The 57,645-nt window shown below is 44.1% G+C and overlaps 1 protein-coding gene across 5 annotated transcripts; it reads left to right on the top strand.

Annotated features, from left to right (window-relative positions):
• Positions 1–26,204: 26,204 nt before the first annotated feature.
• Positions 26,205–50,555, top strand: PSEN2 (presenilin 2). 5 transcript variants are annotated; one of them, XM_010577744.1, is made up of 12 exons: positions 26,205–26,263; positions 26,843–27,124; positions 31,700–31,896; positions 32,627–32,856; positions 33,856–33,997; positions 34,912–34,979; positions 35,793–36,013; positions 36,868–36,966; positions 38,754–38,831; positions 40,497–40,616; positions 41,144–41,262; positions 50,190–50,555. In XM_010577744.1, the coding sequence occupies exons 3-12, from the start codon at positions 31,753–31,755 to the stop codon at positions 50,214–50,216; spliced, it is 1,248 nt and encodes a 415-aa protein (XP_010576046.1). In that variant the 5' UTR covers positions 26,205–26,263; positions 26,843–27,124; positions 31,700–31,752; the 3' UTR covers positions 50,217–50,555. The 5 variants fall into 5 exon arrangements, with proteins under 5 accessions (XP_010576046.1, XP_010576042.1, XP_010576045.1 ...); XM_010577740.1 differs by lacking the exon at positions 50,190–50,555 and adding an exon at positions 43,153–44,662; XM_010577743.1 differs by lacking the exon at positions 50,190–50,555 and adding an exon at positions 42,707–42,898.
• The last annotated feature ends 7,090 nt before the right edge of the window (positions 50,556–57,645 follow it).

Genomic DNA, 57,645 nt, shown 5'->3' on the forward strand with positions numbered 1-57,645 from the left:
AGAGGAGGAGGAGGAGGAGAGGGAGAGGAGCGGCGAGGAGGAGGAGGAGGAGGAGGAGGAGGAGAGCGGAGGGAGGGGGTAGGAGAGCAGGAAGGAAGTTGTGAGCCTGTCTGGGGTTGAACTCAGCGGAACAAGTTTCTTTTTTTTTTTTTGCTCACTCGGCGCTGCTCGGCTGGAGGGAAATACTGAAAAAAAAAAAGTTTCCATTGTTAACTAAGAAAAAAAAAAAAAAACCACCACCGCCGCGTTTTGGCCGCTGTGGGTTAAAGATACACGAGCCATTTTCCACCCCCGGCCGGCCGGAGCGAGCGGTGCAGGTCCCGCAGCCGGGGCGGGGGGGACACACACGTCCTCCCGCCTTTCCTCCGCATGCCAGCCTCCCTACGCTTGCTGGCCTTCGTATTCCTCCCCTGGGCACAGCGGTCAAGGCAAAGGGTGCTGCCTGCAGCCCTAGGAACGCGGAGCTAAAGGCCACCCGTGTCCCCCAGCGCCCAGCTCGAAGGCACGGCTAGCCCGGCCATTTCACGCCGCATCCCCTTTCCCCCAGGCACAAAGGCTCAGTCCTGCTGCTTTTCGGCCTGTTGGTCGCTCACACCAGACCAAAGTTGGTGCAAAGCCCTCCCTGCCGGGTTGCGTGGCTTTGGGTGAGCACGTCCCGTGGAGGGGAGATGACCCCCACATCCCCAGACACCAAACACGAGGGTTTTAAGCACATCCACTTGCTGTAGCACAGCCCCAGGTTTAGGCAGAGCTGTACCTAACATGTCCAGGACACCATCCGTCCTTTTTGGTTCAGGGTAGGCCACAGATAGCACTTTCTCAGCTCCTGCGGCCCCCAGGCACAGGTCCTGCTTGGCAGAGGGAGCAGGCTCTTGGCTGTGATACAGCATGATTTCTGTATCAAGATAACTCATTGGAAATAGTTGTCTGTATGTCAGCATTTCAGGAGAGCAGGCTCTGCGATTTGCTCTCAAAGTAGTAGTCAAGGTCAAACCCAGATGGCAGTTTTGGGGTTGGTCTGGACTGGCCAAGGGAAAAAAAAAAAAACCCAAAACCAACAGCAATTTGTCTCTCTGCTAGGATTTCACAGCCAGGAATTTCCCCTAGAGAGGGAAACTGATGTCACAGCAGATCAGCTTTTTGTAATTAAGACATAACCTCTAGAGCATAAACAGGGGCAGAGAGGTCTCTGAATCTGCAGAAGGTGTGGGTTGCCAATCCCGCAGGCAGACAGACAGAGACACCCAAAATGAGCTTATGTTTGTTTTTCCAGTAAGAGAAATGCTATTTTGAATTCAGTGCAGGAAAAGAGATTTTTAGACTCTTTCCACTCCAATCCGTTTCCTCAGTGCCTGTGCTCAGTCAGGAGCTGGTCTTTCATGAAATAAAGTATGTGATCAATCTTTCTTAGAAAAGTCATCCCACTGAGTATAATGGCACTATTCATGGGCATAAGCTTCCCCCTATCTGCAAATATCTGCAGATTCTGGTTCTCTGTTGCTCTCATTCCCTCGTGTCTGCATACACATATCAAAAAGTAGGAACATTTGAATGAAATAATAAATCCAGGAATACATGCAGATAAGCAAGGATCTTCTTTTTTTAAAAGAGCTGCACTATGCTATGCTAATAGCATCTGCATGTACTTGCAAGCACTACTGCACATCTGTGCGTGGATGTTTTGACCATTCTTTGGGGTTAAGAGTATTTACACCAGCATAACCACAATGGGTGCTTAAAGCACCTTCTTAAAGTCCCACAAATTCAAGCTCTCATCCTATCAGAAGAGGACAAAGGAGTGGTGAATTCACTGCAGCAAGTTTACTGATACAAAACTCCCTATGGGAGACCTGGCCTTAAAACATGGCAGTATTTTTGTCACATAACAGAAATATGTGACATCCAGAGCTAGAGCTAGAGCTGTTCTGTGGGCATTATATACAATTACAAGCTTTTCTTTATGAAGGAAGCGGCTAATAAAGTGGGAAGACGAAAAAAGTCTAGGGATAAGTCTTTGACTTTTCAGAATGGGTAGGTACAGTAGGGAAATAATTGCTTCCAGATTGGAGCCAGGCAGCAGTCCACATTGTATAGTGAAGAAAGAGCAGACAGCTTTCAGCACACTTGTTTCCAATCAAGTGGAAACCAAGTGTCTGAGGTTAGCCTAAATGGAAAGCATGAACTGAAACAGGTTGCTAGTCCAATCCAGGGACAAGGATGAAGGCAAGAAAGGAGACAAGTTTCTTTCATAGACACAGACGGATGTCTCCGGGCACCAGCACTGCTATAGTTGCTTGATGCTGCTGAGGAACCTTCTCTGTGGCTTTGGCACTGTTGCGTTAGGTGCTGTACAAAGAGAACAAAAAGATGGTCCCACTCTGACTTGCTTGCAACCTCAGCATACATTCTTCAAGTAAAAGTCCAATGTTGGGTCTTAAAAGATCTTGCGTCTAAGTCATGTTCTTCATTTCAATTTATACTTCCTGTTTCCAAAGAAAATCCTTGCAGTGCTTGAGGATACGGAAGCAGGCTGGGTTAGGACAAAGAGCTGACCCAGCCAACTTTTGTGTGGGCAACTTGTCCTTATTCAAGACAGTGGGGCCATTAAAATGAACAGGATCTTCCACTTAGGAAGGGCATATATTCACTGCAGAACGTATTTAGTCCTGAAACAAAGTAAGGACAGACACAGAAGGGCATGGAGCTGTCCTAACTGTGTAACATCTCCCACTGACACACTGGCTATAAGCGTTTGGGGAAAGAAGTATCACAGCTGTCAAAATTAATGGTCTCCCAGCACCTCTGTGTACTTGAAGGGAGGCACATAAATTATCATGCCTTATTTAAAAATAGTTGTTCTAAATGTGCTCGCTGTGCCCAGTGAGCAGTGTGCGTGGCTCAGCTGGGCGACAGCTGCTTCGCCCCTGGGTCTGGGGCTGCCGAGAGCAGTGGGGTGGTGGCTGTTTGAAGGACCAGCAGGACAGGCCTTGCCTGTGTGAATGCATGGGGGAAGAGGAGGTTTGGCTGCCAGTGGGAGCGGTGGATCTTGCAGCAGGAGCACCTGCACCCCACTGGAGCTGGATGAGAGGGCTGTTCGGGCAGGAGGGGAGATCAGCTGCGCAGGAAGCAAATGTTGGATAGGAAAAGCGGACAGTACAGCCAGAGTAAAACAGAGTTTTACTCCTTTCAGCCTCTGCCATGACCCTAGCTAAAGTTTTTGACTGTTGCTAAAGCCTGCTCCCGGGCACAGCCCTCCAGTGCTAGGGGAGCCCTGGCAGACCAGAATGGTGCTGGTAACCGTCACAAGCACAGGCAGAACTGTCCTTTGTTACTTACATCCTCTTCCTCTGGAGCCAAGGTCCTGGTTCACATCTCAAGGCTTGCCATGCTGAGCCTGGGATAGTATCTAAAAGGTTGCCAGAGCATGAAGATGAAGACAGTGTCGCTGGCCTCTGGCACAATGATGCTTACATCATTGTGAGGGCCCGAGGCTTGGCAACAGACTCCCCAAGACTGAGATGTTTTGCAAGCCTCAGCACTTTCCACTCTAAGTGCATGGTATATTACTTCCCCTGACCCGCTTTCCTTAGGGAAAACCCAGAGAGACATGTACTGATTTCAAGAACCCCTTCCCCACTCGAAACCACAGTAACAAGCAAAAAACAAAACAAAACCCCAAAACTCTACTGAAACAAGGTCCTGTTCTGCAGAAATACCTCCTTCCATGGAGAGGGGAGAACAGCTGCATGACAGATATTGGTCATCCTATTCATGTAAATCCTTGGAGGCACTCAATTAATATGCCATGGGCTGCATTATAAAACTAGAACAAGACAGAATGGACCACAATCTTCTTAGGATCAATCCAGTTGTAAAAACAAAACAGAAAAAATCTTAACAATTTAATCATAAAACAACTACAATCCTAAAGTACCCTCCTCCTTCCATTCTTCCTTTATTATAAGATTCATTTTTAAAATTATTACTCTCAGTCATGTTTTGGACTGGTTGGACAAGACAGCCTTCACTGTGTTTCAAAGATGAGTTGTCCAAACTGTCACTGTTCATCCAGTTCAGCATCAGAAGGACTGTCAGCACCCTTGCAGTGGAAGTCAGTATTTTACAGCATTTCCTCACCAGTGAGTTGAGCCTTACAATCATGTAAAATACAGAAATGAATGGATAAACACAAAGTAATTCTATAGTCAGCAGACTGACTTTATGCCAGTGTGACAGAGAACAAATCTGGTGAACATTCTACAAGAAAAAGAACCACAGAAGACTCAAGAGGAATACAACACTGAATTATGTGCCGAGAATTGTCTACATTCAGGCAGGTGACTGTCACAGGCATGGCACACTTCTGGTCTGGCTGGGCTGGCAGGGGAAGCGGAGGCCTGAGAAAAGGGCTCCGGATCTTGCACTAGCCCTTTCACATTGCTTCAGTGGCAAAACAAGTCAGAAAGCCACTGTTTTTCCCACTTCTCAGTGACCTCCGAGCTGGGTTGTCTGGTCATTTGCTCCCCTCCCATTATGCTACAGGAACACATATGATGGCAGAACTAAGCAGTGACTGGTTAATATTTTTTGCGCCAACTCCTGTTCAGGGAGCAAGAACACAGGACTCTGCAGAGACACCTGCAGCAAGTCAATGTAATTTAGGGCAGCCTGTGTATTGCACCCATGTCTGCCTGAGCTCGTACGTCCACCTAGAGCACAAAGGCACCAGTTTTGTTCTCTGGGAGACTCCTCCACACGTTCCTGCCCGCACCTTGCCCCAAGTCAGATGGCTTGGCACAGCCAAGAAAGCCAGCCAAAGATCTCGGCGGTCTGTTCCTGGCTCTGCTCCTGCTGCACTGTGGAGTGTTAGCAAAGTAGCTTATTGCCTCTCCGCTTTGGTTCACCTGCCTGTGAAACAGGCAGTCCATACTAAGACGTCCTGTGTCTCCCAGGGTATTTATGGCTGTGACTTCCCTGAAGTTTCATATACACTTGGGGTCCTTGGAGGAAGGGATGCATACATTCTATATATCCATGCACGGCACACATATGCAGAGCATTAGTGCTGGGCTAAGAACACGAGCTTGGCTCACAGGCTCAAGGTTTTGCAGCAGGACTTTGGAGAACTGTTACAGAGCTCAGGAGATTAAAATGTATGCATGGAAAATATTATGCATAGCAAAGTACTCTAACAAGGAATTATATAAACACGACAGACAAGAAAGTTTAGGAGCTCCAGAACAAGCACAAGATGTTACATTTCCTCTTGATGCAATGCATATATGTCAGTGGTACCTTTATTTTTCCCTAAGCTAGTAAACTCCCCAGGATGAAGATGTGAAGGTCTGATGTGAATGCCTACTGGTTTTATGTCTGGATATGCCCAGCAGTTTCAGTGCCACCATTCCTGTTTTTTCCTGGTGCCAGAGAAAAGCCCAGGTCTGCAGTCACTATGTGCCACAGCTGTGGTCCTCTGCACTGCAGCAGGGCTTTATGTTGGCAAGTTGGCCCATGGTTGCTATTTGCTGATAATAAGAATACAAACACATGCACGTTTGGGGTGTAACCCATGATTCAGCATTAATGTTTCCTTTTTTTGCACGGAGAGAACTAGAGGCACTAGGAGCACATGAAATATGTATTCTTGAGTTTTACTAAGGTTCAGTAAAAATAAAATTATAAAAGGAAATCCTTCCCCATTGGGCCCAGAAGCTACTAAAAGTTGTACCTGAGTCTGTGGTTGAGGGGATAAAACAATTAGAATTCAAATACTGCTTCATTGTCTGAAGAGGTTTTTCCTATTTATGGGTCACAGTTATTCCACTAGACTGTGACCACATAACCATAATTGGGCAGCTTTGCATTTGTTTCAGATAGCTACGATAATGGCAGGAAAAAGACAGGCTATTTTTCAAGTGTGCAGTGTGTCACATAGACTGGTTTGGGTTTGGTAGTATACGACGAGGATATTCAGCCTCCAGGGCTGTGAGATTCCACTGCACCTTTTAGGGATGAGATGAACATGGAATCACAAGAAATGCTGTCCAAGTTTCCACTCTGTAGTGAGTGATCTCTGTGTTTTGAAAAATGGAAGAGAGAGGGCACTGAAGAAGACATGATTAATAATTTTAAAGCCCATACAGGGCTGTGGGCATTTAATTTAAAAGAAAGCATTTTGCCTCTCTCCAATAATCTATTTTTGCCTGTGGTATAATAATACATTTTAAGCATTTACCATAATATTTCTGTGATGGACAGATGTTTACCTTTGTCTGTTCCTATTGTCTGTGAAAGGAAAAAAGCTGAGCTTTGAGTGAGTGCAGCACAGTTTAATAAACTGGCAGATCTAGGTTAATTCTTCATAATTTTGAATAGCTAAAGCAACAGAGCTATGAAAATATTCCTAAATGATGTTGCCAGACAACAGTGTATTGTCTGTGCTGTTTTCTGTACCTAGCACTGTTCATTGCCACGCAACAAATTGCAAAGGTCAGCAGACCCTGACCCTGAAAAGCAGCTGTATTATAGCAGTCACTGGAAAACACCAGTCCTTGCACATAAAATTGTTTCAAGCAAGAACATCTTTCCCAGACAGATTGAGATCCACACACTGGATCATGCTTTTCCTCTGAACAACTACAGGCGAGTAAAGCCCTTATGGAAAGAACAGCATACATGTCCACCTCGGAAAATTTTCAGCCCTATCACAAGTTTCTATACATACATACATACCCAGGCATAATAAGGGTGCATTTTAATAGTCCCAAGAGCAGCTTCTCCATGCCCAACTAGTAAGAGAGCTTTGTCTCCCTGCTGCCCCCTGCCCCTGCTCTGGAGACAGCCGCTCCTGGAGCTGTGAACTGCTCTCTGAGCTGCTCCCCAGTTTGGGATTTGAGCAGCAAATTCAGCAATGCAGCATAATTTTCCTTGCTGTGCTCCCACCTCCTCTGGCTGGTATGCCCAGGACAAGGCTCCCTCTTGTGCTGCCCTTCCTCCTCCCCCAAGTGTTTCCATGTTGCTCCTGGATCGGCAGAGTTATTTATCTCTGAGACGGCACATTTCTAAGATTTTTAAGCCACCACTGCAGACTACAGTTTCAGATCATTGTCATTTCCCACTCTACTATCATGTGCTCTCTAAACCTGGGCAAGCTCCTACAGCTGGAGTTTTTACCTCCGGGTAACTAAATTGAAGCATTTAAACCCACATTTGGGTGCCTGAGTAAGAAGACATTTCAAGAGCTGGGATGGTCCCTCACCTTGCCAGGAAGGTTGCCACTCTTTCACAACTCTCTGTGCTCCAAGGAAGGGGATCCCCATTCTTCTTTTCCTGTGGAAAAAGTGAAAGATATTTCATAGTCTGGCAGGTACTAACAGCTGCTTGAAATTAGGTATCTAAAAAGCCATTATAGCTGGAGAAAGTGAAGATCTGGCCCAGAGAGGAGACAATAACCATCCATTTCCAAGCTTGCTGAATGAGAGCTGGTGAGCTAGATTGCAGCTCTAATGAGTTCCTAAATGTCACATATTTAGTCCCTGCTTCCTGCTAGATGGGGATGGATACCATAGAGTTCTAGCTGGCTGCTCTCTTCTTCCCAGGGGAATTCACCTAATTGCCTAAGTAACTTAATGAGATGCAAAAGCAAGGACAGAAGAGGAGAGGTGTGGGGCCTGCAGGTCCTCAGCAGAACCCGTGTGTTTACTTCCCACTTGTTCTTCAGTCCTTTTCTATCCTTTGCTCTCTTCCTTCCTGGACACACCTATAGAGCGAGACCTGTAGCCCTCATTGTCTGAACCAGATTCTCCCATGACCCCCGACAGCAACATTCAGGGCTGGGTTACGTAGGACTTCAGGCTGGCCTGAGGCAGGCAGAGCTGGCAGAAGATGGTGCTGCAGAGGGGCACGGCAAAGAGGCTCAGCTGCCAGGGTGGCGGGGAGCTCCCAATACCTCCCATCAGCTGGGCCTTCATGCACTAATGCTTCTGCCATTTTTTCCGCAGGCTTCTGCTGTTTGAGAAGAGCAGGACTTGTCTGGTGAGGGGGGCAGAGAGACAACTGCCCTGGCAAAAAGAACATTGAGGAGGGAGAACGAGGAGAGCTGGTGTGTCTCTGCTGGCCTCAGTGCCAGGTGGGCTGCTTTGCCCTCAGAGACTAGCTTCTCAAGGCTGGTGGAGATGTTCCTCTTCACCCAACTGGGGTGCAGCCCAGCCCGCAGAGAGAGGGCTCACTGTGTGAACACAGCCTGCACCCCCAGCTGAAGGCACTGGAAAAACTGGCAGCTGTGGTGGTCTTCTCTCCACTGAGAACAGACTGAAACTTTTTTTCTTCAGGGATGATTTATGAGGAGCAGGAAGAGGGCACCTAGACAGAGCACTAAGGATTGACTTTACGAGTGCGTCTCCCTGTGACAAAATGTTTGAGGTTTGCCAGTTCCCTTATGTTCTCTCCCGCTGGCTGAGGACAGCCTTGTCCTGAATAGGAGAACGGGAATGGTGCAAGAGCTCAGCTGTCTGACATCTTCCTGTCTTCTGGCTCAGGGAGAGGGAGATTAATAAAAGCTGCCAGAGAAATGCCTTGGAATGACCCTTTCTGATAGGGGAGACAGTATCCTGCAAACACCCATCATTTCTTGGCAGAGATACTTCATTTCTTAGCTACACAACGAAATTTCTTTAACCCTCCTCAGGGTCATTTTTGGACTGGATTGCAAGTGTGTTTTACATGGAAAAAAAACCACACCAAACAACAAAAACCCAACCAAACAAGCACTTTATTTCCTTCTGGTTTACATTTCTGACATTTCCTAAAAGGAACAAAATGTTGAAACAATAAAATATTTTTCTTTTATATAGCTCTATCATTAAGAGACAGTTTGCTTAACAGCTCTTCTTCCCTGTGAAGGTGATGGATGGGGCTGAACAAGACTTACAGGATCCAGTAAGTGAGGTGCCATTTGCGTCATCAGCAACAGTGGTCATCAGGGAATCATCTACCATTTTTATTGTTTCAAAAAGAGATGTGGAGGAAGAATGGAGCAGGCTGAGATTTATTACAGTTGGTGGAACAGACTTCAAAGTTAGACAAATGGAAATTTGGCTTCTTTGTAGGAACAGACCCTAGGTGAGGCCGGTGAGTTAGGCAGGGCTCTGTTTTTGTAGGGAACAGCATGTGAGCGTACTCAGACTTGAAACCTCCGAGAGAGTGGTGCATCAGTGATAAACCAAAGAATGCAGCTCATCAGAGCTGTCCTGCTCAGCAAGCTGGGCCCAGTTCTCCCCTGGATGTCATCCCATTACAGTTGCTGGAGAGATCAGCTTCCATTTTGCTGCAGCAGGGTTTCCTTTGCGCACTTGAGGCCACTGGAGACTAGGAGATGAACTCTAACAACTAATAAAATGCTAGCCATCAGATTTACTGTCTAAACAGTGATCTCACCTGCAGAGGTTTTTAAGTGGCATCTTATGCTTCCCAACCCCTGACTCGAAAGCCCTGAAGTACCTGCACTGTCATATTCCCATCCTCTTTCCTTTCCCAGAGGAATCAACCTGGATGGGAAGTGACAAATATACACAGGTTTTGTGAACTTAGGAATACTTCAGAAAGTTGAGATAAGGAGAATGAGAGCCAAAACACCTATGTTACTGGGAGTAGTAAGTGCCCTAGGAAGCCTCCCCAAAGCTCTCGAGACCCATGCCAGAGACTCACTGCTGAGCCTCACTGAAACTCCTAAATTATTAGTGGTTTTATATCTCCTCCCGTGCCATTTTCCCACCTCCTCTCCCTCAAGCTGATGACCAGTTCTGCTCATGAGGAAACCTGTAGTAATTCTGTGGAAGCCACAAGACTGAATCATATAGAAGCGCAATTGGGCCACGAGGATTTAGTAATGAATCTGACAGGGACAGAGAGAATTGGGGGTTGGGGCTGTTCTAAAATAAATGATTTGACCAAACACTAACTCCTCCCTCTTACTTCCTTTCTGAATGCAGTTATTTGTCCCAGTAGTTAGATTCACACTCTTCCATGTCCAAATTAATCTCTTTCACAGGATTAATCAGCAGCTGGAAGCAGGCGATGTCATGGACTCTGACATTAGATTGTCATCAAATATTACATTTCTCTTTTTTTTCTTCTTTTTTTTTAACTAAACAACTGCAGTGATGGCTTTCCTGGCTGGTAGCCAGCTGAGTCTCTGCACAGAAATCTAACACTCCTTGCCTCTGTTTTCCCATATTCCCAGCTTGCTTGCTCTCTGATGGAAAAATTAACTTCCATGGCAAGACTCTGAGTAGCACCTACAGTTGCAGAGTATCCAATAAAAACATACTGCAAGGACCAGGGGAGTCCTTACAGCTCTGGCAAACCAGGGGTTCATCGCTTTTCTCTCAGAGGAAAAGTAGTGCTGGGGCAGCTTCAGTGTCCCAAGGTGATTGGACAGATTTTCATTTCAGACAAAAGGTGGATGGAAGTAGGTTAGAGTCCTTCAAATGCAAGCTGTCAACATGAACAAGCATTAGAATTGCATTTACATGGAAACAAAATGTGTCTCAGCTTTTGGCCACTTTGGAAAAAGAAGGATGATGATCTTTGCAGAAACGGTGCAGGACACTTTACTGTTGATGAAATTTGCCTGGTGGTTGTTAACAGAGGATGTCTCCCATGTTTACCAGAAACAGGTAACGCCTGAAGTCAATATTGCACTTCATTTTCTGTTAATAACCTGAGTCATAAATCTCTTCTTTTTCTCTGTCAAAACTATGCTCTCCCATTCTTAATGCTTAAATGATTCTCAGAGGTTTTTTTGTCAAGTTTGAGGTGAATTGAAGCCATTTGCCTGGTACAGTAAGTTGTAAGAGGGGAAAGTGGGGCCTTGCATTCTCTAAAAACTATGGGGTTTTGTCAAGTTCTGTCTCCAACAACATATCAGTTTAAAGAGCCCACATCTGGTCTAACCTGTTCTCAACGATAATGCTGTTTTTGAGAAGGCAGTCTTGATGGGTTGGTTTTGGAATAACTCTGATAGTTTATTTTCCATTTTAATTTTCAAACATTCCAAAGTGTATATAACATGTAAAATGTTGATGAGTTTTGGTTGATTTTGTTTGAGACATTAGCTGTATTGCAGGCAAATGGATTTAGAATAGCTATTACAGCACCCAATTTTCCAAATCATTACAGAAGGATGAGATTACAGTCAAATATTTTCTGTTAATACACTTAAGCATTTACGATTATGGAAGCTTTTTCATAAGTAAATGCAAAATTATTGTAGCAATTCTGAGTATCAGCAGGGTTTGAAAGCCTTTGATTAATTTTGGTTACATTTGAAATAATCATAATAATTTGAGAATAATAAACCAATCAGTCCCTGAGAAGACTCCCATAAAGTGGATCACATCATACCTGAAATAAGTTTTGGCTCTTTCTCTGGCATTTAGATAATCCATGAAAAATCCCCCAAAGGCTAACAACTGTAGCAGGAAACACAAATTATAGTCTGCATATGTTACCCAGTTAGGTCCAAAGAAAAATACCTACTGATTCAAATGGGCTATGGACCAGGTCTAATATTATACACCTAAATTAGAAATTCAGCTGTCTCTGGGGTAGAAACTGATCAAGTTCTCTCAGAATTCAGTTCAAAATCCCTTCAAGCACTGTCTCCAAGGAGTACTTTTTCCACATTTCCTATTTTCACTTGTACTATTCAAAAATTGAAAGCAAGGATTTACATACAAGGTACTAAATAATCTACTGAATTCAAATCAGTTTCCACTGGGTAGATATATTTTTTCCATCCACACTTAAGGTAAGCATACTGGTCAGCCTTTCTTTTTAACAAGCTGATGTGATGTAAACAGGATGAATGAATAGGTAACTCCCTGCAGCTACAAGTGGAAGAGCTCTGAGTTTGGCAGCAGTGAGACCAGTCCTCCCCACAGCACAAGTCAGAAAGCGGAGGGCAACAGCAGCGACAGTGCAATGCCCAACGCAATGCAGGGAAGCAGTACCAGAGAGAGCAATAAGGGCTCTCTTGCATGCCAGCCCACGCAAGAACCACCCTTGGGTCTTGGGACTGCACTGACAGCCTCGGTTCTGTATTTCGAGAAAGGGATGGAGCTAAATAACTAATAATAACTAAAGCCTTTTTCCTAATTCCTGTTTTCATATGGTCACGTTTGCATGATGAACTTTAGTAAAGCCAACACACCAGGTACATTACTTGTACTGGTTCCTGCAAGTAGCTATTCTTTCGACACAGTTACTGTATTAGCTCTTCTTGTAGTAGCTGTTATGAGCTTGTCTGCAGCTGTCCCTGCTCAGCTTGGCCCAGCCACAGTTTCTCAGCCTGCATGGACAGCCCTTGTTTTCCATTGTATCTTCTCCCTGCAGGTGAATAGCAAAGTCTAGATGATTTGCTCCATGCGTCTGTCTGGGCCAGGCCTTCAGGCAGCTCAGGAGACCCTTCTCACTCTGCCAGAACTCTCAGCTTTTATTAGCTCTGCCCATACTATACCAGTGCTTCTTGGGCTTACGCTTATTGTCATCACACTTCTGCCAGTGTTCCATAAAATTCCCAGGGCTGGATCCAAATGCTGAAGGGAAGGGAATCACTGACTCCTATAGGCACTCAATCAAGTCCTTCCTTTACTGGAAAACATGCAGTCTTGCAAAGAGGGTTGAATTTAAAAGCTTAATAGAGCATCATTGGTTTTGCTGGTTTGGTTTCTGAAGTATCAAATAAAAGCATAGGAAGCCAACCCAAGGAAGGGCTGGGATGCATAGCTCCTGTTTATCTCATTTGCAAAATGTACTTAGGCTTTTACTTACAGTTTATTCTATGGAGCAGCCACTGAGACACTGCTTAATGCTGAGAGCATCACCTCAGTACATGGACAACCCACTACAGAAGCAGTGCTACTGAAACTGCAGAGCATGAGTTATTCTACAGAAGAAATGGGGAGGCACTGGGAACAGATTTCCATTTTCCTTTAGCAACACTGCTCAGCTGGAGAACCCAGAGGCAAATAAACGAGGCAAGAAGGGAGCTAGTCAGGGTGCCGGATGGAGAAGGGGAAACCATGCCTAGAGGAGGAGCAGTCCCACAAACCCAGCAGTTGGGCGATGGCTGCAGCCCCAGCCCAGCTGATTAAAACTCTCTGCCCAGGTGGTGAAACAGGAGCTTCACCATAAGAACAAAGAGAGTACAGACATTTCTGCAGGGGTGAAAGGTCCTGAACTGAAAAACTTCAGGTTTGGGGCATTGCTACTCCTAACACTGCAGCCTTCCCTCTTCCTCCTGGGGCACCAACTCCTAAAGGCAACTGGATGCAGCACTGGCCTTTCAGGACTTAAGAAATGCAAACACAGTTTTACTTACTTCCTGAACCTTGACTCAAAACATCTGCACCTCTATAAATGAAAAGCAACCACTGCTATTTCACAATTTCTTCTGCCCCTGCTTCATTTTGCCAGGAGATGGAGGCCATGCTGTGATGTGACCGTGACACACTACAGGTGTTGTGGTGATGTCTGAGAACTTTTGGTTCGGCTCCCCAGGCAGCTGGCACCATTACCCTTCATCTTGCATCTTGTCTAGCAGAACAAAGCCTGGCTGGTCAAGTAAATGGCTACAGCTGGAAATTTTAGTCAAACCAAGAAAAAAAATTTAAAATGGAGCCTTCTTCATCAGAAACATCTTGGGTTTCTGTTCCAGATGAAACAGTTGAATCGGCATTCTCAACTTCTCCTGTCCTTCCAGTATGCGATAGAAAAGCTGCTGGTGATGCTGCCTTTGCACCTCTACTAGAAGAAAAAGCTGATCCAAGTTTTGCCTGATGAACCCTGGGTCATCAGTGTAGGCACTAATTTTCTGGAGGAAAGCTCTGGCAAAGCTTTTCATCCCCCTTCTTCCTGAAGAAACTCTGGAAAATTGTTGGAAGCAATTGGTTTCAGTCAGTTTGGTGGGCCGATGCTGGAAACTGTGTAGTGGTTGCTGAAAGATTCTTAAAAAAGGTGCTGGGAAGGAGAAGACCTCTGCAAATTTTTGAAACTGAGTCCATGAAAATGTTCATTCATCAGCTTCATCTTCATGGATTCAGCAAAATGGAAGGGGATTCTCCAGTGTCTGCTTCACCTGGTGAACTTTGAGCACTAGCAGCAGCAGATTCTGCTTTTGGCAAGGAACATCAGTTCCTCTGCACATGAAATAACTCTCAGGATATTCTGGTGAGATAGATTTACATTCAGATACAATAAGCCTTTACAAGGTAGGAGACGAGGATGGCAGTGAATGTCCTGATTTTGTCTCTCCGGTTATTCTTAGCAATTCTTGATGCAGTATTTCTAAGGAGAAGAAATGCTGAAAAAAATAGGTTTTGGTTATTTCCGGTTACTCTGAGCCCAGGAAATGGAAAGATAGTCTCATCAGATAGTTCTTTTTTGTACTTCTCCGTATCTTGCTGTACCAAAAATTTAAATTCTCTTGTGGCATCTGCTGAATGCTGACAAGATGCATGTCAGCACTATATTATTACCAACACATTCATTCCACACTGAAATGGCTGAAAACCAGTGGTATTTGGGTTTCCACATCCGTTTTTATGCTTTGGAAAATCCTACACTTCTGAGCTCCCAAATGACGAAAACACAAGAGGGGTTATGACTTAACACAATTGTATTGTGACATTTTACTCAGCCTCAACTTTAGGTTTAAAATGCCACTAAAATGCCTTTTTAATATCCATCTTTGTCTTTTTTGAATCAAATGCTTAGTTATCGTAGCTTTGTCTTTCTTGGTCTGGAAATGATGGCAACTAACTCCTCTTCTTTGCAGTTTTTAGTTACTCTTCTATTATAACCCCTATTTCAAGAAAGATCATCCCCACCTGCCATGAACCTGTAAGCAAAGTGGTGGAGTAAAAAAGACAACATCAGCTGCATTCTCACTGGACCCAGATTTGAAGGAAGGCTGCCTGAGAAGAAGCCCAGACATTCAGGCTGCAGTAGAAGCTGCTTCTGTGGAGGAGAACGATCCCTTTGCATCAGCTCCACAGGAGGACACCCTGATATCTGCACCCAGCATCTCCACACCTACCGAGCCACGTGCTGAAGCAACGCCACTGATTGGAAGTGCCCGAACATCCCTATCACCACAACTCAACAGCCACACCCTGGTTGGTGTCCAGGATGCAGCTTCTGCTCCATCTGATACTTCACCACACCCCATTGTACCTCCTGTACCAAACAGTCCTTTTACACCAGGGCTGGGGCTTCCCGCCTTTCCATTTGGGCATCCATATTCAGCAGCTACACAGGCTCCCTGGGCTAGCCTGCTTCCCTTCTGGGACCCATGGCTTTCAATGTCCATGCTGGCAGCAGCCGCTGCTGTTGCTATGCCAAGGCCGCCACACTGCCAAGCTCCAGCATGCCCTCATTGCCCTGCTTCCACCTGCCATCCAAATAGTGCAGCTGCAGGCAATGGGGTTGTACCCCAACACTAGAGACAGCACAGATGCTAGGTACCAAGCGAATAGAGTGCCATAGACCTAGAAATAGATTACTATAGAAATAAATAGTAATACAGTGTTTGTATTCTCAATAATAGATCTTTTCCAGTTGTCTTGTTCTGTCTCTACAGTCTCACAGTTACTGTCTCTACACCCCAGGGGGTTGCCTGCAGGGAGATGAACTGATTTGCTCCTTCCCAGGGAATACAAAGTTCCCCAGGCACTAGCGGTGCACTCAGCAAAACCCGGCAAAAGGGCAGCATGTGGCTAATCCAGTAGTTGCACCAGAACCAAGGGCCACTCACACAAAACCAATCATTCATAGGTCTTGGTGAGTCAATGCCCCTTCCTCCCCTCAGGTCAGACTAGGGGAAAGGGGCTGCAGGGAACAGACTTGGGTTTTTCCTGCCTATCCTACATTACATCTGGGCATAGTGACAGCACTGGAGCTGTTAAAGTTGTACAGCTGTCCTACATGAGTCACACACTGTCCTTTCTGTCTCCACCGTGAGTGGACATGCTTTTACGGCACGCTGGAAATGACAGTAGAGCCCAGCGCTCAGTGACCAGTGGATGCTCAGCACTGGCATCGACTGGTGAACCTGGGATCTGCAGGAACAGGTACTGTCAGCAAGAATTCCCTTTCCCTTCCTTCCCTCCCTTCACCCCCTTCCTTTTCTCTTTTTCCTTTTTTCCTTTTTTCCTTTTTTCTTTTTTCTTTTTTCCCTTTTTTCCTTCTTTCCTTCCTTCCTTCTTTCCTTCCTTCTTTCCTTCTTTCCTTCCTTCTTTCTTTCCTTCCTTCTTTCTTTCCTTCCTTCTTTCCTTCCTTCCTTCTTTCCTTCCTTCCTTCCTTCCTTCCTTCCTTCCCTCCTCTTTCTCTCTCTCCTTTTAAAGAACAGATCATATTATGATTTATTGCCATATAACATTGCTGACCATCAGGAAACCTTCGGAAACCAAGGAAAACAGAGACCCCGTGACAAAACTCAAGTGAACAAGCCTGATGCAAGATGCATCAGGCCTCCAATGGCTTCAAAGGCACTCAGCACTTGGCAGCATGAGCACCACAGTAAACTCAGCATCTGGCAGGATGGACCCTGAGTTAGGATGACAAGGAGAAGTAGAAGCACAGAAGAACATTAGAAAAAGATGAAGAAAGGTGCATTACTTTCTGGGATGAGATGGGCAGTGCAACCATGTAAGTATTTGTTTAAAGCTCCATCTTGCAATATGGTCCCTATTCAGAAGGCTGATGTGTTTTATCAGGACTTCTGGCACAAATTGGACTGCAGACCTCCAAAAATGTCTTGGTTTTGAAGGAGGCAGAGTTAAAGGGTTTGGGATCATCCATTCTTTGTCCCATCTGCTGTTCTTTCTTTCTCTTTTTAGCTCTTCTTTCTCCTTTGGTGGGGATTGGTCAGCTCACGTGGTGTTTAGAGTCAATTTTACAATTTGCAGATACTAACGGAGGTGTTTGGGTTCATTGCTGCATATGCCCAAATAGCTATTGTTTATGATTCAATTTTTCTTCCATGAGTCAACTTAAGCTTGTTTCAGACTTCACGAGAAATATTTTACAGCAAAAAGCCTCCCAATACCATAAGCTAAAATTTAGATCAAAGTACCTCCCCTGAGTGTTTTATTTCATATTTCTTCATAATAAAGAAAGGAGAAGTCCTTCTAAGAAAAGTTCCCAGGAGGCTGGTATAATTTGTATGCTTTTTACACTCTCTTATAGAGTTCAATAGAAGATTATATCCTTTTTATAGGAGTCCATTGGATAGTTCAAATAAACCAACAAAGAACAATAAGAGATGCTGACTACTGGCCTCTTTCAGCCCATGCTTAGAATGATTAACAGTCCATCAACTTTACAGTAGAGTTTGGCTGAACCAAAAATTATGTTAATGTTGTTAACATCGAACGGAACAATTTCAGCATGTCAGAAATGTATTGGCTTTACAACAAGATCAAAACACAAGAGAAAACAGATCACAACATTAGGCAAGGTTTCTCCCTTTGACTAAATATGGTGGATGTAGAACAGCTTTGAGAAGATGCTTCTGTAAGAAATGGGACATGTGGGTCAGATCCTCTCAGATGGAGAAGATATTCAGATCTGGGTTTTACACTGCCTACATGAGTGCTTGCGTTTGCAGAAGGGGTAGCCACTACCATCAGCAATATTATAATGTTAGCTTGCTATTTAACTTTTTTTCACTATTTTAAGAAGGAAAGATTTCATCTTGGGTTGAATAAAGCATGTTCCACAATTCAGAGCAACATTTTACAGTTTTTCTTGTGAATGCAAATAAAACCCAGATATCTCCTCTATGGATTAGTTCAAACCGATTTCAGCCCAACTCTGATTTATTTGGCTCAGGCACCAAACTGAAAATTTATTCAAATGACCTTAAGAGTCAGAACCTCATTGACATAAGTGAAAAACACATATATACAATAAGCAGGAGTCTCTCTGTCCAAGAGTTTACCCTCTAAGGAACAAGTCAGGCCTCAGAAAGGTCCCTATATCTGTGTTGTATGAACATTTAGGAAGTTTGTGCAGGAACTGGGAAGCCAACCTCGACTACCAGTATCCTAAATCAGTGCCCAAGCCACAAGCTCTTCTCTCCTTGCTGCTCAAATCTCCCACTTCCTTTCTGCAGCAAAACTATTCTGATTCTAGTGGTTAAAGTCTCCCCTTTCTATCAGAAGACCTAACTTCCTTATTCCCTTAGTGTGCACAAGGTACACATTCAGAGACCATTAGACACATTAGCTCAGCATTGAGATTAGAATCAACAGAGGTTCTGTGTTCAGATATAACCTCTACAGTGGGAACAAGTTCATCTTTTCAAGGTCTTGGAAAACTCATCTGCCATTACCTGCCAAGTGCATCTGCTGTGGCATGGACTGATCTGAAGGCTAGACTTGATTCAGCATTCCCAAGGAATCTTCCCTGAATAAGCAGATCAGGCTTTGATCTTATAAAAAGCATCACACTGGCCTTCTGAGACTAGAAATTACTTTAAGAGGTGAAATGGTTTAAGACAGCTGCACTGGGTGGAAGAATGAAATTACTCTGATGTGGTTATGGAACCTCCTGTATAAATGTAGAAATAAACAGGAGCGTGAAAAGCTCTGAGAAAGACACAGCAGACAGAAATGCAGTTTAGGGAGGAAAGCAGAGGTGGGTGAGAAATGATCTAAGCATTGGCATTGTGTGCAGTACAGTGGGCATTGCTCATCTTCATTAATGACATACCACTTTGCTACCTCCTCCCTGGAGGGAGTGCCACAAGGCACTTCTCACTCAGGGTGATTATCATCCTTCCCATGCAGATGGGAAAACTAAGGTAGGGCCAACATTTTCAAAACTGGCCAGTGAATTTTGCTGTGTCTATTTCTGCGTGTCTAAAAGGAAACCAGTCTGGATGGAGCCATGATTTTCAGGAACCTCGTGACTTTCATGAAGTGCGGAATATTGCCTGCTCAGCATGTATAAAATGAGGCCCAAAGTGTCTCAGATTCAGCATTTAAAATGAGTACATGGGAAATGTTGGTGTCTCATATGCTACTCTTGCTCATACAGAAAGTCACCACCATTACTATTTCCTTTTCTAAATTACAGTGAAGGCATCTTTCTTGTTTTTAAAGAATATATCTGATTTTGACACTACTTACCACAGCTTTTGTGTTCGCATTTGAATACAAGCTGTAAGTCATCCACAAATAACATGGAGGTATCTGTGGAGTTGCCTTTGCTTTTTCCTGACATTTGCATGAGTAAACTCATCTGACTTGATTGGGAAGATGAGGAAACTGCATCTTCCCTACATGTCATGAGGAACTGTAAATTTTTCTTTTGGATAAGGGTATTGCAGCTCTTCTGACAGCACTACACCCACCCCTCTGTCTTGCCGAGTTTTATACTGCCTTCAGTGACAGCACAGATGCTGGAATTGAACTGCTTGGTGACTGTCAGGCAATGTGTCCACAGAGCGGTGGTATTCTTCTACCAAGGATTTCAAGCACAGAAAAGCTCCTGGCTGAACCAAGCAGACTGCCTGCCTCAGGTCTGGATTTTCACAGGGCTGCTTTGCAGACGGCCAGTGTCAGGGAATTCAGACTGCATCACTGAGCAGTGATCCAAATTCTGGTGCAACACCTTCCTTTGCTCAGGTGCTCACATTGGCTCTATCACAGTGCATTGTCTTTTCTGCTATTTTCCCTTCCTCCTTATATTAGGACCACACTGTTTCTAATTGTGCAAATATCCAGTTCCTCATGTGGATTTAGGAAAAAGCAAATACACCTCCACAGATACCACAGACATTTTGGAAAACTTGTAGCTTGTATTCAAATGAATGTATGTGATTTTTTTATTTTTTTTTCAATGTCCTCTCCTCTGTAATTCTCTATTGGGCAAGGACTTTCTGCCAGGCTAACTTCACCTTGACAATGTCAGATCTATGTGCCGTTCTCTTTCATTTCTCTCTCCTTGACTATTGTATATTGTTATGTGAGCTGTTAAATAGCAGCTGCATATCAACCCAGCCCTGGCTGAAACAATCTCCAGGCTCTACCTGGGCTTTGGGAGACAAATACAGACAGGCTCAAATGGATAGAACTTATCCACCACTACCAGTCAACTCTGGCCCATCTGTGAGAGTTGCAGTATGACTGTGTTTCGTGAAGACTGTTTTTGACCAAGGATGAGTGTCACCCATAATGCCTGCAAAGTTTTGCTGCTCTGGAAACACGTATTACTGTTATATGAAAACATCTGTGAGATGTATGGGAACGCAAATGCGATTTGGGTGAAATATGGCAATGGAATGGAAAAAGGCGAGCTTAACTGTGCTTAAGAAAAATGACAGGTGGGGAGTATGATTCATTAGCAAAGTGCAAGACCTTGCAGAATTTAAAAATAATTAGCTTCTGAAGTTCTTCTTGAAGCAATTGATGCTTGTCAGATGGGGGAGAGAGGAGGGAAGTTATAAAGAGGATGAGGAGGTACTAGTTATTGTTATTTCCTTAATCTGAGATCTATGCTTGAACCTCCCTGATACATAAAAGAAATCTTTTGGGTTTTTTTTTTCTTCAACTTACTTACAGTTTCATTGTACAAGAGGAAAAATAAAGCCTCAAAGTTTTGAAAAGCCACAGTGGTTTAACTGTAGATTTGCCTTAAAACTGCTTTGTTTGATACCAGAAAAATCCCCGTATGAACTATTTTATTTCAATTATCTTCAAATGTAATAAACTCTTCAGTTACTGCAAAACTGAAAATCAAACTGGCTTGAACCAGTTTAACTAAGGTGGTTCAAAACCTAATTTAAGGCTTGATTAAATGGTGTTAATGCAAAGTTAAATAAACTGAATGCCAGTAAAGGCTATTTTAGGAACGGCTGCTCCTGCTGAAGGGGAAGGGGTTTAAAACAAACTAATTTACTTTCAAAGTTAGTAAGATAAACTATTCTAAGTGCTTCTGTGCAGAGAAGCTTGCAGAAATATGACAATGGATTCTTTGGAAAACTGCTTAACATAGTACATGAGTGACGTTCAGAAACAGAGAGCAATTAAGCCTTGCTTTTTTTTTTAAACAAAAATCAAAATAGGACACTTTTCCCCTTACCTCTTAGGGGAGTGAAAAATATATCTTTGCCTACATTCTCTCAGACTTCTTGCCATTGCTGCTACAGTTGTAGCTCCAGCAATGGGAACACTGGTCATGATACAACTGTGCCAGCAGAGACAAGCTAGGCTGAATCTGAGTGCTTGAACAATGTGGTGGATTCCAGCAAATAACATGGTTTCAAAACAATTGCTCTGGTAGTGTCAGGAGTTTTACAACAGGACACATTTCACAGATGAATTCTCCACAGAGGGCTATAGGAGCACCTAATGTATTTCGCAGGAATCTGATTACAATAAAAATCCCCTCGAAGGATTATCACACAGCGTAACAGAGTTGAGACTCTTAAGTCAAACAGTTAGTGCAGCTGGCAAGATGTCCATGCACAGAAGGCCTCTGCCCCCTAGTGTATATTGTACATAGCAAGACTCTTTTATAGGCTGTGGAGGAGGGAACCTCCTTGAAATGCAACCGGGGAACGATTTATTTGCATATTAATGTATAATTGACATTCCTTACCCACGTCCTCCCCACGATAATTACCAGCAGAGGGCCCAAGTGAATTATACAGGTTCATCTGTATAGTTATTGGGAATGTCTTGTTTTGTCATGTGCATTTTTAAAAGACGGTAGACATGGGTTTGCCTTTTTCCCAGGACTGACCTTGTTTCAGTTAAAGTCGTTATTATCACTGACTTCAGGCAGAGCAGAGCAGTGTTAACTCATGTTTTCCAAGTCACATGAACAGGTCTGCTGACTTATTGGAGCCTGGATTGTCTGAAGGATTTGACCCAAGATCTGGAATGCCAAAGAGATACCAACAACCTTAAAGGCATAATAGTGCTTTTCAGGCTGGTCCATTTGTCTCCTAAAGAGATATTTGATTCTCTAGCAAAACTGTACAAACCTGTACCCAAGGAGGCAGGAGAAACTGTCTTAATGAGACAGTGGCCCAGAAGGCACCATGGCTGCAGGAGCTCTGCTCCTTCTCCCAGGCAGGCAGAGGGGACTCCCACTGGAGCAGTCCTGCTCCTGCTTGATGGGCCTGCAAAGGACCTGTGCTTAAAAGCAAGACTTTGGTGGCATTGCATTGATTTGGATGCATCACTGATTGCTTTGTGGCTGCACACTTAACCAGATTTAATTCCTGTTCCCCTCCCACCACCTTGGCCTTGTCTGTTTGATTTGGGTCTTGTGTTTAGCTCATTTCTACATACATTAGTAAGCAGTCATCTACACAGCTTCTGTGATGCTATAGACCCTGGAATGAACGGACCATGAGATGATCTCAGGTCTGTGCAACGCCATGGGAGACATGTACTGAATGAACATTCACGGCACAACTGGTTAGTATTCCCTTATGCTGGAGATGCACTTCCAAGGGTCAGATCAATAGTGTACAGTCTGGGGGACTTTAGATCTGTATTTTATCTCTGTTTTAGATGGAAGGATATGCCATGTTCTTCAATACTGGAGCATAAGTCTGAACTGTCTGGTTGGATCTGAGGCTTCATACGTACACCAATGTGGGATTACCCTTTAAAAATCAACACAGAAGTGTGACACCAATATATGATACCCATCCACAGGTGGCACTCCCGTCATTAGCCCTGGCTGCAGGCTAACTAATCTTGTGAATGAGCAGATGTCCTTCAGTTATGAGAAAAATGTTTACTTTGGTATTCAGTAATGACCTTTCCTTGAGGGACAGCAGATTTACAGAGTGGAATAAACTGAGCAAGACTCTTGGAAGGTACTGTCTATTCTAGCATAAAACCTCCGATATACTGGGCCTGACCCTATTCATATCTTCTGTGTAAGCATAAGAGGTTTTAATGTTATTTTGACAGGTGGTGGTGTGTCTGTTTCCATTTGAAAGCCAAGGGAGCATCTCGGTGTTTGAATTTGTGTCAGTAGTCCTATTTCCGGGTATTATTTATACCTCCTGAAATAATCTAGTCACAATTCTTTGGATATATTTAGAGGATTGTAACAGTTTATGACCCAAACCTCCCTGAGATCTCCTAGTGTAAATGTCCAAGTACTAAAATGGAGCACATTAGGGCAATCCCACAGGATGTCCCTATGTACTTCAGAACAACCAGCAGCCTGGTGACAATTGCTTCTGGTGAGGGACACTGATCTCCCAAGTCAAAAAGCTGCGATGCAGCTTGTCACATGATTTTCCTAGGAACAGGCATACTTTACATTATCTGTGAGAGATCCTTCAAGGAAATGACTTCACAGATCTGTTTAAAGAAGAGAAAAAAAGCAGAAATATTTTTGATGGCCATATGAATACAGTGTGGGGCTTTGCTCAAGGAGTCTTTTAACTTGCTCTCAGGTCAGCTGTTTCTCATGTGATGCAGCTAGGAAAAAACATGTGAAGGGACATTCTGACTGAAAGCTGTATGGTAGTAATTCTCAAGAAAGGAGAGACTGAAACAACTATTTGTCTTCCTATTATCCACTTTAGGGTACAGAAGAGGAACACTAAGTTAAGCTAGATTTTTGCCTCTGAAAAGTACAAAGGAGGCAGGCAGACTACGTATCCTCGGAAAGACAGCTGGATTTCACATACTCACAGCCCCAGTGCCATCAGTTCTTGTGCTTTCATGAAGGTTGCAGTAGATGTAATTTTTCCAAAAACCCTCTCCTAGGTTGCACAAGTCCTACATCTCTTTGCACTTGTCCAACAGGGTGAGAACAAAAGGGAAGATCCAGTGACAATGTGGAGAGAAGCAAGGAATTTTTTTGTCTCTCAACTTGAGGCCAGAGACCTGAATAGACACCTGTGTAGTTCATGTTAATGTAATCTTCTCCCAGAGCCCTTCATACTCAAGAGCAGCATTTTTAAGAGAGAAAAAAAGCTGCAAGTTTAGCTTCTAAAGCTGCTGAGAAAGGCCAGCCGGGCTTGTAAAACCAGTTCCCATCCCTTCAGCCCCTACAAGAAGGAGCCTAAGAACAATTTACCTACTGCCTGCACAGATTTATGGCAGGCCAGGGGTTTCACTGGAACGTGCTTGTTGCTGGCTCAGTGATAACTCCAGGCAGGCTCAGATGGACTGGCCAGCTGCCAGTGAGGTGAAGAGCAGTGCAGTTCAGACTGTCAATACTTTGGCTTTGAAGATGTAAAATGTTTTAAAACAGATAAATATTTTTACTATTATCCCAAATTTGTGTCAGATATGTAAGCTCCATGTAAAAGTAAAGGGGTGTAAAACTACTGTCAGTCATGGAAAACCTAAGTGCAACAAAAATTGCTCCTTCTAATATTAAACAAACTTGACAAGCAGCTAAGCATACAATGTATGAAGGATTCAATTAATCAGAGAAATTCCCATTTAAAAAAACCTCCAGCTGGATCAAGTGTCCAATGAAAAGGAACTCAACAGCTTAGCACAAAGACCAAAGATAAACACAGCCTTTGACAGAAAACTATTACAAAGCGCTCCGATACTCTGTTAATGAAGAATGCAGCCAAGCACACAGTTTATCAATTTTCCTAGACTGACTTTATCTTGGCAAAGGACAGCTGGCCATGCTTTGGTAGGCAACTCTCTGGGGCTCTGAAGAATTTTACATGTAACTTATTTCTGTGTGCAAAGTGGCTTAAAGTAAGGACTACAGGTATAAGGAAGGTGTATCACTGGTCACCAATATTGTGCAGGAAATTTGGGGAAAAGAACGTGATGGCCAACTTCAATGTGGAATCTGCAAAAAATTCCATTTTGTCTAATGATATATAGCAGGGCAGTTCACTTATTGTACATTGTGTCTCCTTCATAGCCATCTTACTCCTCATTCCTTTTGTATACATGATCATCATGGATTGGCACGAAGCAAACAGGAACGTGAAGCTCTGCTGCAAATACTTCGTGTCTGTGCCTGAGGTTCTTCCTAAGTGACAACAGCAGCAGAGAGAATTTACTGTGACTCCAGTTCGTGTCTCTGCCCCCACAGATGATGAGCAAGTGCTACAGAGCTGCCAGAATCTTAATTTCACTTAACTGTTGCTTGACTGAGCAATGGGAACAGAGGCACAGGAGAGGTTTGTATGCTAATTGAAGAGCAGTGTCCTCTGTCTACAGGATTATCTTGGTTACTATCATGCTAGGTTTTTAAAAAAATATTTTAAACAAAAAGGTTACACTCTGAAAATACAAACTTCTCACACCCATAGCAAATAACGTGAAAATGTTTGTGATTTCCCTTTATTCACCCTTCTGATCGATAAACTGAGCAGAGATCAGACACAACTCCGAAAGAACTATTCTTTGGCCATTTCCTCTGGTTTCTCTATTTACTCCTCCACACTTCCTCCTTACCTTTTTATTTCAATCAGGACCTGCACACTTGTGTAGCATTCCCGTTTACTGAAGGCCACTGATGAGCATTTAGTTACACTGATGTAACATGTAGTTACATTCAGTTAGTTACAGGGTCTGTAAAAACGTTAAGTTACGGGTGTAAAGCCAGGCATTTTCAAGCAATTAGTTTAAAATTGCCTTTCACCGGCATTATAAATTTCACACGTCCAGCTATGAGGACGCAGTCCTTCAGCTTGAAGGGAAGCTGACGGTGCTTTACCAGACAGCTCACTCCCGTTATCTACACACTTAGGTGTTTCCACAGAGCCACTTATCGCAGCGCCTGGCCTCTTAACAGCAGCCGGGCCCCGGCCGAGCTGAGCCGTCGGTTTCCCTCGCTGCCGCTGAGGGGAGAAACCCACGCCCGACTCCGGCCCCCGGCTGCAGGACGCACGGCTCTTCCCCGTGTGCTGCCGCTCCCCCCGGGCCGGCCGCAGCCCCCAGTGAGCCCCCAGCCCCCCCCCCCAACCCCCCCCACTATGGCGGCTCCGCCACCGCCCGCCGCCTCACAGCCCGCCTCACGGCGGAGGGAAAGAGAGGAGAGAACCGCCTTCCTATTGGCCGTCCCTCTTCCCACCCTTCTCTCCCATTGGGGGAAGGTGGCCAGTAGGCGGGGACGCCCGCCGAGCGACAGCCGCTGCGGCGAATCGGCGGCTGCGCTCGTCCCTCCGGCCAGCGTTAGGTCCGGAGTGCGCCGGGGCCAATGGGAGCGGAGCGGAGCTCAGCCTGTGCCGCGCCGGGAGCAGGTAAACAACGGCGGCTGCTCCGGCGGGCCGGGCGCGGGGTCTGTCCCCGGTGGGGTCGGGCGGGACGGGACGGCCCCGGCCCCGGCCCCGGCCGGCGTTCGCGTCGGGGCTCGGGGTCGCCGCGCCGCTGGAGCCGTGCGAGGCCCCTCCGCTCCATGCCAGGGTCCGGCACAGAGGCTGGGGGCGGGGGGAGGAGATCTGGCAGCGCTGCTGGCTCGTTCTGGTGAAAGTTATACACATATGTATATGTGTGTGTATGTGCACATATATATGCATGTTTTTATATAAGTGCATGCTACGTGTATTTATAAAATACATATTTCATGTATGTTTTTGTGTGTATGTATGGGTATAAATAGGCATTCCTGCCTGCAGTCCAGGATTTCACTTGGAAGCGCTGCCGGCACACCTTGAATGGCAACCCGATTTTTAAGCGTTATTAAGGGCAGCTGGGGAAGATGCCTGCATGGGTGCAAGGTCTCCTTCTGCAAAATCTGTGCCTGGCAGGGTTTTTTTTGTTGGGGTTTTTTTTTTTTTTTTTTTTTTAAAGTGTTTGTTGTCTCTCCTTCTCTCCGCCAGCCGCTGTATGCGTGGCCGGGCTGGCCGTGCGCTTGGACGGACAGGGAAGCTGACCCAGCCCTGTGGCCCCGGTGGGTCCCCGTGTGCCCGTGGCTGGCAGCCCCAGTGCCCCAGGTGCTCGGGTAGGACCCTGGAGCCCAGCCCCAAGGCAGGTGTCCGTGGGTGTCCCCACTGTGTCGCCTCCAGCACCTGCTGGCTTGGGTGCCCCCAGCAGCATTAGGACCAACGCGAGTAGCTGCTCCCGTGTGTGAAGTGTGACCTGGGCTTTGAGGTTTTATTGGTGTAAGTAGGTCTGCAGGGCTGTGGTGCCTTTATGCTGTGATGAGAAGTTGACTGCTAGTGTATTTGGGCTTAACGCTGGCAAAATAGTCCTTCTGACGCTCTTGGGGAGGGTCTGATTTCAGCTCTGCCAGCAAAATAACCCTTTGGGGCTATGTGTTATGCCTTTCTTGTGGGACAAAAGAAAGCAGTGCTAGTTCAGCTGCGTTGGTGTGCCCTCAAATGGAGAAGGAAGGCTACAAATCTCTACAACTTCCCATAGTATCTCGTGTTTTGTTATTTTTGCATTCTGGGGCTGAAAGTGAACAGCATCTGCAAGTTCTCTTTTGACTACTGAGATGGTGTGTTCTAAGTCCCCTGTCATTTTAGCAGCATGTACATTCTGGCTTTATATTGACAAGAACCCAGAAATCCTTGCTCCTAATTTTGGCCCTACCACTTAGGATTTCTTGAAAGTTTTTTTCCTCTTTGTATTTACCAACAGCAGTGATTACTACAGCTGAAACTTAGGAGAACATCAGGCTGTCAGCATCAGCCCAGAGCTTTCTCTTGATCTAAATATAGCAAAGAAAAACTAATTCTCTTCATCCAATTGCCATCAAAGAGAACAATATGTACAGGCAGGAATTTTAATTCTCAAGTGGATTATTAAGTATTCTGCCAGCCTATAGCAGCTGTTCTGTGCTGTATATTGTACTGGTATATTTTGTGACGGATGAAATGCAAAGCAAAAGATTTAGGTTTGTTTGCAGCACAGTGAAGTTGCAGCATGAAATTAAAAGCCAAACTGAGGCTAGATTCTAACGTTAGTGTGAATTGGCCTAGTTTCACCAAAATCCATAAAGCCGATTTATCGCAGTTGAGGAAAGAGGTCCCTTGCACGAAGGGCATCTGGAAAGAGAGAAATGGTGACTTTTGCTCTCCTTCAGGCTTCACGAGACTGCTATAGAGCAGGAGTCATCATATTCCCACCTCAGCTGCTCTGTTATAAGAAGTACTTACTACTGACCTAGTTTTTGTCCCCTTTCATTTTTGCCATACAGTTTTGAGAGTTTTTGTCTCTTGGCTCTTAACATTGTATGATTTTTGAATGGGACCTAACGGTTTGAATCCAACCACAGAGGAAAAGAGGAAAACCTTGCCTGATACCTTGCAACCTACTGGGTCAGTTTGATGATGGTCTGGCACGTGATGTTCCTCTCCTTTGTTTGCTGTATTTGGTAGACTGTGCTCTATAGCTTTCCATGAATATCGATAAAGCTTGCATTTCCCACCCCCCAAGCTTCTCCTGTTGCTATAGCCGAAAAGGAAGCATGCTTGTCTCAGCTCTCCATGCTTTCCTTTCCTGAACCGTCCTTCCCCCTTTTCAGCTCTGCCTAGGAAAACACAGTCTATGTGCATGAGTAGGAAAGAAGGTTCCTGTGCTTTCCATTATGGGGTATCCAGTGTCTGCCTTGAGAGGCAGGAATCTTCTCTGCAAGGCCCCTTCCCTTAGTTTAACTGGTGAAATGATACCAGAAAACAGTGTGGCTTTATAACACTGCTTTCTCGATTGCCTGGTGCTCTGTGGTTCCCTTTCTGTTTGGCAAGTAAGCCCCCAGGACAGAGGCTTTCTCTTCTTTTGCTCTGCTCAGCCCAGTGGGTGTTGTTGTGCTGAGTATGTGGGTATGAGAGTGACCAGGTTGGTCCTTCCTCCCTTGAAGGATGGACTGCTTAAACCAGAGCTCTCTCCAGCAGCCAGGACAGCCTTGGTGCCAGTTCAAAGTGCAGTTCTGATGAATAAATAGTGGCATTAGACAAACTCCCTGCTGGGGCCATGGTGGGGCAGAGGGGGAGGGTCAGCATTCCTGCCTCCATAAACTATACGTCGAAGACCCCTGCTTGGCTAAGAACCATGCTGCCATAGGCGTTGCAGACCTGAGGTGTGGGTGGGCTGCTTGTCTGGGAGTGAGCAGAGGGCTTGCCACCGTAAGGCTTGACTCTACTGGAAGGGCGATGGCCCCACTGCTGCCTTTTCCTCACGTGGGCACTGGGGCCACTCACATAGCCAGCCTGGGAGCCAGTCCTGCTGGAACCTGGCCCTGTGAAAGCAAAGGGAAAACAAGTGCCTATTGTCTTTTCAAAAGAGCTAGAGAGCTGATGAGCACCTGGTGTTGGCACCAAAAAGACTGAGAGTGGTGGGACAACCCCTTTGGCAGGATGGCATATTTAGGTCAGTTTAAGGCACCTGTGAGTACAGTGTCTGGGGATTTGTGGAGGGCTGGTTGCCACAGGAGCTCCTGTAAAATCCCAGATACACTGGGCTCTGTTGGTGTCAGTCCTCACTGAAACGACAGCCTTGTAAACAAGGGACAGTAAAGCTGTGTTCAGGTCTGAGTCTGCTTGCTAATCAGAAGTACTGTTGCATCTTTGCATTTGTCTATAACCTTGTTGAGGGAGAATAGCAAAAAATGTCCAGCTTAAAAATGGCTGTAATACAACATGAGATTCTTTTTCCGTGTAATTGTGGAGGTTAGTAATTAGCACTGTGTTTTTGCTATTGGTTTAACTTCTCCAGTGGGCATAACTAGGGTGTTGAAAGTAGGTTAATTTGCTGTCCCTTCTAAATCCTCTGCAGAATTGTTCTGTTCATATAGCAAAAATTGTGTGGCAGTTTCTTAAATACTGGGAGAAGTTCTCTAATATTTTCACTGGGTTGTTAAAACCTAAATATCGGTCCCAAACTATCAGAGAGTAAATCTTTATTTCTTCCCTGTTCTCTGACATGGGCAGATGGTTTTGAGAGTTACTTAAATTCCATGGGTCACAGATCCTGTGGCATGCATAACTTAGCCTGTTCACAGATCCAGAAATATGTCATGATTGAATGACTTTATGTACCTGACTTCTTTAATGGCCTGAATCCTATAACTGAACCAGAATCTAGGCTCTCAGCTGAAAATTGTGACCCCTCACGTGCTCAGTTGGAAAGAGTGTGTTAAGCACCCAGAGTGGAGATTTTGGGCTCTGTAAGAAATAAGCACACAAACGCAGATGTTAGGCAGCTCAGTAAGAATGCAGTATTACTGTGAAGCTGACAGGCCTGGCTTGAGGGCTACCCCTGCATTTGTTTCCCACAACTGTACCACTTTTACCACTAAAAGAGGAACAAAATAATATGAAAAAGCTTGAAGGGAGGGGTGGAGCAGATGTCTGAAAAATGTTTCACTTGGGCAGACTGAGTTGACCTAAAATTTCTTGAAGGTGCCAGATGTGTTGAGGAGGTTGTGAAAGAAGGGGGAATCTCCCAGTCCTCCCTCTTTCCTTCCTCCAAAGTGAATTTAAATTTCTTTAGTGAGAAGCAAGAATATCTCACAGATCTTCAAAGTATCCACTCTGACCTCTCAAGCTGGCTGGTAGACAGTGTAGTGTACTGATTGGACTGTGAATGCATGATTCAGACTTAAGTGACTGCGTCCAAGTCACATGGGTTCTTCAGCTTCCTCTTCTGAGTTGGATATATTTCCTGAGACACACGGGCTTGAGTAAAATACTGCAGGAGAGGTGTTCTTGTAGATATTGCAGCTTTACAATGCATTAGAGGTTTGGTTTTGCTTATGGACAGGTGGCTGAGAATCAGAAGGTGACTGAATTATCCAGTTGCTTTTTTAAGCTGACTTAATAAATGCTAAAAGGAATTTTCCTATCGCCTACCTTTAGAGCTTCCCGAAATCCTGGCTTTAAGGCTGTTCTGCAGCATCCAGGGCAGTGTACTTCCTTTCTCTGGTGTCTAGAAAGGAGAGCTCTTCCTTTCCTTTCTGTGCTTCGACACTGCTTTGCTTGCTTTTCTGCACAACAGTAGGTGGAAAGAGGCCAAACAGTTCTAGCTCCCACTTTTATACTCCCAAGTTTTCACCCATCCAAGTAGTTTTGATTTTAATCACAAGGCAACATAAGGGGGGGGGGGGGAAGTGGATCACCTAAGGATACAGGTTTTTCCCTTTCTACACAAACCTCTTCTTGTCCATGGGCAAAAATAAGAACTGCTTATAAAATTCATCTGGTTAATAAACAGCCATAATGGGGAAGACTGCACGGAACTTCGGGTTAGTGGCTTATGTAAAGCTGAGGCTCCAGGTTACTAAGAAACTTCTGCTACCTGCTGATGCTTGCAGGCCTGTTAAGAGCTGAGCTCTCTTAGCTTTCTAGCAGGCAGCCAACATTTGAGGTGAAGTTTCGTTTGGCCCATGCAAAACAAACACTAAGCACTGAGAAACCCCCTTTGTCAAAGTCAAGGTGTAGTAATGGGACAGGGAAAATAGAGGCAGCGACTGTGAAAGCTGTGGCAAAGAAAAAGTATTAAATTGTTTCAGTGCTGCATTTTGCTGTTCTCCCTGACTGCAAAAGTCACAGTGACTTTAACTGAACGGATTGTCATGCCCGGGGTGACAGCAGGCTAAATCAGCTGTTAGAAGGATATGGAGTTACATAGTGTGCTGTAGCCTCCCTGCTGAAATTGTGCCTCCTTTTCAGACTTCCAGTTGCTTGCACTGCAGTGTTCACTGTTTCTCTTTTCTTCTGCTCTGCTTGTCCCCTCAGCCTTGAGTAGTGCTTGGCTGTGCTCCTCCTGAGTGCTCCCTAGGAAAGCGACGATGATCACATTCATGAACAACTCGGACAGCGAGGAGGAGCCCTGCAATGAGAGAACATCCCTGATGTCTGCAGAGAGCCCTTCAGTACCCTCCTACCAGGATGGCCTGCAAGCCTCAGAAGCAGGGGAAGCGCAGGCACATAGGGTAGGTGTGCGTCCTTCCCCGGGAATGAAGAAATGGAGTGTGATTATAGATGTAGTCCTGCTACCCCTCAATCCCTCCCAGCAGACTGGCTTCTAGGATTGGCTTTGGCCAGTGTTGTTTCTCTGGTGTCACTCTCAGCTAGCAGCAGCAGTGCCTGTTCCCATTTCCTCCACTGTGACTTTTCCCCCCTCTTCTCCATATATACTCCTCCCTTTTCCTTCCTTTTGGTAAAGAGACAGGCTTTTAATCAGGACCTGATGCACATATGACTCTTGCAGGATATCCTTTTCAGCCTTCTTGTTTTGCCAGAAACCTTTTCTCTGCTAGGTCAAATGCAGCAAATGTTAGAGCAGAATTTAGTCCTGCTGCCAGCGAAGCAGCAGAGTAAAGCAAGCACAGCATTGCTGTGGGGGGATGAACTGGTCAAGCTTATGCCACCTCAGATGACATTTCTTCTATCTCAGTTCTGGACATCTTGCCCTTCATGTGCGTGTGCCCATCTATGTATTTGCACTTGAAGAGGCTCTTTGATATTAATGGTTTTGGTTTAAAAACTCCATTGCAGCCTGTTTGCAATGGAGTTTCTAATTGTATTGTTCAGTTGGTACCTTTCTATTAGCAACAAGTTGGTATGCTGTGGTGGCCTACAGCAGCGTCATGAAATATGATGGAGTAAAGCTTTGAACACAAAGAAAAGAAGTGTCATATATTTATTAATATTTTTTTACAGAAGAGACGAACAGGTAGCAGCCGTAGCCCTAACAATATTGCTGATGGGGACATGTCTGACTCGGGTGTTCCAGTGAGAGAAAGCACCTTGGAAAATGAAGAGGAGGAACTGACTCTGAAATATGGAGCAAAGCATGTAATCATGCTCTTTGTGCCTGTCACCCTTTGTATGATTGTTGTCGTCGCCACCATAAAGTCAGTGCGCTTCTATACGGAGAAAAACGGGCAGCTGTAAGTGGGGTCTTCAGAACAGCCTCTGAGTACATGGGATCCCTAGCTTTATACATATGTTCCATGCACGTGTGTCTCTGTACACAGACTGCTTCCTTGGCAGGTTGGGAGAACTTTTGCACAGCTGAAGGTGGCTGTGTAAACATACAAAGATTTTACTAAAGTATGCTATGTTCATCTGTGTAAGTTTTTTCCATACCTGCGTTATACTGGTTCATTAGCGCTGTCATTAGGATGCCCTCAGTGAAGCCTGTGAGCAGTGTAATAATGAAGTTGCTTCATATTGCAGCGTAAAAGGCCCAGGCTGAACTCCTAGTCTGTTCACTCACTAGCTGGCAGCAATCAGGGAACAGCATGTTCATTTGGATGAGTGTCTCATTTCCTGATGACATTTCTGGTTCCTAAAGACTCATGGTGTGGATACGTAATTCCATCCAGCTCTTGCTGACTGTGCCCGAGAGCACTCCTGGGGCTCTAACTGTGCTTCACACGTCAGGTGGAGAAATGGGGACTGTGGTCCCTTGAACTGAACCAAAGGAAACAAAATGGGGCAGGGGGCGTGGTGCAGGGTGGTGAGAAGGGATAAAAGAGTCCAAGACTCTCCTACCAAGTGTGGAAAGAAATGGTACCCCCTTTCAGGACAGCACCTGGGATGTGTCCTTGTAACTGTCATGGAGAGCATCCAGAGCATACAATAAAAATTCGTGGCCTGGAGAGAAGCTACTAAACTTAAATAAAGTCATTTATACTCTAGGTCTTTTTGTTTAGAGCTCTGCCAGCTACAGCTTCTCTGTAGGAATGTGCTTTTGATAGAGACCACTAATCTTGAGTTGATAATTAACTGGAGCCCAGCCCCTTCAGAGGCTACATCTCATGTTTGCTGTGCTTGGTAATCATGCCTCCCTTTCCTTCTTACACACAGAGAGGTCTGGTTTCTTTTGGGGCAGTTAGTTAGAAGAGAATATATATACTTTACATGGCTTTTGCTTCATATTGCAGGATCTATACCCCTTTCAGTGAGGACACCCCGTCTGTGGGCCAGCGTCTCTTGAACTCGGTGTTGAACACCATCATAATGATCAGCGTCATCGTTGTAATGACTGTGTTCTTAGTTCTGCTCTATAAGTACCGCTGTTACAAGGTAAAGCGTTCATGCCAGAGCCTTTTCCACCTATATGCTGTGACTTGAGTTCAAGTGGGGCTTGCGTGTCGGTGAGAAATACAGGCACTGCACTGGCTAGTCCACATCTTAGTCACAGCAAGAATCATATTGTACAGAAGCCTCTCTTAGTGGTGGTAGGGCTGTGCCCCTGAATATGCTTTGCTGTTGTTTTGTCACTAATGGTAGGCTTTTAAAAACGAGGCCAGCTACTTTGTGTTAGTCAGGTCTGAGTCTTCTCCATCTGATCAAAAAGTTTTGCCATTTGTACTTAAGGCCTAAGTTGTACCATTTACTGTGAATGCCTCCTCTTAAGAAGTTTCAGACAAGCTTTGTGGGAACTGGTATTCTTCCTGCCTGTGGAGGCTCTGGTGGAAGGGGACAAGGCTTGGAGGGAAAGGCACATTCATGTTTTGTGCTGCCCAGGCAGTTGTTATATGTGGTACTAGGCCAGCATCTGAGCACTGGCCATTGGTGCTTTTTAAACTTGGCCCCGAGATGGATTTATTGTACAGCTTTAGGCAAACCTCTCCTCCTCCCCACCAAGCAAAGAGAATGTCCTTACCTGTCTAAGCTAGGAGCCAGTATGGACACCCATGGAAATGGATAGGAAAGAGACTGACCCCCTTTCCCCCCTACTCCCCGAAAAAAACCCAAACCAACAAAAGCAAACATCAAGGGATAGAATATATAATGAAAGAGTTTGGGAGAACTGGGAGCAGCTGGCTGTCCCTCCTCCCTCACTGGCAGTGGGGAAGGCAGGGTATTTGGAAACTGGAGGAGGAGTGCAGGAGTCTGTTGGACAATAGGAAGCTCTGTCAATAGTGCATGCAGCCCTGTGACCTGCATGAGGGATAACAGCCCCTTCAATCACTGTCTTTTCTTGCCCTTGATAGTTCATCCATGGCTGGCTGATCCTGTCCTCTTTGATGCTGCTTTTCCTCTTTACCTACATATATCTCGGGTAAGTGGGAATGGTGCAGGCAACCTGGCAGTTCAGGGCTCCTTCACCTCTTTGCAGAAAATCCCCAACTTGAACAAGGAAAGGAATGTCTCCCCTTCTCCAAATGGAGGTTTATGAATTGTTAGAATGAGATAGCTTTCATTTTAAAAAATGGAAAATGAGGTCTTTAATAGGCAATGCCTGATTTTACCGTGCCTACTCTACAAAAACCACTGGGATGTGATACCGTGAGCATGAAGTGAACAGGCTGAATGTTGTGGTACAGAGGCCCTGAACTATGTATTGAGAAGCAAGTGGAAAGGAACTTTGTGTGCTGAGTTGGTTCTCTGATTTGTCTTGCCTTTTTCTCAGACTACATTGTTTTGAGCTCATTCCCTTAGCTCCCAGCTCAGGTGGAACCAAGCTTTTAACTTGCAGGTGATGCTTGTTAAAACTTTTAATTTTTAACTGTGAGCATCATGCATCTGGTGGGATGACTCTTACATGACTTCTCTGCTGCAGGCTGTCACGTAGCTGTAAGCCTATGTTCAGTTAAGACTTGAAATCCTGCTTGCTCAAACCCTTGGAATCACTGCTGACCTCAGGACTACGGCAGTGTGGTGACTGCGCACACAGCATGTCCATCTCCTGCAGGAGGAACAGGGAGCTAAGAGCAGCAATTGGCTGCAAGGCAGGTTCCCCTTTCGTGATGAAAGCTGCTTCTATCCTGCTTCCTCCTGGTGTAGTAGGAGGCCTGTCTGTTTAACTGCAGCTAGTACGATGCTTTGTGTGTCAGTTGCTTTTATTGCTTAGCTAAATTTTCTTGTATTCCAGTGAAGTATTGAAGACGTACAATGTGGCCATGGATTACCCAACTCTGTTCTTAGTCATCTGGAATTTTGGAGCTGTTGGAATGATTTGCATCCACTGGAAAGGTCCCTTGCAGCTTCAGCAAGCGTATCTCATTATGATCAGTGCTCTAATGGCACTGGTTTTCATTAAATATCTACCTGAGTGGTCAGCATGGGTGATTCTAGGTGCAATCTCCATCTATGGTAAGTCTGGGTTGTGACTCTCAAGGTGTGGCTCATGGAGAGGTTACTCTGAGGCAATCGCAGGACTGTGTATGTCATTCAAAAAACAACTTTATGGTGCTAACAGCTTTATAAAGAGGCAGATGGGCAATTAGGTTGACTCCTTGGCTTGTCTCTTGCTTACTTGTTTGTGTAGGTACTGTACTCCTACCGTGTCTTTCAAAGTGGAACACCAAGTCAGGAAGTACTGAACCGCATCTGACTGCATGTACGGGTGGTTGGATTTTTATCAGTAGCAACCTGATAGTCTTGCAGGTTTCGTTTATGGTTATCGAGAGATCATGGATTTTTGGTATGAGTTACAAGTTTCAAGAGAACCTGCAGAACAAGAGGTAGCCAGGAGGCAACATTCAGATTGGTGAGGAGCTCTGATGGAGGAGAGAGGGTAGGCAAGGAGGAACCCGTCCAAAGGCGTTCATTCATGTGAAACACAGAGTTGGTGTATGTAGCGATGGATCGTGGAATGTGAACAAAGTACCCCCTGGTCCTTCTCTAATTAAATTTAACACCTCAATGTAATGCTGTCATCTACTTTCAAAGAAATAACGTGGTATTCTCAAGAGGCTTTTTATAGGATTAGCACAATGAAAACTCTTATTACTACATTAAGGCTTGGGAATGGTGTTTTAAGTGAACAACATCTTCAGGGATTACAACAGCTAGAATTATGCAAAGTGGCAGAAACTGCCATTCAGAAAATCATCCAGTTAATACTGATAGATGTAATTTTGATGGAAGAATAGTTTTTTAAAGATAAAGAATGTAAAGTATGCATGATAGTTTGAGATGATTGTCTGGCCCTTTTCTCTTTGCAGATCTGATGGCTGTTCTCTGTCCCAAGGGGCCACTGAGAATGCTGGTAGAAACTGCACAGGAGAGAAATGAGCCCATTTTTCCTGCATTAATATATTCCTGTGAGTAAGATTAGAATGTTAACGTTTTTAGCCAGATTAAACTTGCAACCTGTTTCTGTGTCAAACCAAAGAGCACTATTTTAGCTACTTCCTTGCCCTAAGATTGGTGTGCATTTATGTTCTGGAACAGACCATTTGTAGAAGGCCTTTTTTATCAGTTACAATGGTGCCAACTCTAATTAGCCAAAGGGAGCCCACATTTGCCTTGTGAAGCTGAAATGTTCAAAAGTATATTTATCCTTTTGTGAATACAGTGCAGAACATGCCCCTTTGTTCTGCATACAAAAACCTGTGTTAGGTGGACAGTAGTGTTTGCAAAGTTATGTGATTAGATGATGCTCAGTCAATACACTTATTCCTTGTGCATACACTTTATAGACACACTTTAAATGTGTGATGAGGTTCCATTCTTCCTGTAGCCCCCTCATGCTCTGCACTGTACGGATTGCAGTGCTTAGAATATATTTGCTTTATTGTTCATTGTGTGGCTGCTTGGTTTGTAAAGGGCTCTGTTCAAATACTGCTCTGCAAACAAAATCAGTCACCTCTTCGCTGGCTTTCTTGGGCTGTTTAACTATGATGGTGTCTGGTGCCCTTCTCCACAAAGGTATATATGTGCTTAAGATTAAGATAGTTCGAAGGCAGGCAACTCAGCACTCGCAGGATCTGGACTCAAGTGCTTCATGGACCTCAGTGACTTTTTCATTGTAAGATGAATGAGTATTTCCAAATGTTGGGTGCTAAGCTGAGGATGCCTACAACCTGATTGATCTTTTCTTTTCCAAGCATTTAATGTTACATAAATGCTTTTATATGTTCCAAGCAGAGCTTCTGTTGGCTTCAGCTGACCTCCCTTTTACTGGAGATTCTGTTATACTGACCTGAGACAATCTAGATGAAGTCTCTCACATGTTTTACTTAACAAACAAGAGTTTCTCTAAAGGAGAATGCAATTCAACAAATAAATACTGAACAAAAAGTTTTTGTGCAGAACGTCAGTGTCTCCATTGCAAGGCCCCATTCTGTGGCTCCCTCTAGATGCAAAAACATCACCTTGGCTGAGCTTGTTGTGGAAAAGCAGGCTCTGTGTTTGCCTTGGCTTATTTTGTTTAGTTTAGCTTCTATAAAAACAGGAAGACCAATGCACACTTAAATAAAGAGCTGATTTGAGTTCCCTTCCACTGATTTCAGAATGGTTGGTATTCCTTTTTAATTTAGGGATCCATCTCGAGCATAAACCCCCCAAACATCCTTCAGTTATTCTTGGAACCAAAACAGAAATAGCCAATATTGTGACAGGAAAGAACCAAAACAAATAGGCAGAGAGGAAACTAGCGCTCTAACAACTTCTGCATATCCCTCACTTGTCTGCTTTACCTTTAGCAGAACATGAGGAGTAAGCTGTGTAAGTTAATCTCTGGTTACCTTTTGTACTAACATAATTTCCTGGGCAATTCTTGTCTTTGAAGAGAAGAGCCAGAAACCAGGAAGAAAACAAAGGAGATGAGGACCCTAGTTCTGGATTTTTGCTTTCTTTAGCCTACAGAGAAGACTATACTGACTCTTAGCTATTTGTGCTCTGGGACTTTCTTAAAAACTGAATGGATGCACTGCCTTAATTTCCTTTCACTTTGCCTTCTAAGTGCCTAGGAAAACCAACTACGAGTGTTTTAAAAGCATTTACAGGGGCAACGGTTTGTATTTTTAGGGACAGCTAAATACTTAGCTCCTCTGAACTATAGTGACCGATGTTTTACGCAGCTGATTACTTTCTCTCTTTCTTCTAGCTGCTATGATGTGGACAGTTGGAATGGCAAAGCCAGACACAGCTGCAAGAGGACCAAGTCAGCAGACGTGGGATGCAGGTTTGCTTGCATGTCACTCTTCTATACAGAGCACTGTCCCATGGAAATAATGTGTATGTTTGAGACTGCAAGTAAATGTAAGCCCCTGAATCCTGACAGATGCATTTTTTTTTTCAGTGTTGTTACATTATTCGCAGAACTTGGTGATGTTCTGAAACCTGCTGTTAGGACTGGCAGCAAAGATGACCAGATGATGTAGGAAGGTCCAGTATTCAGGCTGCTTTTATTTAAAAAAACCAACCAAACAAAAAAACCAAACAGAAGTGGTGTTCAACACACATCTTCAGATGTACTGAAGTCAAAGCTGAAAGTGGACTAGCGGGGGTTTATATTTTTACTAGCTGGGGATGGTAAATTAAAACATAGGCTCATAAACATAATGCCAATGAACTGGTGAACTTAGGTGTGTTGCAGTGTGTTGCATTCAGGCCACTGCCATGGAGCAGACATGCTTTTACCTAGCTGTAAGTGCAATATGGCTTACCCTGCCGAAGAAAATTAATGTCTTTACATTTACCCTTGGGTAAAGGCTTATGTTTGGGCAGTTACCCAACAGTAGCTGATGAGTTCCAAGTTTACATTCTAGCTGGTCCTGTGGTAATTTATGTGCCTTTGCTTTTATCTTCTTGAAATGCAAGTTAAACTGCAGTTTTAAGGTGATTGAATAAAATCTGACTTGTGGTGTTGGGAGGATTTCCCATCTGGTCCTGTTGCACTTCAGAGATGACAATGCCTTTTTATGTTAAAGCAATGAATGTATGTTAAGGGTTGATAACTGAACATGCTGCTTGTTTGAGGGTAAAGCAGCTGACATAATAACAAACTGCAGGGACGCTATCCTGCTTTGAAACTGGGCACAGACCAGGCGCAGACTACATGCTGAGGCATACGGAATGCCTCGGTGGAAGCTCTGTGTGTCCCAGATCACAGTCTGCTTGCATCTGCAGCAGCAGCATCCTGTCAGGCTGATGTGGACTGGAAAGTTTGTATGAGAACTTCAAAAAATAGGAACTGTCAGATAGAGTAATGTATCACAGACTGGCTCCTTCCAAAAGCACTGCCAAGGGCTCTGTTAGATGTGTTTAATGGGGGGGGGGGGTAGAGAGGAGAAATTAAATCTGTGAACAATGAAATGTGTTTGCTTGCTACATGTGAACACCCAGCTCCAATGTCAATGTGATTCAGGGCAGAACTTTGCTCATAAATGGCAGTCCTCTTAGTCATCCATTTTTGCCATATGACCAGTTAGGGAATACCTGAGCACCTCCACCCCAAAGATATAACAATGTGGGAATGCGTACTAACTTTACTTGGTTTTACTTGTCATTCTAGCCTGTGCAGAGCAATGCGTAGTTCTGCGTATGTACTCGCTTGTTAAAGCCATTGAACTCCTGGGTAGCTGCCAAAGAACCAGTGAACATGTACCCTTCTTACTGTTTCGAGTAACACCCGTGTTTTCCTCAAAGCCACTAAATGTCTCTGCTTGAACTGGTCCTGATGATCACACCTCCAAGGAACAAAGGGCTTACCCATTCCAGAGAAGCTTCACAGAAGTGTGGATTTCATGCATTAAAACAAGTTGTAAATGTAGTTACCTCTTGTGTGTGTGTTCGTTGGTTTTTTTTTTTTTGTCCATTCTTCTTGGCCTGTTTTTGTGGAACCAAGCTGAGGATGGGAGAGAGAACCACAGGAGCCCTTCACACGGAGACTCTCAGATGTCGGAGACGAGGAGTCCTGTTCCAACCCGCCCCATCACCTCTTTAGAGGAGCTTGAGGAGGAGGAAAGTAAGGGAAGCTTTATACCTTGTTTTCAGTATAGTCAGAGTCAGAGCCTCATGCTTTTACTCATTGTGGTTAACACTCTGTTACCTAGTTTGGTCTAATCACAGTTAATTTGAAGAGTTGTGACTCGTTGAGCAACAAAGATTTTGAGTCTGACTGTGTATTGTTTCTTGCTGCTGCAGAATCTGTTCTGGGATTGTTCCAGTGACATCTCTTGGCTATGCTGACAATTTAAACCGTTCCTTCTTCCCCTTGCCTCCCATCCCTCTCCATCCTCATGCTTCCTCAGCTGGTACATCTATAAAGCAGCCCAGGGAAGCACCTCAGAGAATGAGGCTGAGCAAAAACAAGTGTGGGAGAGGGGACTGGAAGTCTCAGCCTGTTCAGTAATGTGTGGGATGCTAAGGGTCCAGGTTGGTAGCCAGGACTAGGAACTTTCACCTGCCCTGCAGGGGACAAGAATTTGTTCAGGAGAAAGCAAAATAGGAGGAGCAGAATTAACACTTGTTTTCTTTTTCCACTTCTCTCAGGGGGTGTGAAGCTGGGCCTTGGAGACTTCATATTTTACAGTGTGCTTGTTGGGAAAGCAGCTGCCACAGCTAGTGGAGACTGGAATACTACGCTGGCCTGCTTTGTAGCCATTCTCATAGTAAGTGAGCAAGCTTTTAAAAACTCTGTTACACCCTGTTTAGCACAGCAGTGTTGCCAGAAGTACCAGCAGCTGAACACTGCTAAATCACTGCAGGTAACCTGCTGGGTATTCAGGAGAAACCACCCAGTGTTCTCTCTATAAAGACAGGCTTTAAACAGCTACTGAAGCTGAATAACATGAACTTGTCAGAGCAGAGCCATGTGTGAAGATGGCGGGGGTGAAACAGCCCCAGGGAAAACAGTTACAGCTAAACAGTTAGTGGGTTTGCTTCAGTGTTAGGGCTTCTGTCAGGCACAAGAGTCAATATTGTGAACTCCACATTGATTAGCAAGTGTAGTTGAAAAGGTTAACTCCTTTATGCTAAGGAGAACTGCTAGATAAGAAGATGAAGACCTATCTTGTTCTGATGTTTGAGCTGGAAAAAACAGAAGGAAGGAGACTTAAAAATCCATGGAAATTATCAGTAAAAGCAGACAATGATAATACTGTAACTGCTAAAGGACTTGGTCCTGCCAGGTCTAATGACCACATGCTGTTGAGCTTTCCCCTAGGTAGAAAATAATCAATAGGAACTTGCTGATTACATCAGCATCCTCATGGAAACTAACCAGAAGGGCAACGGCAGGATTTTTGGAAGGTAAAAGAAAATGAATTATTGTGTCCTTCTTGGGCCTCCATTTCCCCACTTAGATCCCAAGGATAGTGAAAGACAGTGACTTTCACTTGTGAGCATCATGAATCAAAAAGCATGAGAACTAGAAATGAGCTAACTTTAAAGGGTGTTGAGTGTATCTTTCCTACCTCATAGGTCAGAGAAACCTATAGGAACACTGAGCTCCATATCCTGGGGTCCAGCACAGGGTCCCTTCACTGGGGGAAATGTTCTCTCTTGTCTGCCCATGAGGCCAAATGCCTCATTCTGTTTCTTTTATGGTGCAGTTAAAATTTGTTCTGTCTCCTTTTGCAGTTTCATAATCTTGCTGCTGTGTGACTTTCTGGTTCCCAAAAATGGCTGTGCAGTGTCCCAGCAGTGAGCACATCTTTAAATGTAGAGGTGAACCAAGGAGCAGGAGTAGGCCACATATGATCCCTGAGAGTGCAAGAACAGAGCTACAGGTTCAGTTGGATTGTAATCAAACTTGCAGTCTAGAAACACTGATTTTTAAAAAAAAAAAAAAAAGTGTCTCTGAAGTTTTGTCATCGTGGAGGAATTAAAAAGGGCTCAGATGAGAGAAGGAATCCATACCTAAATGCACTTAGCCATACTGTCTACCCGAAATGTACAAAAGCTTTCACACATGCTCCAAAAAACCAGATCTTGGCCTGCTATCCAGGTAAAACCAGAATTCACCTATCATACTAAGCAGTCCAGTCAAAAGAACAGCAGTGGATGTTATGTTTTGTTTTGTTTCTCTCTCTCTCTCTCCCCCCCCCCCAAAAGACCTTGAAGACTGGGAAGGTGTTACAAGTACATGCTGCTGTGTATTGGAGTCCTCCAGTGAAACTCCTTATCTGTGCAGTTCACCAGGATTTAAGTGCTTTTATCTGCTGGATCAGTACTTCATACATAATGGTGTAGAACAAAATGTAAAATAATCTGTAAATAAATTAACCTCTCAGGGTCAGCTGTATGTCAGCATTAGCTGTTTACACCACTTTCTCAGCAGAGAGCTGTGCTCAAAATTGCTGAAGAAAATATCTGTCCAACCTGTGTGAAAGATGAAGCTGTGGGCAAATGTACCTCATGCCACTGAGTAGCTCAGGCAGGCTTCAATTGCTGTACAGTGTATATAGCTTATTATTTGTATATTACATTGTTGATGACAGATATGTTTCTGGGCTTCTTACTATATCTCCCTGTGTTTTTTACTCTCTTCTCTCTGGCAGGGTTTATGCTTAACTCTTTTATTACTGGCTGTTTTTAAGAAAGCATTGCCTGCTCTTCCCATCTCCATCACCTTTGGCTTGGTCTTTTACTTCTCGACAGACAACCTTGTGCGACCATTCATGGACACCCTGGCCTCCCACCAGCTGTATATTTAGAAGAAGTGGGAGTTAGAGGATTGTTTTTAAAGCTTTGCTGTGATGTATGGTACACTGTTTGGAATAAGTCATAAAGTTTTACACTTAGTGCCATATATTTGTAAGGAAAACACTAACTCTGTGACATGATGTGTACTAAAAAAAATCTAATAGTTACATGTTGAACTGAGATTTTTCACAAGACTCTTGGACTCCAGTGAAAAGCCTGGCTCATTGCTGATGCCAGAGCATTACTTTTATGTTATTTGATGTGCACACTGGCTGTTGTGAGTGCAGAAACCTGTATATAGCATGGGACACGGGAGAGGTGAAGGGTCTGATCTGTGCTTCCAGAAGCTAAGGTGTTTTAGCCCTGGAATTGCAGTTAAGTTTAACTGTACGCTAGAATTTCTAATGCTTCACACTTTTGAAGTGTTGTGCAAACATGCAGTGCAAGTAAGTTATACTTGTAATTAGAAAAGCATAGCAGTCAGCATGCATAGAACAGAGCAGTGTGTTACACCTGGTTGTGAGTATTAGAGAAGCGAGGCTGAACTTCATAAGCTGGCCTCTGTGCACACAACTTCTGGTGAAATTGCCCAAATGCTTATTTATTCTGACCTTACACATAGTGAGCCGTGACGGATCTAGACAGGGTGTCAGTGGTGGGACATTTAAACATCAGGCTTCTGGTTCTGAGCACATCCACCGCTGGAGCTAACAGCTGATGAAGGCAGGGCTGCCTGTTCCAGTGCGTCAGATCCTCAGCGTGGGGAAAAAAAAAAATAGTTTTTCCTGTCTCCTTCCAGCATTTTATCTTTTTGGAAATCTTTTTCTGGGTCCATACTACAATCTTCAAATTACTGTAAGGTGGAAATTACTGCACAACTCCAGTAAATCAGACCTGTAACTTCTTGTGTGTATTTCTGGTCTCATTTCTGTGCATTGTTGTAACTACTCCAAAGGAGGATTTACCTTCCCTTTATGAAGAGGTCTTCTTACAGTGATTGAGACTTGGCTTACCTAGGTTTTGGTACTGTTTAAAGATTATTTTTTTATTACAAATTTTAAAATAGCTATTTACTGTCAAAGGGACTCTTTTGGAAATACCCTGTCATAGTTTGTATCAAAATATGGGGGTGCAAACTTTAATCTGCTGTTACATTACTCTGCATAAAGCATCATTAATGCTAGGAATGTTTACACACCCTCAAGTGAGTTCATTTAAAAAAAAAAAAATCAGTGCTTGTTGCCAGTAAAAAATACAGGTCTGACTGATATGAACCTTACTGTTTTCACCACCTTTTGAAATAATTTTATTTCTACTTTGAGAGTCTTTTTTTAGAAATAGCAAAGTTCTGTGATTTTTTTTAATTTCTTTTCTTTTGACTTGAGTGTGTATTACGTCTGTTTTCTTTGACAGCTGATCAATGTCAGTGTTTCAAAATGTAACATTATGCAAGGTTTTGTGAATAATGCCATGTCATTGAGAGATGCAGAATTTCATCTCTGAAGATAGTTTTTAGATAAGGCTTTGAACTATGCATTTTTAAGGTAGGGCTTTTTCCAATAGACTTGTTCAAGCTAATCTACCTTGGTATTTAACAAGGACATCACACAGGTGATTCAAACAAATTTTTAAAAAGCATGTAAGAGTTTTTATGAGTTGTGTCTGTCTCGGTTTGGACAAGTAAGTAATTCTTGCTTGTTGTTTAGTTTTCTGTCCACATTGCTTACATTTGCAATGTTTGGACTTAGCTGCAGACAGTTAATTGTTACTAAAAGGCATTTCCTTTGGAAATGTAAATCACTAGAGCTCTGCTGATTTTTAAGGTTTATGTCAGAGTTCGTTTTTATTTTTGTTTCAGGTGGTTTTTTTGGTTTTTTGTTTTTTTTTTATATAAATTAAAACAGTTACAGGGCCAAATCAGAATACAATCAGTTGCAAACTTGATTTTACTTTCTGCGTTGCATGGTGTAGAGAGGATGTGAAATATTTATATGTACCAGAAGAAAAATTCTGCTTGGCTTAACATGGTCGTGGCATATTGTTAGAAACAATTTATTTCTATGAAAGCAGAGTTGATATTTGAAGGAAACTGGGGGGGCGGGGGGGGGGTACCTTCAAATGTTGAAGGATCACTACTGCAGCTGGTGGTTTTCTGCAGATTTGTGCTTGCCAAAGATTGGCCTTCCACTGAGCAGTTCTGCATAACTTACAAAAATTGTAATTTAAAAGGTAACTGAGCAACAGATTCTGTCAGTGCAACAAAATGTATTGTTCTGGTGAGTGACAGGAGTATATCACATATATACTGGAGTGGTTTTAATTGTGTAAAAGTTCATATGTATTTACTACAAATATATATATTCACTGTGTGTGTTTATGCGTGTGTATATATACACACATACACACAAGTTTTAAAATGATATTGAGTGATTTCTCGTCTCATTGGACACTTTCACCTGTGCATAAAGTTAAGTTCTGTTTGTGATGTTAACATTGTGCAGCGTAGCCTACGATATGAAAATGGAGAGGGCATGATTTACTCTACTCCCTAGTTGGCTACTACATGAGATATTGACTCAGTGACCTGGCAACTTGAATGAGAAAACCATTTGTCTGTCTACTGTGTTCATTCACTGATTTCAACTTGCTGCATGCTCTGCTGAACTGCAGTCTCTTTCACCCTGAAGAAATCCTAATACTCCCACTGATGCGCATCCTAGAAAAAGCACAGCTGTTGTGTAGGCTGGGGTGACACCTGTCTTGATGCAGGTGTCACTTGACAGCCTGAAGTCCTATAGGAGGTGCCATGTGTTGGCACTTTCCTACATGATCCCTGTCCCACCGACTCCTCCTCTCCAGTCGAAGTGTCTCATTGCATGTAGTCCCAAATATGACACCAATCTCTAACATGTAAGAGTCAAGCTAAGTTCACAAACAAACATGTAGTGGTAAGTCTGCCTAATGCAAATCCAAGCTTTTTATTGGTGGGGAGTATGCGGCCTCCTTGCAGCATTTAATGCCTTTGTTAGAAGCGTGTGCAATTCAACCAGTTTGGCATTATCACCTTCTGACCACGCAGTTGCTGCTTGTGCTTATTGCTGTGTTCCCTCTTGTCACTTCATTGTTGCTTTTGGTTTTGGTTGTTTTGTTTAAAGAGTGTATTGTGCATCAAAGACTGGAGAGGCATTCTGGCTGCAGAGCATGTGCGAGAAGCAGCACAGTCATAAAAGAAGTACAAGAAACAGGATGCTCCTTGCAGAACCATGCAGTGCTTCCACAGCAGCTCTCATCAGATACTCAAGGTCTCATTCATAAAACTGAACTTCAGGCTCTTAAGGGAAGTCCCTCAGAAAGGACTCAATCTGTGCTAGAAGTGTCATCTCCTGGCTCACAGAGAGAAAAGGACACATTTGCGATATTAGGTGTCTCAGCAAGAGCTTTATAAACACTGCTGAAGCTGGGCCAATGTAGGTTAGTAGATACAGCAAGGTCATAGCACACGTCTATCACAGGCAGGAAAAAGTAGTGGTCTGCTCTCCCATACCTTCTTTGCACCAGTTGCCAGTGAAGTCTCCTCCATGGGGCAATCAGATGAAGTTAGATGGACCATCTGTCTTTGAGTAAATGGCACTTGCTGATGGGATTCTGGTGAAGAATAATAGCTCAAGGCCCGCTCTCCTTGCAAAACAAAGTATTTGGAGGTCTCCCTGCTACTCCCAAACCAGTAAATTCTCTGCTTTGTTCTTGCCTTCCTAGGTACTTCCAGTTAATCACACAGTGTGTTTGCCTTCCTCTTCCTTGTAACTCAAATTGCATTTTGGTTTAAATTGAATATATAGTTAAGTTTTCTTTCTTGTTTCCCTCAGACCCTGGTCTCCCTGTTTCTGCATTAGAGATGCTCCTTGGCAGCCACGGGAGGGCAGTAATTCTATATGGAGAAGTACCAGCCATTTTAGAGTACTGTGCTGTATGCCCTTTGTTTTTCAGTGAGACTGAAGGCCCTGGAGTCTTCCCTCATGGCAGGGAGAAAGCAGGCACCCTACACCCCAGCATGGCTACAGTTTTGGCACAGCACAGGAGAGGTTTTGAGTGAGAGTGAGCTCGTGCTGCCAGAATCTGTTTAAAACCAGCTGGTTTCAATGTGATGCCATGTTCAGGACTGCAGCTCTGGGTGAGGTGCTGCTGTTACATTGCATGGTCCATTTTGTTTGGGTCCCTCCCTATTTATTTATGTATTTTTTTAAAGCATTCAGCCCTAGTGTCAGTCCTACAAACACCAAGCATAAGTCAGGGACTCCTCCAGACATCACTAAATTAGATTTTCTTCTGAACATCTTCAAGAAGCAAAGGAACAATTATACTTACTGCTTCATCATTCCTCTTCTCCCTTGCAGTCTCCTGTTCTGTCCCAGCAGGTCTTGCTAATCTGCAGGAAAAAAAAAGAGCATGCTGCTGTCATTCCAGCTCTTGGCACTGGGGAACCTAGGGTCTAGCTAGATCGTGTTGTCCGTGTCCTCAGGAGTACCAGGGGCTATCTAGTTTTCTTTAACTCAGTTGTTTTATAAGGAAGCAGTCTGGACAAATGTGATATCTTTGCCAGAACTTCTGCTACCACACTGTTCTATCCCTCACTGAATTTATCCTTGCTTCCCCTGCCACCAGTAAGGTAAAGTGATCTGAGCTGTTCCCATTCTACAAATGGGAAACAGAGTAAGAGTAAGAGAGTAAATGCTGGGTTTAAGCTTGGTTACATAAGAAAGATCTGCCCACATCAGATCAGGGCATCGAACATGATCACAGAAGTCACTATAATTTCTTTTACATCTGCTGTTTGCTGCAGGTTTGTTGTCGCTCATCTTTTCCCACTCTAAATTCAAGACATTTGTCCTGAGCAATCAAGGAGTTAAGTGAATATAAACTGTTATCTTCTTTGTGTGACACATTTGTTTGACAGGTGCCCAAGAGCACAATTTGGGAGGTGTTGGGGCTCAGCACTATTTATGGCTCAGTATTAAAAAGATATAAATAACTAGAGACTTTGAAGTAGAACTAACTAAACTCCTTGATATAGAAACCTGGGACAGGTACAGGGCCAAGTAGCTGGAATGGAAGTTTTCCAAAACTGGGAACTGTGCGAGTCCTATCAACTGCAGCCTGAACTAAGTGACAGCTCCCAAGGCCAATTTGGGATTAGGTCTGTGCAGAAATAAATGGTGTGAAGCCTGGCACTCCTGAACTGCCTTGCAGGGCCTGAAGAATCAGAAGGGGGCAGAGTAGGAAAAGCATTAGGCCTATTTTTTCCTGTATCACTGGTTTCTATGATTTCAGGGAGACCTTGCTCACCCTGGTATAAAACATGAGTAACTCCACAGCTAACTTGCATTTAAGCAGACTAGGAAAAGTATAAAAAGTGTGAGAGCAAGTGTGGAAAACTGACCCAACCTTTTAACTTGCACTATGCCATCTTCAATCTTTACAAAGCTAAATATAAGCAATTACAATTCTCCCTGACTTGGTAGAGCTTCATCTATTTATGAAAGAATCTGAGCCTTCCTTCAAAACTGGTGTAAGACAAGCAAGATCCCTAGAGCTGAAGATGGGTATTCAGGATTATTTTTAAAACTACCTATCCATAGCTTTGATGTACCAACAGATAGGTAGTGGCAATAAAATGCCAGTAGCCTTAACAGACTTATTCCAACAGGAACATCCTCCTCCATCATCATGCCAGAAAAGACATGCCCTCTCTATAAGTGCCTACCAAATATGGCCTTTCTAATATTTCAAGAAGTTCAAATTTGAGCTACTTTTATTCTTCAAATATTGTGCTAATAGTTAAGTCTTCCAGAGTGTTATGTGCAGGTGTTAAAAGGCATGAAAACTGTTTGACTCTAATAAGAAAAAAAAAAAATCTGATTTTTGTCGCTATGTGATTTGAGTGGGCAAGCTAAGAACTGAAATGGCAAACACACTGAATGATTTCAGACAACTCATCAAGCTGCCAATTCAGACTCTAGGTTATGCAGAAAACTAATGGGGAATAGAAATAGTGTTTGGCTATAGAGGCTCTGAGCTGTGGCTGGTCAGCCTAGGGAAGAATACAAGGCTAGAAAAAACAAAACATACCTGAGGCATGGGTTAGACTTACCAAAGAGGAGTGGGGTGCTGGCTTCTCTAAAGGCACTTGGCATGTAAAGGGTTAGGTCACCTTCTTTGCCACCATTGTGCATGCACATGCTTTTTGGTGCTGTCATGAAATAGGAGTGTCGCTGCATAGAAGAACAGCGAGAACATCAGTCTTCCAGGAAAGGAACCATGTTTCCTATGCTTTGAATGCAGGCCACCAGTTAAACTGAAGCAACAGTTGTTGAAGTCTGTGGAGTGGATGGCACAGGATGTAGTCATTGTCCAGGCTTCACCATTAAACACTGTATCTAGTGGGACTGCTGAAGGAAAGGGACATCTTTGTGCTCCCACCTTGGGCTCCTCCAGGCTAGAAATCTTCTTGGAAGCGTCTGGGAGTTGATGGGAGAGTGAACCTGTACCGCTGGTTCTTGGCACCACTGTGCCTGAAGGCAAGCTCTTTTCCCTGTGCACAGCTACAGAGCATGTTGAAATTACTCTGCTGTGCTTCCACTGAGGCTTTCCAAGTACTTTAGGCATTGGGCTTCAAGAGCATGACAGAGCAGGAGAGTGCCATTAGCCTATTATACAGATAGGAGTTGAATAATTTGCTCAGGGTCAAATGAAGAGCTTAACCTGGATGTCTGGACCATCTCTTGATCAGTCATTCTTTCCAGAGGCTTGTATTAACTGCTGGCATCTTCCTCTTAGCTGCACTCAGATACGTGTCAGTCAGAATGTTCTGCCACCAACTGATCTCTCTCTCCAGGTATGCAGACGCAGATGTAGATACTAGAGGTCAGATTATGCAGTCCTTTTCAACTGACCTCAGGAACTGGATCGATAGCTACAGCAAAGCAGAAAAAGGGTCAGTCAGCATCCAAAGGTAGCAATGATTCTGCTTTCCCCCTAGACTGACTGCTAGAAGTAAATTGTCAGGACTATCTGTGAATCACCTTCAGGCAAGTGGATGGAGCTTATGAGTTTTTCCATTTGCCACAGAGGCACTCAGAAAAACTCTGCAGTTTTCCCTGTCTCCCTCCCACACCTTGCTGTGTTTTGGAACAGCGAGACAAGATGCCAGGAAGCCAGAACAAGGACTGGGTCTCAGGGCAGTGAAAGAAAACGTGGTGTCTTGGGGCAAGGTGTCTCACTGCTCTCCAGCTATGTGACACATGGCAATGCTGTGCCAAAAGTTGGGGCCAATGGCTGAGTTTGGCAGCACACTTTACCATTAGCCAGCAAGGCAACCTATGATGACTAGTGTTAATTCTTAGTTCCAGTAAAGTGTTCAGAAATAGCCCTGTTTCTCCCATATTCTCTGGCTCCAGCCCACCTTCCCATTTAGAATAACTCTGCACAAACTGTTCCAGATAAGCCTTCTGTCCTTTGTAAAAGGCTCTTTAGAGTGGCTAAATGCAGGCAAAGGACTTGCTTCTGTTTGCCTAGCTTCAAAATTAATTTGTCATATTTACTCAGGGGGTGAATGGCTTCACTAGGTATCATCTGTAAAGTGAATCCTGGCTGGAAGCTACAAAGAACTGAGCCTTTCCACTATGCCTGCACAGAATCGATTGAGGTATGTGTAATCCATCAGGTGGCAAGAGGGGAGGGCAAAGCATTCACCAAACTATGCAAGCAAATGCAATTTACAATGAGCAGAAACAACCATCTGTCTAGCCCAGAGATAAAGAAGAATTACAGGCTGAATAATGTTTAACTGAATCTCTCAGACCTGGGGAGAAACAGAAATACCCTATTCTTGAGGCACACAGCTCCTAATCAGACTGCTACGCTCTTCGACTTCATCTCATCCAAAATGGCTTTGCTTGATACCCAAAAAAGCACTGTTGTGCAACAGAATTTGAACAGGCAAGCATGATATTGTGAATGTTTTACTCCATTCATTGCTAAGGTGGCAGGGGCAAGGTGCCTGTCCTTGCCCTACACTGTCCCACACGCTATTCAAAGACAAGGACTGGTATCACTTTCTTCCATTTAGTGCTTCTATCTGCAGCCTCTCCACCTGGCACTGTCCTTCTCCCAACATATTCCACCCCCACAGGCTTGTCTCCAATTTTCCAAAGCACCCGGTACCCACTTGGACACCCGTGTGGCAAAGTTTGGAGGGAGTGGTGGTGGCATGAGCCACAGCCAAGCGTGGCACGGTGGCGTATGCATGGTATGCTGCACAACTTTTTCTGGCAATCCTCTGTCAGTGATGAACATGTTTGTAGCTTGGGCTTGTTGTGGCTTGTTACCACCTCATCTAGAGAATAATACCTAGTTTTGTTTTCTTTCATAACCTAAAGAGAGAAAAAATCCATGTACCTATATGTAAATTTCCAGTTTGTGAGAATATATTTGCAACACTTCTTTACCCTCAGATGGAAAGAAAATCATGTTATCCAGCCCACTGAGCAGGTGTGTGTGGAGGGCAGGGGGAAACCCTGGTGAAAGGTAATGAGGCTGTGATCTGCCTCACATCCCTGAGAAGATGCCTAAAATGCTACCTTTTCTTCAAATAATTATTAGAGAGAACCCCAGCATTGGTGGGCCTGCATCCACCTCCTGTTAAGAGTTCAGTCCTGTATCGTCTATGCCCTGCAGCTATATAGCACAAGCCACAAATACCCTGTCCAGAGCCACTGCTGTCTGTTCTGGATAGATAATAGCAGGAGACAAGAAATGCTTGAGTCTTAAGCTCTGCTACCAATGCTGGCCTCCCAGGTCTCTGTTGGTCTCTTCCCTGCAGACCCACAGAGGAAATAAATCACCTCTGTGGTTCAACAGCCTTCACTCTTCCTTCCCCAAAGTGGCCCCTCTCTGGGTTACACAGAATGGGCGAGTGGTATGAGCAGGGGCATGGAGAGGCACCTGTGAAGGTAGCTTTCTCAGCAAGGCAAAACCTAGGGGCCCAAGGGAAGCTTTTTGTGACTTCTTCCCCCTCCTTTTTTTCAGTTAGGGGACAAGGCAGCCCTTCAGCAGTCCTCTCCCCTCCACAGAACCTGACAGCCACCTCTGCCCACCTCCTCCCAGCCAGGGGGCTCGGGGCCTTCCAGCAGCCCCACTGGCTTTCCCTGCCCTCTCCAGCTGTGGAGAGCAAGGCTGCTCGCTGAGAGCCCCAGGAGGAAAATGGGGGTGGAAATCATGAAATACCTGTTCTGCTCCCTGTATTGTGCTTTCCTCTTGGACAGAAAACATTCATCTCGAGAACTGCCACGCTGTCTCCTTCTGACAGCACTAAATCATCTTAAAAATAAAGTGCTCACTAACTGAAATGGAGCCTTGTGTCCATCCCTTTGCAGTGAGGGGAGAGAGAAAGGAAGGAGAAGTGCAAAGAATGCCCAAGTGCTTTGGGATGAAAATGCATAGTTCGGGAATCAGAGCAGCCCTAAGCATTACAAAAATAGCTCATCATTTGGATCCTATGATGATACTGGATGTGCATCTAGCACTGACTGAGTCAGAGAGATCTCATTTCTTTACAAGGCTGTTGCTCTCATTCTTGGCCATAAAGCCATGTAAATAACATATGGTACAAACAGCGTCACTGAAACCTGCCAAAGTTTTGAAATACCTACAAGTTAACTACTAAAACCAAGCCACCTGTCCAGTGACTTCTACTTGAGCTGTTCCAGTTCATCATCCCTATATTATTATAATATGTTGATGGAACACCATAAATGTACGTAGTCAGATAAGACATTCCTCCTGCCCTGAAGAAATTACCCTCTAAAGAAGATGAGCACACACAAGGCAAGACCCCTCAAGAGGTAGTTTATCTGAGCCTCAGCGGTTGCTTGGAGGAGGACTGACGGAAACATTTCCAGAGCAGCTTTTGCTTTGTGGTTAGCTGTGTGAACATGGGAGAAGGATAGTGACGTGTATTTTATTGTGGTTGGAGAAACAGCTTGGGCCTGTCCTATGCAAGAGGATTTCTGAGTGTTCTCTGAATAGCCTGGATACTTGTCAACCTAATGACATAACCAATAGCTGCTTAATTGAGACTCCATTAACTCTTTTTTTCTGCAGGTTAGTTGTTTGCCTACTAATTTCCTGTTGCAATGGAGCCCTTCTTACTGCAGGGCCCAAAGATCCTTCTAGGCTCTGGTTCTCTAACTGTTTCTGTTTGTAGAAGTTTAGCCACTCTGGTCTGTTCCTCTCTACGCTCCTCTCTGGGAACTTGGCCCACTTGGTAGGAGGCTTTAAAGAAGCCAGCTTTCACTGGGTTCTTCCGAGCAGTCAGCATCAGAACTGGCAGAGCTTTTCTTGGGTGTTCCCTGGCACCCTGTAAGTGGTGAGCTGCTAGGTGGTGAGCGAACAGACTCCTCTCAAAAAACAGCCAAGAGGAGAAGGAAAGCAACCCCACCCAAAGGCTGAGAGTGACCCTGCTGGAAGTCACAGTCAAAGACCCCTGGACTCGCTCTTCCTCGTGCCCCTCTTGCTGCTTCTACCCCAGACGTGCAGCAGAGCTGTTTATGCACCTCATGAAATTGCATCATTAAGCCCTTCATTACATAAGCATCAACAGGCAATATGAGGTGAAGATATGATGGCACAGCTAAAGTATCTGCTATGGAGTCAGGACTTCCAGCTGCTATATCAAGCTTTCCCACTGACCTGGGGTAAGGTACTGACCTCTCTCTGACTTGCAAAATAAGGATATTTGGAGAATTAAATAATCTTCAATAAACCGTTTTAACATCAGTAGAAAGAAGGCTCTGGGGAAGTGTGACTCATTATCAGTTACAATTTAAATTTATTATAATTTCCATTATATTTATATATTATATTATGAGGATAGTTATATCATTATAGTATTTATATCTGTCTTGTAATTTATATTATTATAAACACATTTACCATACTTTTATTATAATTTAATAAATTATTTGTATAATTCTCATAGGTGTAACATTCTTGCTAGAAATGCTCATGTTTCTGGATAAGGCAGCAAGAATGTTGAAATTTGACCAAACAGAACACTACTGAACAAGATGTAAAAAGCAAATGACAGTTACGGTGCCAAAGATGTGTTGTGGCTGATTTCTTAATTATGTTCACTTCTTGTTCTTACAGGTAATCAAGAGACTCCTCAAAATCTGGGAAGTTGCTTTTTCAAAGGACTGCTCTGGCTTGCTCTCTACATTCAGATCTGCACTGCACAGATCTGCAAAAGAATGCAGGCATATAGCACAAAAATTACATGAGATTTAGACACCGAAGTAAAAACTTAACCTGAAACAACCTAATTCTGCTGTCACATCATACTGGAGGCACTAAGGCATCAATGGATGCCAACGTTTAGATTTTTACGTAGAAGTTTCCTAGGTTTCTTCTCTCTAGCCCACTTGGAAGGGCTTTATCTGGCAAGTGTTTGCATAGCATGTTTAGCAGATCAGCTCCTACACGAACTCCGACAGTTGATTCAAAGCATGGATGAAACAGGTGTCACAGCTGTTTTACCTACAATCTTTTGGTGGAGGGCACAAAACCAGAATGGGGCGGCCTGGGCTGATCCCCACAGGATTCACGTCCACATCTCCTGCCTTTGAACAAGGCACAGTTTGCTCAAGGCCAGACTGTAAATTTGTCTGGGATTTGGAAAGGATGGGGGAGTGCTCCATTCTCATTTCCTCTTGCTGAGCTTTCCCACTGTGTAGAGCACAATAATAAATAATAATAAGAAGAATATGAATAAGGCTGGAGAGAGGAGAATGCAAGAGCATGCATAACGATTAGGGTCCTGATGTGAGGGTGGACTGCTGTAAGTCTTCACAAATGGAGAGGGAACCTGAATTTGGACAAAGCCCATGGGAACTGCTAACCATGAGGCTGTTAACAAAAAATTTCTGAAGAAAAGGATGAGTCCCTGGTCCATTTTTGAACCACAGCATTCTGCCCCTTCTTTTGTCCAGGGTTCAGGTCTGTAAATCTCATAATTGGTAGCATTAAACCAATCCCAAGTATTGACAGTATTTTTTCTCTTTTACCGTTTTTCCCCAGTTTACAGGGAGATCTTGCACAGCCTCTGCCATGGAACATTCTCCCAGTGCTTTACATATACGGTGTTCAAATTTTTATTTAGGATTGTGGACAGAGTTAGGCAACCATCCCCACAAAAGTTAGCCTCTGGATTCTGGACTGTGAGTCCTGGGTGTGCTGCCCCTATTCCCCTCAAGGACTAAAAAGTAACAAAAAAAGGACATGAAGTATCTTCTCCTAGCAGCTTCAGTCCTGCTTTCAATCCTACCTCTTTGCATTCCAAATCGGGTTGGAAAACAGACACTTCTCTCTTCTTTAATCTAAGTATAGAAGGAGCTAGCCTTGCGCTCAAAGGGGTCTTTTAAGGCTGTAGAAAGCCTGGCAACAGAAGGTGTGATGCAAATTGAACAGCAGTGGCAGAAATACCCAATGGTTTACTACGTGGCAATAAAGGGAACCTGCCAGGCCTGTCTTTGAAAGATGGGGAGAGCTTTATCCTGTGCTTGTTCTGCCTACATCTCAAACTATGACAGCGTGCTCATGCAGAAACCCATGCAGTTCTCCGTGCTCAGCACAGTGAGTAAGACATATTTCACAATTAATGCCGAGCTGACGCACGCAAAGTGATGTTACACAGAAACTTAGAACTGACATCCAAATTCAGCACAGGAATAGATAAAAGAGTGTCCTTAGAAAAGACATGTGAAACATATCTCTTTCCAGATGAAGGTAAAGATGATCTTTCCTTTAGAGCAAGTAGCACGGAATTAACCACAAACCAAACAATTAATTCATATGCATTTTTGGAGGTGTCAGTATTGAAATTAAGAAAATTAGACTTTTTTTGACAAAACTTTTCAAGGCTGGTACCTTATTGCAGCCATGTTTTTTGCATCATCTAACACATCCAGTCTCCACCCCATTCTCAAACATGAAAGTGTCATGTTTGGCCTTTCCATTTCAGATATATTGTGTCTATGCACAGCCTGTGTGTAGAGCAATTAAGTCAATAATGTGTCTTCCCCAGGGAATTGGTTTTTTTAACCTTTCAAGTTCAAATCTAGCCTTTCTAGTACTGACTGAGGCTTGCTTCCAATTGGATAATGTCTGGGTGATGAGTTTTATTAAATTTATTTGTAGCTGTCTGTTCAGTGCCTAGCAGAGACGTTCTCATGGCTTACCTGGGAATCTGAGTGGGGCTTGGGTGGGAAGCATATATTTTTTTTTTTTAAAAAAAAGGATAAAGGAATATATGCAATATTTGAACAATATTTTGTGTGTTTATAAATACTAGCCAAATAACCCTTGGTATGAGCAGCTGGAGATAAGGGATATAATTATCCCCCTCTACAGCACGGGGGAAGTTTGGCACTAGCAGGTTGGCGACAATATCCACCAATGTGCTGTATTGAGTTTACCTCCTACACTCACTTATAGCAGACCATTTATCCAGTTTCCTTCTTCACAAACCCACAGCACCTGCAGCTCCTACTGACTTTGATATAGGTCCTTCAGTGTGGATTTAAGTGCTCAATTCAAGCTACTAGCCGAAAGGGTTGGCCAAAACAAGCAATTGACAATGCTGAAATTAAAGCTTGGGGCTGTTTGTTGGTCACTCCTATATGTTACTCTACAACTAGAGGAGAATTACGAATTCTGTTTGTTTTAAGAAGAAATGAACTATTTAATCTCCAAACCTCATCCAAAGGTACTCCTGCACTAATGCAGCCATGTGGCAAATGCACCATAAAGACCGTATTGTTATTTTTCAGACAGGAAAGTTGCTGACAGAGACAGGCGCTTACCAGAACATCCAGAAAAGCACAGAGCTAGCTGTTACTATCAGCCCCTTGCAGCATCTGTGAGACACATCGCAAGACTCAACCTGTAGGAAACAACGCGCTGTTTTTCTTTCCAACAAGTATATGAGCATGCAATTTCCAACACATGCGTGAGCAGTACCAACGGCGATTTTAAGCCAACGCTTTGAAAAAAACCACACCGGCATCCACCTACAAAGCTTTCTCGGTCACGGAGCGCCACAAAATGGAGTTGCACCCTTCGTTTGCCTGGAGCCTGCTGGGCACCGGGCTCCTCTGCATCTCCCCGTATACATTAACGTCCCCGGAGGGCTGCCGGGACTGCCCGAGCAGTGACACCCCCCCCTTCTCCCCGGGCCCTCCTGAGGCGCGGGGTACCAGCGCTGCCTACCCCCGTCCTTTCCCCGCCGAGGCACC

The sequence above is a fragment of the Haliaeetus leucocephalus genome, unplaced genomic scaffold (genome assembly GCF_000737465.1).
Source record: "Haliaeetus leucocephalus isolate CR32 unplaced genomic scaffold, Haliaeetus_leucocephalus-4.0 Scaffold577, whole genome shotgun sequence".
Taxonomy (NCBI): Eukaryota; Metazoa; Chordata; class Aves; order Accipitriformes; family Accipitridae; genus Haliaeetus; species Haliaeetus leucocephalus.

Excerpts from the sequence above, each read along its gene's own strand:
- PSEN2 (XM_010577740.1), top strand. The coding sequence starts at position 31,753 with ATGATCACATTCATGAACAACTCGGACAGCGAGGAGGAGCCCTGCAAT. Across the intron at positions 34,980-35,792 it reads TTTACCTACATATATCTCGG|TGAAGTATTGAAGACGTACA; the intron begins GTAAGTGGGAAT and ends CTTGTATTCCAG. Across the intron at positions 38,832-40,496 it reads TCAGCAGACGTGGGATGCAG|CTGAGGATGGGAGAGAGAAC; the intron begins GTTTGCTTGCAT and ends TGTGGAACCAAG.